This window comes from Symphalangus syndactylus, chromosome X, assembly GCF_028878055.3.
Source record: "Symphalangus syndactylus isolate Jambi chromosome X, NHGRI_mSymSyn1-v2.1_pri, whole genome shotgun sequence".
Lineage (NCBI taxonomy): Eukaryota > Metazoa > Chordata > Mammalia > Primates > Hylobatidae > Symphalangus > Symphalangus syndactylus.
In genome coordinates, this window is record NC_072447.2 from 70,488,225 (window position 1) to 70,560,313 (window position 72,089).

The window sequence follows — 72,089 nt, forward strand, 5'->3', positions numbered from 1 at the left end:
CATGGACACAGGAAGGGGAACATCACACTCCGGGGACTGTTGTGGGGTGGGGGAAGGAGGGAGGGATAGCATTAGGAGATATACCTAATGCTAAATGATGAGTTAATGGGTGCAGCTCACCAACATGGCACATGTATACATATGCAACAAACCTGCACATTGTGCACATGTACCCTAGAACTTAAAGTATAAAAATAATAAAATTAAAAAAGGAAAAAAAAAGACCATGAAAATAAATAGTAAAAAAGCATTAAAAAATGTAAAAGTACAAAATGATAAGACAGAAAATAAAAAGTAACAAGAAAGAAAAAAAACAACAAAGAAACAAAAAAAAATAAATGGGGAGATTTCGGGGTTCAATCAGCCTAGTGGGAAAAATATTAAACATAGTTATAGTAATAGCCACAATATGTTTTGGAAAGCCTGAGAGTTTGCATAGCTTCAGATTGTCTGGCTGAAGGCACCCAGAGTCTCTTTGTGGTAGCCAGAGAGCTTAAGGTGCAAATATAAAAGAATGTAGAGTAGTTTATCTAACTAACTTGTTCTCCTAAGACCACCCTTTGATGTACCATGGGTGCTTCATTGCTTTCTACTCAGGAAGTCCACAATATCAATTACCCTCTAATGGTGTTTAGTCACGAGCTTTGTCACTTAATCTTTACTAAATAAATGCAAGTCTCACTCACTGATCGAGGCCACAGTGGCAACTGTTTACAGTACTCTCCATGGAGTATGTAAGTGGCTCGAACAGTCAGCTAGACTGGCAAAGCAGAATATCTGTGTATCGGTGTACTTCATTCATCTGTTGCTGGGTCAGGGTCTGCGGGTCAGACCCTCGCAGTACACTAGTAAATCAACTATGGAAAATAGTATGCAGGTTCCTTAAAACACTAAAAATAGATCTACCATATGATCCAGCAATCCCACTGCTGAGTATACAAACAAAACAGAAAATAGGCTATACAGCTAACCAAAAAGTTGAAAGATGTCCAGAAAAAGAACTACAAAACACTGCTGAAGGATATCAGAGATGACACAAAGAAGTGGAAAAACATTCCATGCTCATGAACTGGAAGAAGCAATATTATATAAACAGCCAAAAAGCCCAAAGCAATGTACAGATTTGATGCTGTTCCTATCAAACTACAAACATAATTCTTCAGAGAATTAGAAAAAACTGAAATACATATGGAGCCAAAAAAAAGGCCCAAATAGCCAAAGCAACCCTAAGCAAAAAAGAACAAAGGTGGAAGAATCACACTACTTGACTTCAAAAAATACTATAAAGCCGCATTAAGCAAAATAGCTTGGTACTGTACAAAAGCAGACAAACAGACCAATAGAACAGAACATAAAACTCAGAAATAAAGCCAAACACCAACAACCATCTGAACTTCAACAACACTGACAAAAACAAGCAATGGGGAAGAAGTCCCTATTCAATAAATGGTGCTGGGATAGCTGGCTAGTGACATGCAGATCGATGCTGGACCCCTACCTTTCACCATATACAAAAAAATAATATAAACTTAAGATCTCAAACTATAAAAATCCTAGAAGTCAACCTAGGAAATACTATTCTCAACATTGGCTTTGGCAAAATTTTTTGGCTAAATCCTCAAAAACAATTACAACAAAAACAAAAATAGACAAGTGGGATGTAATTAAACTAAAGAGCTTCTGCACAGCCAAAGAAACTATCAATAGAGCAAACAGACAATGTACATAATAGGAGGAGATATCTGCAAACTATGCATCCAACAAAGGCCTAATATCCCAAATCTATATGAAACTTAAATCAGCAAGCAAAACCCAAATAACCCCATGAAAAAGTGGGCAAATTATATAATGGACAGCTTTCAAAAGAAGACATAAAAGTGGCCAACAAACATTAAAAAATGCTCAGCATCACTAATCATCTGAGAAATGCAAATCAATACTACAATGAGGTACCATACAACACCAGTCAGAATGACTATTATTAAAAATTCAAAAAACCAACAGATGCTGGAGAGGCTGCAGAGAAAAGGGATAGTGGAAATGTAAATTAGTTCAGCCACTGTGAAAAGTAGTTTGGAGATTTCTCAAAAAGCCTAAAACAGAGCTGCCATTCAACCCAGCAATCCTATTAACATGTATATACTCAGAAGAAAATAAATCATTCTACCAAAAAAACACAGGGGCTCATATGTTCATAGCTGCACTAGGCACAATAGCAAAAACATGGAATCAACCCAGGTGCCCATAAATGGTAGATTAGATAAAGAAAATATGCGACATATACACTATGGAGCACTATGCAGCCATAAAAAAGAATGAAATCATGTACTTTCTAGTAACATGGATGGAGCTGGAGGCCATAATCTTAAGCAAATTAACAGAAGAACAGAAAACCAAATGCTGCATGTTCTCACTTATAAATGGGAGGTAAGCATTGAGCACACATGGACATAAATATGGGAACAATAGTCACTGTGGACAACTGGACAGTGGAGGGAGGAGGTCTGTTAAAAAACTACTTATTGGGTACTATTCTCACTACCAGGGTGATGGGATGTATACTCCAAACCTCAGCATCCACCATCACACAGTATTTCCATGGGACAAATCTGCACATGTACCCCTTGTATCTAAAATAAAAGTTAAAAAATAAAATAAAAAATAAATTTGCATGGCCATGTGTATTGCAGCACTATTTAAAATAGCCAAAATATGGAATCAATGTAAGTGTCCATCTATCAATGAATTGGTAAAGAACATGTGCTACACATACACAGAGGAATACTATTCAACCATAAAAAGTAAAATCCTGTCATTTGCAGCAGCATGGTTGGAACAGGACGCCATTATGCTAATTGAATAAGCTTGTCACAGAAAGACAAATATTGCATGTTCTTACTCATATTTGGGAGCCAAATATGTAAATCTCATGAAGGTAGAAAGATAGATACTATAGGTTGGGAATGGAAGGGGGTTAATATTGAGAGGCTGATTAATGGGTATGAAAATACATCTAGGTAGAAGGAATAACTGCTAGTGTTAGATAGCACAGTAAGATGATTATAGTTAACAATAATTTATTGTATATTTCCAAATAGCTACAAAAGATTTGAAATATCCCCAACCAAGAAGAGATACATTTGACATAATAAATATTCTAATTACCCTGATTTAATAATTACACATCATATGTATGCATCAGTAAATCACATGTACCACATAAATATGTACAATTGTTATGTATCAGTTAAAGTAAAAGACAAACAGCCAACAGGTATATAAAACCTGTTTGATATTACTAATTATGAGGAAAATGGAAATAAAAAACAAAATCAATATCATCTACCCCAGTTAAAATGATACTATTAAAAAAATAGCAAATAAGAGATGCTGACAAGGATGCAGAGAAAGGGGAACGCACCTACACTGTTGGTAGGGATGTAAATTAGCACAGTCACTATGAAAAACAGTATGGAGCTTCCTTAAAAAAATTAAAACTGCCATACAATCCATAAATTCTACTGCTGGGTATATATCCAAAAGCAAGAAATTTAGTCTAGCAAAGAGACATTTGCACACAAATGTTTATTTGCAGCCCTAGTCACAACAGCCTAGATATAGAATCAACCTCAGTGTCCATCAACAGTAAAATAGATTTAAAAATATGGCATAGGTATACAATGGATTATTATTCATCTATAAAAAATAAAATCCAATCATTTGCAGGAACACAGATGGAACTGGAGTATACTATGTTAACCAAAACCAGCCAAGCACAGCAATACAAATATCACATGTTTTCACTCGTATGTGGGAGCGAAAAAAATGATCTAATGGAAGTAAAGAGTAGAATGGTCAATGTCAGAGATGGGGAAGGGCAGTGGGTGAGGAGGAATAAAGAATGGTTGGTTAATGGGTAAAAAATTCAGGTAAGTAGAAGGAATAAGTTATATTGTTCAATAGCACAGTAGGGCAACTATACCTAACAATAATGTATTGCATATTTCAAAATGGCTAGAAGAGAAGCTTTGAAATGTTCTCCACATAAAAGAATGATAATTGTTTGAGGTGATAGGTACCCCAATTGCCCTTATTTGATCATTACATAATGTATGGATGTATCAAAGTATCACATGTACTCTGAAAATATGTGCAATTACTATGTATCAATTTTAAAAAGCAGGCTTCAAGATGGCTGGCTGGAGGTGTCAGGGCTCACTTTTTCCACAAAGATGGACCCAAACAGCAAGTAGATAACCACATGTTGATTAGAGCTTTGGAACACCAGAATTCCATATAGAAGTGACAGGTAACCTATGAGGTATAAAAGCAGAAGAAAGCAAAGTAGCTGACTTGGCTGGGATTGACTCATAGCCAGGAAGAACTTCCTTTTGCAAGGAAAAGAGAGGGATACTCAGTGGTCCACATTCTCAATGTGGACTTCTACAATCATAGCCACAGAAGAAAAACTTGGCCTACATGGGCCCTGCGGACCATATAGGAAGGTGCCTGGTGTACATATGATGGCACTTGTCCAGAAAGAGTTCATGTTGGGTTCCACAAACACACTGAGATTCAAGTAGCTGAAACACAGTACAATTATGAGAGCCCAGCCCCATGCTAGACTACATCCTGCGCTGGAACCCAACATCCCCTGCATCTCCACATCCCTGGAGCCCTGTTGATATTCCCCTATGTTCAAAGGGAGGTCTACAGCAACACATCAGCTGGACCCAGTGGTGAGGATGGTTTCTCAGCAGTCTAGCCCACACAGTGTCCAACATTCCAGATAACAGGCAGTGTAATGCACTAGAAAATCTGCCCACAGGACAAAGGGATCCAAAACTTGCACTTCCCATAGCCTTACAGCTGCCCGTGGGCGGTTACTGCTAATGACAGCAATCCTATCCCTTCCAGCAGCTGGGCCACTATACACCTGCATGCAAATTCAGGGAACCTGAGGACTGGCCCACTGATGCACTTACTGAGGCCTGAAGAAAGGCCTACATCACTGACCACCATTGGCACTCACGCATGCCATCATGGGGCTAAGAACAAGCCTGCCCCATTCATTGCTACTGCCTCTGGCACATGAGCATGTTGTCTGAAGGACTACAGAAGTACATGCTCTGCCTGTCACATTCAGCACACACACAGACGGGCTCTTCCCTCCTGCCACTGCCACTAATAATGCCCACATATATTATCCAGGGGCTGGGGGCTAACCCATCTGTCTATTGGTACCCTCCGTTGAGGGGCCTGAGGGCAGGCCCTCTCCACCTACCACAGCTGGTACAGAAACTCGTGCCCCCACACAGTGTCTAGTGACCTGGGAAATGACTCACCACACCCTACATCCCATCCTGGATACTAAGGACAGACTCATCTACACACATCACCACCATTGATGGTACCCCACATACACAGCCCTAGGGATTGAGGATTGGCATGCCTGGCTTGTCACCACTACTAGTGACCCAGAACCATCCTGCTTGGCATAGTCTCCACTAACAACCACATCTCAGCCCAAAGAAATCATATGAAAACTACGATTCTGTGCTCATCCAAAATCAGAGCCAAAGAACCCTACCCAACTAAGACTATAGATAAATCTTTTAAAAAAAGATAATTCATAAGATTGAAACGAACAACTAATACCAGTAGTGCAGACATTGACATAAAGACAAAAAAACCATAAAAAAGCAAGAAAACATGACACCTGCAAAGCAACACAATAATTTTCCAGTAATAGGTTTCAAATAAAAGACAATCTATGAAATTCCTCAAAAATAATTCAAAATAATAGTCTTCAAACAGTTCAGTTAAATAAAAGAGAATACACATGAACAATACAAAGACATAATAAAAAAATTCGTGATCTGAATAAAAAATGCCAAAGATAGATAAATTCCATAAAAAACAGAATCCCTGTTACTAAAGAATTCCATGAATGAAAGTACAATCAAGAGCTTCAACAAAAGATGAGAACTGAAGAAATAATTTTTGAAAATTAGAAGACAGATCTTTTGAAATAACCCTGTCAGACAATTTTTAAAAAGAAGAAAAAAAGCCAATGTGACATATGAGATACAATAAGGTGGTGAAATATTCATTTTCTGAGTTCTAGAAAGAGAATAGATGAGCAAAGGCATAGAAAAACTATTTAACAAAATAATATCTGAAAACTTCCCAACTCTTGCAAGAGATGCAGACATCCAGATATAGGAAGCTCAAGAATACCCAAATATATTCAACCTAAAAAGTTTTCTCCAAGGTGCATTATAGATAAACTATCAAAAGTAAAAAACACTCCTAAAAGCAGCAAGAAAAAAGTGTCAAGTAACATGTAAGGAAATCTCCATCAGACAAAGAGTGAATTTATCACCAGAAACCCAATAGGCCTGCATTAGGCCATTATTGCACCACTATAAAGAAATACAAGAGACTGTGTAATTTATAAAGAAAAGAAGTTTAATTGGCTTACAGTTCTGCAGGCTGTACAGAAAGCATGGACTGGTATCTGCTCAGCTTCTTGAGAGGCCTCAGGGAGTTTTTACTCATGGCAAAAGGTGAAGCAGGATAGGGCACATCACATGGCAAGAGCAGTAGCAAGATGCGGGGAGGTGTTACACTGTTAAATAACATTTCTGATGATAACTCACTCACTATTATAAGAACTAAGACATTCATAAGGGATCTGCTCCCATAATCCAATCACCTCCCACCAAACCCTAAGTCCAACACTGGGGATAACATTTCAACATGAGATTTGGGTAAGAACAAATATTCAACTATATTATTCTGCCCCTGGCCCTTCAAATATCATGTTTCTCTCCCATTGAAAAATACAATCATGCCTTCCAAATAGTTCCCCAAAGTCTTAGCTAATTCTAACATTAACTTAAATGTTCCAGGTCCAAGTCCAAAGTCTCATCTGAGACTCATCTCCTTTCACTTATGAGCTTGTAAAAAAAAAAAAAAAGTTATTTACTTCCAAGTTGCAATGGAGATGGAGGCATTAGGTAAACATTCCCATTCCAAAGAGAGAAACAGCCAAAAGAAAGGGGCAATGGGCCCCATGTATGTCTGAAACCAAGAAGGAGAGTCATTAAATCTTAAATCTCCAGAATAGTCTCCTTTGACTCCATATCTTGCATCCAGGGCACACTGGTACAAGGGATTGGGCTCCCAAGGTCTTGGGCAGCTCTGCCCAGGTGGCTTTTCCACATTAAGTTTGCAAGCTGCCAGTGGATCTACCATTCCAGGGGCTGGTGTGTGGCAGGCCCCTTCCCACAGCTCCACTAGGTGTGGGGTACCCAACCACATATTTTCTCTTGGCACTATCCTCACAGAGATTTGCTGTGAGGGCTGTGCCCTGGAAGCAGGCTTCTGCCTGGGCACCCAGGCTTTCTCATACATCCTCTGAAATCAAGGTAGAGGCTGTCAAGCCTTCACTGTTGCACTCTGCATGCCCACTGGTGTAATACCACATGGAAGATACCAAGACTTAAGACTTGCATTCTCCAAAGTGGCAGTTCAAACTGTACCTGGGCCCCTTTGATCCCTGGCTTGAGCTGAAGTAGATAAAATATGGAAAGCAGTGTCCTGAAGCTGTGCAGGGCAGTAGAGCCCTGGGTCTGGCCTATGAAACCATTATTCCTCCTAGGCCTCTGGGATGGTGATGGGAGGAGCTGCCATAAAGGTCTCTGAAATTCCTTCAAAATCTTTTCGGATATTAGCACTTGGCTCCCTTTTAGTTATGCAAATATCTATAGCAAGTGGTTGTTTCACAGCCTGCTTAAATTCCTCTTCCAAAAAACCCTTTTTCTTTCTTTGCTATATGACTTGCCTGCAAATTGTCTAAAGTTGTATGCTCTGCTTCCTGTTTAAATATAAATTCCAACTTTAAGTAATTTATTTGCTCCCACAAGTGAGAATATGCTGTTAGAAGCAGCCAGGCCACATCTTCAATGCTTTGCTGCTTTGAAATTTCTTCTGCCAGATACTCTGTCATCATACTCAAGTTCAATCTTCCAAATATTCCTAGAGCATGAACACAATGCAGCCAAGCCCTTGACTAAGGCATAACATGGGTGACCTTTGCTCCAGTTCCCAATAAGTTCATTTCCATCTAAGACCTTGGCAGCCTAGACTTCACTGTCCATTTCACTATCAGCATTTGGTCATTTCTAAGAAGTTCCAAACTTTCCCTCATCTTTCTGTCTTCTTCTAAGGCTCCCAAACTCATCCAATATCTGTCTGTCACCTAATTCTAAAGCTGCTTCCATATTTTCAAGTCTCTCTATAGTAATGCTTCACCCCTTAGTACCAATTTTCTGTGTTAGGCCATTCTTTTTTTTTTTAATTATTATTATTATACTTTAAGTTTTAGGGTACATGTGCACAATGTGCAGGTTTGTTACATATGTATCCATGTGCCATGTTGGTGTGCTGCACCCATTAACTCGTCATTTAGCATTAGATATATTTCCTAATGCTGTCCCTCCCCCCTCCCCCCACCCCACAACAGTCCCCAGAGTGTGATGTTCCCCTTCCTGTGTCCATGTGTTCTCATTGTTCAATTCCCACCTATGAGTGGAACATGCAGTGTTTGGTTTTTTGTCCTTGCCATAGTTTACTGAGAATGATGGTTTCCAGTTTCATCCATGTCCCTACAAAGGACATGAGCTCATCATTTTTTATGGCTGCATAGTATTCCATGGTGTACATGTGCCACATTTTCTTAATCCAGTCTATCGTTGTTGGACATTTGGGTTGGTTCCAAGTCTTTGCTATTGTGAATAGTGCCGCAATAAACATACGTGTGCATGTGTCTTTATAGCAGCATGATTTATAGTCCTTTGGGTATATACCCAGTAATGGGATGGCTGGGTCCAATGTTATTTCTAGTTCTAGATCCCTGAGGAATCGCCACACTGACTTCCACAATGGTTGAACTAGTTTATAGTCCCACCAACAGTGTAAAAGTGTTCCTATTTCTCCACATCCTCTCCAGCACCTGTTGTTTCCTGACTTTTTAATGATCTCCATTCTAACTGTGTTAGGCCATTCTTGCAATGCTATAAAAAATGCTTGACACTGGGTAATATATAAATAATAGAAGTTTAATTTGCTCATGGTTCTGCAGGCTATACAGAAAGCATGGCACCAGCATCTGTTTGGCTTCTAGGGAGGCCTCAGGAAGCTTTTATTCATGGCAGAAGGTGAATCAGGAGAAGGCACATTACATGGCAAAAGCAGGAGCAAGAGGAAGTGGGTAGGTGCCAGATACTTCTAAATACAAGATTTCATGCAAACTCACTCACTATTAAGAGGACAGCACTAAGTCATTCATGAGGGATCTGCCACCAAGACCCAATCACCTCCCACCAGGCCCTACCTCCAATATTGGGGAATATATTTCAACATCAGACTTGAGTGGGGTCAAATATCCAAGTATATCAAGGCTAAAAGAGAATGGAATGATATATTCAAAGGACCAAAAGAAGAAAACTTACCAACCAATAACACTATACCCAGCCTTGCTATCCTTCCAGAAATGATGAAGGAATAAATTATTTCCCAGACAGGCAAAAGCTTTGAAAAATGATCACCCCCAGACCAGTCCAAGAGGAAATAGTTAAGGAAGTTCTACATCTCTACACAAAAGTATGGTATCTATCATCATGAAGACACATAAACGTGTAAAACTTACTTGTAGAGCAGACACACAAATGAGAAATAAAATGGAGACAAATGTTATCATTACAAAATCTACTACATTGTAACATAAACAATAAAAGAGGGAGAAAACCACAGATATACAAAACAATTTGAAAACCATTAGTAAAATTGCAGTAGTAAGACATCGCCTATCAATAATAGCCTTGAATGTAAACAGTTTAAATGCCCCAATTAAAACTCATAAACTGACTGAATGGATTGAAAAAAAAAAGACTCAAATACATGTTGCCTACAAGAAACTCACTTCACCTGTAAAGACACATATGGACTGAAAGTGAAAGGATGAAAAAAAGAATATTCCATGCAAATGGTAACCACAATTGTGCAGAGGTAGTTATACTTCTATCAAACAAAATAAATGTTAAGTCAAAAAATATAAAAAGACACAAAGAAAATTATCATATAATGATAAAAGGATCAACTCAGCAAGATAATATAACAATTGTAAATATGTATACACCCAACACTGAAATACCCAGATATATAAAGCAAATATAATTAGAGCTAAAGAAAGACATACATCCCAATACAATAATAGTTGGGGACTTTAACATCTGACATATCATTGGAAAGATTATCTAGACAGAAAATAAATAGCAGAGACTCACTAGGATTAATCAGCACTATAGACAAAATGAACATAACAAACATTTACAGAACATTTCATACAACAAATACAAAATACACATTCTTCTCATTAGCTCATTGAACACTCTCCAGGACAGAATATATGTGAGGCCACAAAGCAAGTTTCAACAAAGTGTTAAAAATAAAAATCATATCAAGTATCTTCTCAGAACACATTGAAATAAAAAGTCAAAAAGAAAAAAATTTGGAAACTACAGAAATTTTAAAAAAAAAGTGCTCCCCAACAATCATTGGGTAAATAAAGAAATTAAGAAAAAAAATCTTGAAACAAATTAATGTAAAAACACAACAAAAAATATGTGACACAGAAAAGAAGTATGAAGAGGAAAGTTTATAGGAGTATATACCTACATCCAAAATGTGGAAAGACTTCAAGTATTCAACCTAATAATGAAGCTCAAGGAATGAAAATAATAATCCAAACCTAAAATTAGTAGAAGGCAGAAATATCAGAACAGAAGTAAACAAAATAAAGACTAAATAAACAATGTAAAGGATAGAAGAATTAAAAAGTGGGTTCTTCAAAAAAATAAAAAAAATTATGAACTCCTAACTCTAATAACCAATAATAAAAGAAAACTCAAATAAAATTAGAAATGAAAAATAAAACAAAGACATGACAACTAATAGTATGGAAATATAATAGGTCATTAGAGACAATTCAAACTATTGTACTAGTCCATCTTCATGCCGCTATAAAGAATTGCCTGAGAATGAGTAATTTACAATGAAAAGATGTTTAATTGACTCACTGTTCAGCAGAGGCCTCAGGAAATTAACAATCATGGCAGAAGGAGAAGCAAATATGTCCTTCTTCTCATGGCAGTAGAATGGGGAAGAATGAGTGCCCACCAAAGGGGGAAGCCTCTTATAAAACCATCAGATCTCATGAGAACTAACTCACTATCACAAGAACAGGATGGGGAGAACCACCCCCATGATTCAATTATCTCCACGTGGTCATCTCTTGACACATGGGGATTATTGCAATTCAAGATGAAATTCTGGGTGGGGACACAGCCAAACCATAATATTGTACCACTGGGCCCTCCCAAATCTCATGTCCTCACAATTCAAAACACAATCACACCCTTCCAACAGTCCCCCAAAATATTAACTCATTCCAGTATTAACTCAAAAGTCCAAGTCCAAAGTCTCATCTGAGACAAGGCAAGTCCATTCCACCTATGAGCCTGTAAAATCAAAAGCAAGTTGGTGACTTCCTAGATAAAATGGGTACAGGCATTGGGTAAATACATCTGTTCCAGATGGGAGAAACTGGCCAAAACAAAGGGGTTAGAGCCCCCATGCAATCATTAAACCTTAAAGTTTCAAAATAATCTCCTTTGATTCCATGTCTCACATCCAGGTCATGCTGATGCAAGAAGTGGGCTCCCATGGTCTTGAGCAGCTCCATCCCTGTTGCTTTGCAGGGCACAGCCCCACTCCTGACTGGTTTTGAGTGTCTGTGGCTTTTCCAGGTGCACTGTGCAAGCTGTCAGTGGCTCTACCATTCTGGAGTCTGGAGGATGGTGGCCCTCTTCTCATAGCTCCATTAGGCAGTGCTCCAGTGGAGATTCTGTGTGGGGGCTCCAACCCCACATTTCCCTTCCACACTACATTAGCAGAGGTTTTTCATGAGGGCTCTGCCCCTGCATCACACTTCTGCCTGGACATCGAGGCATTCCTATACATCCTCTGACATCTAGGGGGAGGTTCTGAAACCTCAATTATTGACTTCTGTCTACCCACAGGCTCAACATGATGTGAAAGCTGTCAAGGCTTGGGGCTTGTACCCTCTGAAGCCATGGCCTGAGCTGTACCTTGGCCCCTTTTAGCCATGGCTGGGACACAGGGCACCAAATCTTGAGACTGCACAAAGCAGCAAGACTAGGAGGCTAGGCCTCTGGGCCTGTGATGGGAGGGGCTGCCATGAAGACCTCTGACATGCCCTGGAGACCATTTCCCCATTGTCTTGGAGATTTACCCTTGGCTCTTCATTAGTTATGCAAATTTCTGCAGCCAGCTTGAATTACTCCCCAGAAAATGGGTTTCTCTTTTCTATCACATCATCAGGCTGCAAATATTCTGAACTTTTATGATCTGCTTCCCTTTTAACATAAGTTCCAATTCCAAACCATATCTTTGTGAATATATAAAACTGAATGATTTTAACAGCAGCCAAGTCACATCTTGAATGCTTTGCTGTTTAGAAATTTCTTCTGCCAGATACCCTAAATCATCTCTCTCAAGTTCAAGATCTCTAGGGCAGGGGCAAAATGCTTCTAGTCTCTTTGCTAAAACATAGCAAGAGTCACCTTTATTCCAGTTCCCAAAAAGTTTCTCATCTCCATCTGAGACCACCTCAGCCTGAACTTCATTGTCTATATCACTATCAGCATTTTGGTCAAAGCCATTCAACAAATCCCTAGGAAATTCCAAACTTTCCCACATCTTTCTGTCTTCTGAGCCCGCCAAGTCTCTAGGAAGTTCCACACTTTCTCACATTTTCCTGTCTTCTTCTGAGTCCTAAAAACTGTTCCAACTTCTGCCTGTTACACAGGTCCAAAGTAGCTTGCACATTTTTGGGTAGCCTTGTAGTGACACCCCAATCTACTGGTGCCAATTTACTGTATTAGTCCATCCTCACACTGCTATAAAAAAACTGCCTGAGACTGGGTAATTTATAAAGGAAAGAGTTTAATTGACTCACAGTTTCACAGAGCTGGGGAGGCCTCAGAAAACTTACAATCATGGCCAAAGGGGAAGCAAACACATCCTTCTTCTCATGTGGTAGGAAGGCGAAGAATGAGTGCCCAGCAAAGGGGGAAGCCCCTTATAAAACCATCAGATCTTGTGAGAACTAACTCACTATCATGAGAGAAGGATAGGGGAAACCACCCCCATGATTCAATTATCTCCACCTGGTCCCGCCCTTGACATATGGGGATTATTACAATTCAAGATGAAATTTTGGGTGAGGACACAGCCAAACCATATCAACTATACACTAAAAAATTAGAAAACCTACAGAAAATCAATAGATTCCTAGACACATACAACCTACCAATACTGGATCACAAAGAAATAGTAAACCTGAGGAGACCAATTGAATCAACAATAAAACGTCCCTTGACAGAGAAAAGCCTAGGGTCAGATATCTTTACTGCTGAGTTCTCTTCTTGCCCATGCTGTCTGCCTGATATAAAGAATTAACACCAATTCTTCTCAAACTATTCCAAAAAAAAATTAAGAGAAGGTAACTCTTTCTAACTCATTCTATGAAGCCAGTATTATCCTGATACTCAAATCACCACAAAGACATAACTAAAAAAAAAGTATAGGACAATATTCCTGATAAATATAGATGCAAAAATCCTCAACAAAATACTATCAAACTGAATCTAACAGCACATAAAAAGAAACATCCTAATCTGTTGGTAGTTATTCCAGTAATACAAGGATGGTTTCACATATGCAAATCAGTAAATGTGATATATAACATGAATACAATGAAATACTAAAACCATATAATCATCTCAATAGATGCAGCAAAAACATTTGATAAAATTCAACATCTCTTCATGATGAAGACTCTCAGAAATTAAACAGAGAAAGAAGGTAACTCAACATAATTAAAGTTTTCTACAACCTGCACAGAGCTAACATGATACTGCATGGGGAAAAGATGAACCCTTTCCTCTAAGAACTGGAACAAGACCTAGAAGCCCACGTTCACCACTCTAACTCACTATGGTACTGGAAGTCTTATCTAGAACAATAAGGCAAGACAAGGAAATAGAAGGCATCTAAATTGAAAAAGAGGAATTCAAATAGTCCGTTTTTACACAGAACACTATCTTATATATAGAAAAATCTTTAAAATGTTAGGGATCAAAATATCTGATGAGATGGTAGTCTGTGCTTCCTCCACAGAGAGGAATTAGAATAGTTAAGTGGATACTCACATTTTGAACAGATCGTTTAGCAGAGAATGCTAGGATTCACTGAAGAAGTGAAAGAAAGCACCAGAAGGAGAGGGTTTGAAGCAGCTCGCCTGGCTGGGAACTAGCTGAGAGATGGGAGAGGCTCCTGGACGTGGAAAACAGTAAGAGAGAAACACTCAGGGTTCCACACTTTGTAAGGGGCTTTTACAATGTTGGTTATAGGATAAACCTGTGACCTACTAGGGCCTCAGGCCCGACATACAGAGCTGCCTGAAAACTGGACACAGACATTACTCCAGAAAGGGAACCAATATGGAATCCCACAGGTATCTAAACCTAAATAGAATCAGCTGGGTGTCATTTTGGGAGCCCTAATACTGGGGATCTACAGACACGGTTACTGCTGCTGTGTTGCTCCAAGGGGGAAAAGGGAAGAGCAAGTGCTCTCAAGCACCCCTGGGAGGGTCTCTACTGCTCTGCTGAGGGCTGCTGTTGAGACTGAGACATGAGAAGACTGCACTTCCCACAGCTTCTTGGCCATGCTGCTAGCCTGAGAGGTGCCCTGTCCTCATGCTGAGTTCAAGCTGATGTGGCTGCAACTGCCATCGGGCCAAAGAAGGTTAAGAAAAATCAGCTCTTCTACTCATATATCTAAGACAATAGCCACTACCCTGCAATGGGATTCTGTGAGACTGAGACATGAGTGAACCACACTCCCCAAAGTTTCTTGCCCATGCTGGTTGCCTGAAGGCGGGGTGGCAGGGGGCGGTGGGGGGCACTCCTCCTTCTCTTGTCCCAGGCCCAAGGCAACATTTTGAAAGTTTAATGCTGGGCTGCACCCTGCCCTCATGGTGAATTCTAGCTGGCACCGCTAGAGCCACTTACCAGCCAAGGAGGAAAAGTGAAACCAGGCTTTCCTATGCATGTCTAGGACAATACCTATTGCCCTGCAACAGGCTGCTGTGAGGCTGAAATGCAAGGGAACCACAGTCCCCACAGCTTCTTGCCCACGCTGTCTACATAACAGGGGCGCCACTCTCCCTTGCTGTAGGCCCAAGGTGCCATTTTGAGAGTTTAATGCTAGGTTGCACCCCATCCTCAGGTCACATTTGAGGTAATGCAGCTACAGCTGCCACCCAGCCAAGGGAGAAAGAGGAGAAAACAAGCTCTCCTAAGCACACATAGAACAATATGCACTGCCTTGCTACAGGCAGTTGTGGTACTAGGGACTCGTATGCCCACCCTATTGCACTACCAGCAATACCAACATGGACTGCTTGGGTTGCAGTGGGTTGCTCCACCACCAATACTGCCATCAGCCACATCACACCTGATGCCTAGGGGCCTGAAAACCTGCCCACACACTTGGCTCACTGTCCTCACTACTAGCTTCTGAGCAAGCCACCTGGAGGCCCAAAAATCAGCCCTCCAGGACCTACTAACACCGGAGCAAATGTAAACTGCTCTGGGGACTAAAAACAGGCACACTCACACCACTGCAGCCACTACCGAAGCCCAGAAACTGGCTCAGTTGTCAACCAAGTCGCCAGCAAAACTTCACCACAACCTCAACTAATAATTGTACCCCAAGCCACTGAGAAAATCACAGATACCACTTATACTGTGTACTTCTGAAGTCATACAAAGATCACACTACTTCAGGCACCCCAAATCAAAGCCAAAGTATCCTACCCAACCAACAACATACATAAATATTCAGGAAATAATTTTTCTCTACAAAAGCAATTTCAAAAAATTGGAATAAGCAACTGCTACAACACATACATAGATATCAATGGAAGGCCACATAAAAAACCATGAAAAAGCAAGGAAAAGGCCGGGCGTGGTGGCTCACGTCTGTAATCCCAGCACTTTGGGAGGCCGAGGCGGGCGGATCACCTGAGGTCGGGAGTTCGAGACCAGCCTGACCAACATGGAGAAACACCATCTCTACTGAAAATACAAAATTAGCCGGGTGTGGTGGCACATGCCTATAATCCCAGCTACTAGGGAGGCTGAGGCAGGAGAATTGCTTGAACCTGGGAGGCAGAGGTTGCGGTGAGCTATCGTGCCATTGCACTCCAGCCTGGGCAACAAGAGTGAAACTCCGTCTCAAAAAAAAAAAAAAAAAAAAAAAGAAAAAGAAAAAGCAAGGAAAGAAACACACCACCAAAGAAACACAATAATTGCCTAGCAATAGATACCAAAATCTGAAAACAAATATAAAGAAATCAGACATAAAATTCAGGATATAAATGAGAAATTTACCAAGGAGATAGATCTCAAAAAAAAACAAGCAGAAATTCTGGAAACAAAAATTAATTGAAGAAAATACAAAATACATTTTTTTAATGTATTAAAAACTTCAATGTATTTAGCTTCAAAAACAGACTGAACCAAGCAGAGGAATCTCAGAGCTTGAAGACAGGCCTTTTGAAATAATGCAGTCAGACAACATTAAAAAAAAAAATAGAATAAAAAATAATAAACAAAGCTTTTAAGATATTTGAAACTACATAAAATGGCCAAGCTTGCAAATTATCTGTATTCCCAAGGGAGAAGAAAAATTAAAACTTTAGAAAATATAGTTAGGTTAATAATGGATAAAAATGTCCCAAGTCTAGCAAGGGAGTTAGACATGAAGCTATAGGAGACCAAGTGATCCCCTAAGGCAAATATATTGCAAAAAGTATTTCACCATGGCATATTATATTCAGAATGTCTAAAGCCAATGTGAAAGAAAGAATTTTAAAACTAGCAAGATAAAAGCATGTAATCACCTATAAAGGAAACCCCATCAAACTAACAGTGGACTTTAAAGCAGAAACCTTATGAGCCAGAAGAGAGTAAGATGGTATTTACAAAGTGCTGGAAGAAAAAAAAGTCAGCAAAAATATTTACGTCTTTGCAGAATAGACTTCATAAATGAGAGAGTAATAAAGACATTCCCAGACAAGCAACAGCTGAGGGAATCTGTCACCACTGGATCAGCCCTACAGCAAATGCTGAAAGGAATATTAAACACAGAAATGAAAGTTCAGTAGTCACTATCATGGAAACAAATGGAAACATAAAACTCACATGTCTTATAAAACAACCAAAGGAAGAAGAGAAAGGAATCAAATGGCAACGTGACAGAATTTCATCAAATCACCAAGACAAAAAGACAGAGAAAAATTTAAAAAACACGTATTTGAAAACAACAATATGGTGGGAACAAAGCCTTACACATCAATTTTAACCTTGAATGTAAATGGATTATGTCCTTTGCATAAAAGATACAGATCAGCAGAATGAATTTAAAAAATGCTGCCTAAAAGAAACTTGCCTTACCCATAAAGACACATATAGACTGAAAATAAAGAAGTGGATAAAATATTCAACACAAACAGAAACCAAAAGTGACCAGAAATAGTTATACTTTCTTAGATTAAAACAGACTTCGAATGAAAAACGGTAAAAAAGAAAGACAAAGAATGTCATCATAAATGATAAATGGATCAGTTAAGCAAGAGGATATAACAATTCTAAACATATCCAACACTGGACCACCCAGATTGATAAAACAAATATTACTAGACATAAGGAGAGATATACACAGCAATACAATAATACTGGGGACTTCAACACTTTATTTTCAGCATTAGACAGGTCACCCAGACAGAAAATTAAGAAACATTGGACTTAAATCAGACTTTTGACCAAATGGACCTAACAGACACATACAGGACATTCTACCCAACGCCTGCAGAATATACATTTTTTTCATTAACACACAGAACATTCTCCAAGAGAGATCACATGTTAGGCCACAAAACACATCTCAACAAATTTTAAAGTACTAAAATAATATCAACTATCTTTTCAGACCACAGTAAAATAAAAATAAAATAAAAATACCAAGAGGAACTATACAAGTCATAGAAATTAAACAAAGTGTTCCTGAATGGTCATTTGACCAAGAAGAAATGAAGAAAAAAATTAAAACTTTTTTGAAACAAACAAATATGGAAACCCAAGATAACAAAACCTGTGGGATATAGAAAAGGCAGTGCTGTAATATTGTAAGATGAAAGTTTATAGCATTAAATGTCTACATAAAAATATAGAAATATGTCAAATCAACAACCTAACATCACATCACAAAGAATGAGAAAAGCAAGAACAAATCAAAACCAAAATAAGCAGAAGAAATAACGAAGATCAAAGCAGAACCAAATGAGAGACAAAAACAAACAAACAAACACAAAAAAGAGAAGATCAATGATATGAATAGTTGGGTCTTCAAAAAGATAAAATTGATAAACCACTATCTAGAATGGCCATGAAAAGAAGAGAAGATCCAAATAAATAAAGTCTGATATGAAAAAGAAGACATTACAACTGATAACACAGAAATAAAATAGGTCATTAGAGACTATTATGAAATACTATCTATATACTCACAAACTAGAAAATCTAGATGAAATGGATACATTTCTGGATACACACAACCTTCCAAGAATGAAGGATAAAAAACCTGAACATACCAATAACAACTAGGAAGAATGAATCTCCAATAAAACATATCCCACCAAAGAAAAGCCAAAGACTGTATGGATCAACAGCTGAATACTACCTGTATCACCCTGACAGCAAAACCAGACAAGAACACAAGAAAAAATATTAAACTGCAGACCAATATCACTGATTAACACAGACACACAAATTATCAACAAAATAATAGCAAACTGAATCCAACAGCACATCATTAAGATGAAACACCATTTTAAAAATGGGCTTTATACCAGGGATGCAAGGATGGTTCAACCTATGCAAATCAATAAATGTGATATATCACATAAATATAATTAAGGACAAAATCCCTATAATCATCTCAATAGAGTCAAAAAAAGTATTCAATAAAATTTGGCATCCCTTCCTGATAAAAAAACTGTTAATGAAATAGGCATAGAAGGAACATACTTCAAAATAATAATAATAATGGCCATATATGACAAACCCATAGCCAACATCATACTGAATGGGGAAAAGTTGAAATATTTCATCTGGAACTGGAACAAGAGAAGGATGCCTACTCTCAACACTCCTATTCAGCATAGTACTGGAAGCCCTAGACAGAGCAATCAGGCAAGGGAAAGAAATAGAAGGCAGCCAAATTGGAAAAGAGGAAGTTAAATGATCCCCGTTTTCTGATGACATGATCGCATATCTAGGCAAAACTAAAGATTCTACCCCAAAAACTCTTACATTTTATAAATGAATTTAGTAGAATTGCAGGATGCAAAATCAACATACAAAAATCAGTGACTTTTCTATACATCAATAATGATCTAGCTGAGAAAAAAACAATAAGGAAATCCCATTTCCAACAGCTACAAATAAAGTACCTAGGAATACATTTTAAAAAGAGGCAAATGATCTCTACAAAAAAAAAACCCTACAAAACACTGATGAAAGAAATTGAAGATGACACCAATACAAAAATATTCCATGCTCACAGATCTGAAGAACTAATAGCATTAAAATTACCATACTGCCTATAAGTCTGCAGATCAATGCAATCCCTATCAAAATGACAATGACATTTTTAACAGAATTAGCAAAAAGAATCCCAAATTTCATATGAAACCCCCCAAAAAATCTGAATAGCAAAAGCAGTTCTAGCAAAAAGAATAAAGCTGGAGACATCAGTTTACCTTACTTAAAATTATGCTAGAAGGCTATAGTAACCTAAACAGCATGGTACTCTTATTAAAATAGTAACATGGATCAATGGGACAGGATAGATAACCCAAAACAAAAAGCCATATATTTACAGCCAATTTATCTTTGAAAATGTCAAAAAGAACATACATTGGAGAAAGAACACTTTCGGCAAATGGTGCTGGGAAAATTTGATTTTCGTAAGCACGGGAATGTAACTGGATACCTGTGTCTTACCATACACAAAAATCAACACAAGATGGATTAAAGATTTAAATGTAAGACTGAAACAAATATTCTAGAACAAAACCTAGGGAAAACTCTTTTGGGCCTCGGTTTAGGCCAATAATTTATGACTAAGATCTCAAAGGCACAGGCAACAAAAACTGAAATAGACAAATGAGACTTCAACTAAAAAGCTTCTGCACAGCACAGGAAATAATAAACAAAGTGAACAGACAACCTGTAGAATGGGAGAAAATATGTGTAAAGTATACATCCAACAGGGCACTAGTATTCAGAGTATACAAGGAACTCAACCAACTCAACAAAGAAAGAAAATCCCATTAAAAAATGGAAAAATGACACGTATGGAGATTTTTCAAAAGACCTACAAATGCCCCACAGTTATGTGAAAAAAGGATTCAACATCACTAGTCATCAGAAAAGAATGCAAATTAAAACCACGATGAGATATTATCTTACCCCAGTCAGAATGGTATAATTAAAAAGTCAAAGAATAACAAATGTTGACAAGGATGTGGAGAGAAGGGAACTTTTATACATTGTTGGTGAGAATTTAAATTAGTACAACCTTTATGAAAAACTAAGTATGGAGATTTCCCGAAGAACTAAAAATAGAACTACCACTTGATCCAGCAATCCCACTACTGGATATCTACCCAAAGGAAAAAAAAACATTATATTAAAAAGATAGCTGCACTTGTATGTTTATTTCAGCTCTAGTCACAATAGCAAAAATATGGAATAAACCTAAGTGTTCATCAATAGATGATTGGATAAAGAAAATTGTGGTATGTAAACACAATGAAATACTATTCAGCCATAAAAAGAATGAAATCACATTTTTTGTAGCAACATGGATGGAACTGGATGTCATTATCTTAAGTGAAACAAGTCAGACACAGAAAGACAAATATTTCACGTTCTCACTCATAAGAACTCTCATATCTGATGATGAATGTGTAAATTAGTACAAACACCTTGGAAAACTGTTTGGCAGTACTTGCTAAAATTTAACATACCCAGCTACACTCCCATTTATTTATTTGATTGTTCATAGCAGCGTAATTAGCACTTGCCAATAACTGGAAAATATATAAATGCCTATAAGCAGAATCTAAAAAAATTATGGGTGAGGGATACACTATAATTCTACAACAAAAATAAATGAACAAGCCATGTGTGGTGTCCTATGCCTGTAGTCCCAGACACTAGGGAGGCTGAGGTGAGACGATACCTTGAGCCCAGAAGATCAAGGCTGCAATGAGCTATGATAGTGCCATTGCACTCCAGCCTGGATGACAAAGAGAGACCTTCTCTCTTAAAATAAAAATGAATAAATGAATTGTTTATACATGCTAAACCATGGCTGAATTTCACAAACAAAATGTTGAGTAGAAGAAGTCAAAAAGAATATAAACTTTCCATAAAGTTTAAAAATAAAACTAATCTGTAGTTTTAATATATTCACACAAAAACTTGTACACAAATATTGATAGCAAAAACTAATAATATCTAAAGGTGGAAACAACTCCAATGTCCATTAATTAATTAACAAATAAACTGCAGTATAGCTATTCAATGTGATACATTTCAGCCACGAAAAGAGTGAAGTACTGATATGTGCTAAAACATGGATGAACTTTAATAACATCATACTAAGAAAAGCCAGACACAAAAGCATATATTGTACAATTCCATTCATATGAAATATGCATAATAGACAAATCCATAGAGACAGAAAGTAAATTAGTGGTTTCCTGGAGATGAGGGAATGGAGAATGATTATGGGATTTCTTTTCAGAGTGGCAGAGGTGTTCTGGAATTACCCAGTTGTGATGACTCAGCAACATTATGAATGTTTTAAAAATGACTGAATTGTATATTTTAAAATGATGAATTTTATATTATATGAATTTTATCTCAATAATAATAATAAATGAAGAGAAACAAGCAAATAAAAAACATCTAACTTTTGGTTTTGAAAATCAAGTTATTTATTTTGGTACAGGATGGCAGTGACTAGCAGAGAATATGAGGGAGCTTTGAGGTTCTACTACTCAGATGAAAGGTTCTGGTAATCCTTTCATCTGAGTAGTGGTTTTATAGGTGTATTCATTTTTTGAAAATTAATAAATCAATTTTGTAATGTATGTTATATTTTTAAAGTATGTTATATTTCAATAAAAGTTATACAAATAAAATTTACAAATTAAAAAATGTTTTAGGGCCAGTTATAATTCAATACATGGTAACTTAAAATTATATCAAGAAATAATTAAAATACACAATATAGCCTCACAACTAACAATCTATAGGTTGTTATCTGCAAGCTTATTGAATTGAATAATCCAACAATCTTGAAAATAAAAATAAAATAAAAATCAATTAGCAATTTTAAAAGCATGAATCAAAGATTCATATTTAGTTTAAAAATACTTTAAAAAATACTTGGAGTGGAAATACTTAAAAACACCAACTACTAAAATTATCATGTAAAATAATCAATAGCCTCCAATTTCATAACATTTTGGCATTTCATAGTCAGGGCCCAAATTTGTAACTTTTCTCTTTACTTATTACTGTCTTCAAGAAACTTTCAAAAGATAGATTGTATTAGACAGACAGGTTACCAATGTTGCAATAATGGCTCTTTGATGTTTTTTATGTCTAACTGTAACTGGAAAATTCTGGATATGCTTCAAAATTGTCACTGTGCTTTTATCCAGATGTTTTCAACCAAAGACACTTAGACCAAAACACTTGGCTATAGAGCAAACTTAATCATTTGATTGTCTAAATTTTATTTTCTCATTTCTATTTTTGGGAAGAATCCTCAATAATTTTTATAAATATAGGCAACATTTTATCTTTAAGATTTTTTTTGTCCCAACAGAATCTATGGTGAATGACAACAAGAATCACTTTGCAAATAATATTCTATCCAGTGTGTTTTTCCAATACTCAATAGATTTGGTACATAGATTTAGCAGTGAAAATGACTATCCACTGCCTACTGTAAAAATGAAATATAATACAAGTTAGTCAAATTTTTAGATTTCACATAGACTTACTGCTCTGGATAAACTATTCTAAAAATGAACTGAATAAAAATATGCTGAATAATATACAAGAGTGGATTTATCAGCAAAATTTATAAATACAGAATTTGATTTAATAAGAAATTAATCTCTTTTTTCCCATTGAATTTGCCTTTCATTCATTTCCATGTCTTCCCTGTTATCTAAAAAAGTAGTATGGCTAGTCTAGGTTTCTCCATTTCCAAAGTAACCACATTTCTAAAGTTATAAAGACTTATTTTCACAATGTTCTTAAATCCTAATGCTTCCTAAGTACATAAATGAAAGTGACATACCCAAATGGCAAAATGAGCCCTCACATAAAAAAGAGAAAAGCAAGTTTTACTTAATCAACACTATTTTAGAAAGTGAGGCAAAAATAATAAATATTGGCTTATTCCCTCTTCTACTAGCATGTCATAACATTTGATGCAATTCCTATTATTATTAATAATTTAAAATAAAATAAGTTCCAGAAAGCACAAGAACATAAAATGACTTTAAAGGGAAAGCTGTTGCATCTCTTTGGAAATATCAAGGGCCAAGTTTAGCATTAATGAACTAATGCCAACACAAATCGGGAGGAAAAATAGTTCTCACTCTGCCTAGCAGCACATTCTAAAATTGGACCTCGCCTGGAATGAACTTCTACTCTATTCACTGAGTCAGTGCCTGTGGAATTTCCATTTTAGCTCTCTAATTTGGCTAATTTCCCCACAAATAGACATGAGAGAAGCTTCCTTCTTCCACATGCAGTATTATGTTATTTCACACTGCAGTTATATCCCTCTACTGTGTACACAGGAAAGGGAAATAAGTCTTGACAAAGATGAATCATTTCTTGACTTTATTCCAAGGAAAGACTGGCTTAGAATTGAAATGTTTTCATTTTGGCTACCATTTGCAATTTTTATTGTTAAATGTATTTATTTTTTAAACTGACAAAAATTGTGTATATTTATCATATACAATATGTTTGAAAATATGTATAACACTGTGGAATGACTAGATAGAGCTAATTAACACATGCATTACCTCATATACTTACTTTTTGTGGTGAGAACACAAAATATTATTTATCACTATAGTGAGCTTTATTTTTTTATAATGGGCTTTGTTTCCTTTCCAAATGTATTCAGTTAGTTATACTTTATTCAGAATGTGAGAGACTTGCTTGATGATTAACACTATCCCTCATCACATGATTGGTGAAGTTTCAGGATTCTCCATGTTAAACTCCAGTAGTTGTCATTCCCAAGTATCAAATGAAGTCTTTATAGCCTTATTTTCAGCTAGCATACCTATATAAAATAATTACTTTCTAATTAAAGTCTTGTTTTTTTTTGTTTCAGAAAATTAAAATTTGCTTGTGTGTCCAATATAAGGAAAGTAAAAATTATTTCAAAAATTACAGGTGTAAAATTATTTATTTATATGCTATGGTTTTCTCATTTGGAAACAAAATGTTTTATATAATTTCCAAAAGATCACTCTCAAGTTTTACACTTAATATATCCGGGATTCCAATCTAGAACAAATCAAAATATAGCATAATTTACAAATTATTTCCCATAGTATTTTGCTATAATTAAAGCTACCAGTCACAATTCTGTTTAAATTTTAATTTAGGACAGTTTATCCTAATTGCTGTACTGCAGCTTAAATTTTAGATTCTTAGAACTTTTTGAAAAAACTTTCGACAATCTGCACATTGAAATATTCCTCATTATAATTTTCTGTCCATACTGTGAAAATAACTGCCATTCTATTTGAATCTGTATAATTCTAATACATAACCATCTAGAAATTGATTATATTTTTCATTGCTTGCTGAATTTTTGTTTCTGTCTAGCTTGTAATGTGTGTGGGTAAAGGGCAGAATTTGTCAAACATGTGCTAAAAATGTTTGTTTGAATAAAGTAATGCAACATACTTTTGTGTTATACTTCATAGTGCCTCACACGGAGTAGGCACTCAATAACCACCAGCTGCTTAATAAGCTGGTAATGATAAGAGGTAGTCTAAGGATTCACAGTTAGTGCTCATAAGAATAATTATCTCCTTTGTTTAAAATACTGAGTTAAGATATTTTCCATAGGCAGAATGATGGTTAATGTGTTTTGCATGTGCATAAATGTCAGCAGAAAACGAGAATGAAATGTATTGTTCTGTTGACAATGCAGGACAGCAAAGTCACCATCGAACAAAATGTAATCGCTAGGTAATTATACTATTTATTTACTCTCTCTTTTTTTGTACTCCATGCTCACTGAGTTATCACCATTAGTAGTCAGGGTAACTATAAAATGTGTTACATTAGGGTTTAAAGAGAAAAGAGGATGTGACTTCTGTAACTGAGTTTCCATACACCATCACTTACCATGTTAGCTAATGAAAGAGAGGATTATGAGTAAGAAGCCCCAAGTATCACACCGAAGTTGGTTTTTGGGCAATCCTAGTCCTGTCTCTTCCAATTTAAGAGAAATGCAGTTAAAACTCAATCTAACACAGTTTAGCATGAGAAACTATTGAAATTAATGACTAAGCAGTATCCTCCAAATTATGGAGATCTGATTTGTTATATTAATAAGCACCAAATAAAAAATACCTGTTGAATATCTGTAGTAGCAGAAAGCAGTAGTAAGAAAGAAATGGAAGCCAAGGATGACATAGCTCATTTTGATACAGAGTAGTCTGGGCTTATATTGTACGAAGTTGAAGAGTCCTGCAGATTCTCAAAGGGAAATAACATTATAAACATCAAATGTGAATCTAAGAACATATGAGGGAGCCAAACAAGATAAAGTCGTCTGTCTAACAGTGTGGATAATCTAGAATATGCATGATTTATTCAGAGATAGCCATAGTTTATCACTTCCTGATAAATTAAGCATGTCCTAATCATCTTTCCATAAATATTCCTGAAAATATTTTATTATACAACTTTGTTCATATTAACCAAGTGTAATTTTTATAGAATCCAAGAAATCCTTAGGGACATTTTTAATCTTCCTCTTTCTGATGGGTGTCCTATATATTAAATAAGTCACCAAATTATATTCATTTCCTCAATTAGGACAGATGTGTATATCTGTCTCTTCTCGTCACCTATATCTCTGTCTCTTCTCGTCACTTCAGTCCAAGCCTTCATCACAACACTCCAGAATTATTATAACAGACTCCTAAGTGACTGCACTATTTTCCCCATCGAATCTGCATTATATATGTCCACTATATTAATATTTTTATATAATCAAATTTGACTTCCCTTCTCAAATATCTTCACTGGCTTTCAATCATATCCAGAATAAAGTCCTATCTACTCTGACTGGTTTGTATTGCCTTCCAGAATTTGGCTCCATACTGGCAGTCTAACCCTAACACCCAGCACTTACCAAATATGAGCCCTGAATTTGAGTTAGGCTGTTTTTCACAGTGTTGTGTGGCTAATTCCATTTTGAGTTCTTTGTGCTTTTCTCCCAGGCTGGAATTCACCAACACTCTTCTTTATATAACTAAATGTAACCACCCATTAAACTCCAGCTCCTGCCCCTCCTTTCACTCCAAGCCATTCATTTGGTGCCTGAAAACATGTTGGTTGATTTTGTTTAGTTGTAAAATGGCTAATAGGTGAATTTCTATGTCCTCTCCAAAATTAAGATATGGCTTATATTTTACTCTTCTTATCTATATCCCTAGTATTTTACCTTGCATTCTGTAAGGAGTCAGTAAATTAACTTGAAATATGCAGAGGGGACCATAGCTTAAAAATTGTTACCAAAGTCCACATCTATTTAGATTTCATAAACATATAAAATTCATTTTTAATGATTGCTTTGCTTTTTATAGTTTTTTTTTTTGTGCTTAAACAATCTGTTCTCTAAACCCTTGGTCCCTAGCCATTTTGGCACCAGAGACCAGTTTAGTGGAAGACAATTTTTCCACGGATGGGGGGATAGTTCTGGAATGATTCAAGCACATGACATTTATTGTGTGCTTTATATTATTATTACATATTCACCATAATGTAGAATCAGTGGGAGCCCTGAGCTTGTTTTCCTGCAACTAGATGGTCCTATTTTGGGGCGATGGGATACAGCGACACATCATTAGGAATTAGATTCTCATAAGGAGTGTGCAATCTAGCTCCCTCCCATGCGCAGTTCACAATAGAGTTTGTGCTCCTATATGAGAATCTAATGCCACTGCTGATCTGACAAGAGGTGGAGCTCAGTTTTGCTCCCTGGCCGCCACTCACCTCCTGCTATGCAGAACAGTTTCTAATAGGCCATGGACTAGTACCTGTCCATGGCCTGAGGGTTGGAGACTCCTGCTTTAAACCCTAGCATACAATTTGCTTTTTAAAAAATTGTTAAGCAAATCTATTTTTCAAAAAATCTACATATATATATAAAGTAAATATATAAATTTGTATATATAATTATATAGATAATATATAATATAAAAATATTATATATTATATATAAATTTATATATAATATATATGAATTTCAGTTATATATAATATATACAAGTTTCAGTTATATATATATACACATTTCAGTTCGGCCTTACATTTCAATTGTCACATATTTTGAGTGAATTGCATTTAATTTAGTTTTTATCATCATGAAGTTATCAAGTGAATCTGTTTGATACCAATAATTACTAAGGGATTATGAATATTCCCATCAATGAGTTAATCATTGCTTTATGTGGAATCAAGGAACAGTAAAAAATACCCTGTTATACTAATGCCTTATCTTATTTTTCTTGGATGAGAATATGAAGCATTTAATCCACAGAGAAAGATGATCCTTGTATTCCAACAAGTTTCACTTTTACTATTCAAGGCTTTCAATTATGTAACACTATAATGAGATAACTGGTAAAAATGTCAAGATTAACATATTTAAACTCATGATAAATATGCTCATCAGGATCCCCCAGAATCAAACCTTCCTGCAAGGCATTTTTTATTGTGTTTTCAATTGGCAAAATGTTAATAAATCAAGGACAATTAAATCATGTCCCATTGTTTAAACAAAAAGGCAAGCTTATGCCAACACTAACAGAAACACTAATATGTTTACAGTCACACTTCTGTCTGTAATTACATGCCATGTCAACTATCATGGTGGGACAACAGTATTGAAAAAGAAATCTTTTGAAAAAATTGAATGAAAGAAACCATGTGAGCCCACGGACAATCACAAGATCTTTATCTTAAAAAAAAAATTTTGTCCTTTGAAAATTCTATAGACCATAAAAAAAGCATAGCTTATGATAGTTTTCATGGGAGGAAATAGGTCTAAGGGATTAAGGAAACAATGTGACAGAGTTTTAAAATATCTATATAGTTATATATCTTAATGGATGCCTATGACCCTTGCGTTCACCTCAGGCCTCTGCATTTTCTATAGGAAAATAATAATAATCTATTTAAGAGGACTTAACTAGTGACAACACATTTCTAAAATGGCTTAAAATCTTTCTAAAATACTAAGGGAGAACTGTTAAATGGTTAGACACAAAATTCTATTTCTTTCAATTACAAATTTATGTGTATTTTTTGCTTTTTCATTGAATAAATACAACCAACTTAAAAATTATAAAGACAGTAAAGATGTATATCAAGGTGGTAAATATTAAAGTGCACTGTTAAAGTGCCATAATAATTGTTATCTCCAAGTATCCACATGTAAACAGTACGGGGTTACAATAGTTGAAAGCAACTAATAGTGTTTGCTACCAGGACCACATTGTAAAAAAGGAAAAGTAGAACTACTTCTCACTAACGCCTTATATAAAATATCTCCATTATTATCTGATTCATGTATAAACACATTGCCATCTAAATCCAGAAAATAACTTCTCAATATACACACATACTTGCAGTAATACTGTGACTGAAAAATGGGCCATAAGAATGGCTGAGAGATGGTGACCATGAAAGAGACGTGTCTAATTTAAATGTAAATAAAAGAGATTCATGGCAAGGACTGGTGTACACTTACAAGGAAATAGGGTGGAGTACAAAGAATGTAAGAGAAATCAATTAAGCTGGGAGGCAGCAAACAGTTATAAACAAAATAGTCATGAAACTCAAGAGTCGAATGGGAGAGTGGGAAATATTTCCTCTTTGTTTTGAGCTACACACACACACACACACACACACACACACGTTACTAAGTGAAACACATTTGTAATCTGAGCTAGGTAAATTTTAACATGAATTGTAGATCTGACTTTGCCATAATTACCTCACAGGATTGTGAGGATCAAATATAATAGTTGTGAAAGTGCTAAACTGTAAAATGCTATACTCATATAAGATAGACGGTATCTACTCAAAATGCAGACAAAACTTTCTCATTTCAACTCTAAGAGTAAGCCAGCAATGAGCTCTCTAGGGCACAGAGGGGAGAAAAATCTCCCTCTGGTCTATGTCCAGATTGTCTTGGAATAATAGGCTGAATACTCGTTGTATGAGCTGGCTTTGAATGCAGACCAAAGATACTATCAAATTGGTCTAATGGACATGTGGCCAATGCCACAAAAGAACTGTGTGGAGAAAAATCCTTCTTAATCTGTTAAGAAATAACTTCCTTTTCCTCTTTCTTAACCTTCACAAATGTTTATTTCCTGCACAATCCTGATACTAATTTGTGCTAATTTCTCCCCTTTGAGGAGGGAAAACAAGGGGCAGGAAAGGGAATGAAGATTCACCAAAACATGCTGAAACATATATAACATTGTCCTTTCAATACAACCTACTGGGGTAGAAAAATAAGTCTAGGATGTAACACATATGTTCACGTTGCTATGACCATTTTACAGATAGAAAACTGAGGCTAAGAGAGACTAAATAACTTATTAAAGGCCAACTTATTCAAAACCACAAAGCAAACATTTCACTCTGGGTCTGAGTGATAACAAAAGCCCTTGAATTTTCCACAACAAAAACATACCTTCGTCATTTAAAAAAAGGTTAGAATGATAAACAGCTAAGAAGAACCAACCCCTATTTTTAGCTCCTTTTTTTGAGCTCTATCATTAGATTTTCGTACTGTGTAAAATTGCCATTAAATTTTTAATGTAAAACACCAGTTCCTCAATCTTTCATTATTTAGTGCTACAGGGCTCAAACCGCTTCTCATTACAAGTACAAACAATAATAATTGCAAAACGCCCGAAAATTTTCAAGAAAAAGCACAAAATCACAAAAGAAAACAAAACTGAAAAGACCTTATGAGCAATGTGTTCAAACCACCACAATTTATAAGGAAATTAAGGCTTAGGTAGGTTAAGTGACTTGCTCAGGGTCACACAACTTGTCAGTTCCAGACTCAGGATCAGAATTTAGATCTCCAAACTTGTAGTCCAGGGCTGTGCTCTTTTTGCAAACCAAAAAGAAATGACTGCACTTAAATATTTAGTCCAGAATATCCTCAAAAATTGACTGTAATAAAAGTTAGCCACATGGCAAGGAATGAATAGAGCTGGTTCATACCAAAAATGAGCTGCCAGTCACAGTGATAAGATTTCTTTCTTTCTGAGAACCATGGTTTCCTGCTACACTGGGGAATCCAAACTGGGTTTCTCCCTCCTGTCCAAAGAAGTCAGAGTTAGGATGTACGCTCCACTCCGCTTTGGTTGGTGTCAGTAGTTCTGAGACACTGTTTTCACAAAGGGTGCTTGAAGGAGTCAGAGCATCTGTGTCCACTGTCAGCTTACTGCTGGGTGTCAAAGCCTGAGGCTCTGGACTGGAGTTTTTAATGGCCAAAGAGCCCAGAGATCCCAATGGCCCCACACTTACACTTGAGACCTCATCCATATTTAAGGAGCTCTGCTGAAAACCAGTGGCTGCCGTTCCAAAAAAGACAGAGGTATCCAGGCTTTGAGGAGGGCCGCTGGTGGCCATCAAGGCTGGAGGGTCCACAGCCTGCCCTATGGAATTATTATTATTAGCAGGGAGGTGCCCTGCCAGAGTCGAGCTCACAGAAGCCACATCAATAGTCAAGATTCCAGAGTTCACCAATGCTGTGTCCAGCAATGCAGCAGAAGTACTGTCAGGTACATCAGAGAAGAGAGACACTATCTCTGCATCACTGAGATCATTCTGTCTCTGGCTGGTAAGTTCACTGCTGGGTGTAAGAGAATTTGCTGCTTCTAGCTGAGCTAAGAGATCCTGGCCCACCTTGTGCCTTTTGGCCATGTGCGACTTCATGCTGTGCTTGGATGTGAAGAGTTTATTACAAGTGGAGATCGGGCAACGGCTTTTCCAAGTGTCCACATCCTGCAGGTGTTTCTTGGAGTGAATGTAGAGGCTACTGCGAGCAGAGAACCTGGCACAGCAGCCTTCAACAGGACACACAAAAGGCTTTGTGCCCAGGTGGGTTATGCTGTGGCCTTTCAGATGTTCGGCCCTCGTGAAAGATTTCCCACAGCCTTCCACAGGGCACATGAACCTCCGGTCATCGTCGTGCTTCCTTTTGTGCCTTAAGAGTTTGGACATGCTGGTGAAGTTCCAGCCACAGCCATCAAAGTCACAAAGGAAAGGTCTCTCGCCGGTGTGACTCCGCAGGTGAATTTTCAGCCTACAAGCCTTGTCATATTGCTTGCTGCAGCCAGGGAAAGAGCAGGAAAACAGTTCCTGTTCCCTGAAATGGGCGCGGTTATGGGAAAACAGAGCACTCACTGTGATAAATGTCTTCTTGCAGCCAGAAAACGCGCACTGGTAAGGCCTCTCGGGTTCGAAGTGGCTGCGCTGGTGGGCGCTGAGTTTGGCCTGCGTGGGGAAGCTCTCCTCGCACACCTCACATTTGAAGGAGTTCTCCTGCTCATGGCCCTTCATGTGCGCCTTGAGGTTGTACACGGTGGTGAAGCTCTTGCCACAGCCCTCCGCAGGGCAGCCAAAGGGCCGCAGTTTGTCGTGCGACTGCAGGTGCCTCTTGAGCTTGTAAGAGGTGGTGAAGGTCCAGCCGCAGCCACCCAGGGGGCATTTGAAGGGCCTCTGGCCCTGGCTGCTGCTGTGCGTCAGCAGGTGCACCTTCAGCTGGTGCTTCTTGGCGAAGGTTTGCCCGCATAGCGCCTCGGGACACAGGTACAGCACCACGCCTGGGCCAGAGCCCAGCAGTCCGCGGGGGCCCAGGGCGGCGGCTGGGCCCTCCGCCTCCTCCTCGGGCGCCGGAGCAGGCGCGGGTTCGGCCGGCTCAGCTAGCAGGAGGTCTCGCGGCAGCTCTGGGCAGTTACCTGGCTGCGGGGCATGCGGGAACCCGGCTTGGGGGGCGATCAGACACCCGGGCTGCTGGGCAGCAGCGGCCCCTGGCTCCCAGGCGTGTGGTGGGGGCGTGGCCAGGGTGAGGACGCCGTTCTCAAAGCGCAACAGCAGGTCCTGGTTGTGGATAGTGACTGTGCCCGCGAAGGCCGCGGCGGGGCTGGGGGCAGAGATCGGGGCCGGGGTGGGAACCGCGGACAGGCAGCGGGGGCCCTGCGCAGAGAAGCCCGCGGGGTTCGCGCCGCTCTCGTCACCCTGGAGCCCCGGGCCCGCCTTGGCCTCCTCCCTCAACACAGGCCCTGCGGCCTGACCGGAGCCCGCGGTCTCCACGTCGCCACCCACCGTGTCAAGCAGCACCAGGAAGAAGTCGTCGCCGCCGCCGCTAGGTTGATGGGGCCTTGGCGCCAACAGGCTTGGGCCAGGGCTCGGTGAGGCCTTGCGGGCCTCCTTGCGCCGCCGCCCGGGCCCGCCATCTTGGGGGCCCCGGGGCAGGAGGAGGCGGCGCGTGGGGACCTGGCCAGCCGGCGGGTCAGGGCCTCGGTGGACCCGGCCGTCGCCCGCGGGGATACCGCCGGCGCCGCCCCGTAGGGTCCCGCGAGCCGGGAGCAGCTTTGGGATTTCCATCTCTGCGTCCGTGAGGCTTGGCTGGAACCAGAGCCGAGGAGGAGGCGCGACCCCGCCCCCTGCCGCGGGCCTGAACACGTTCCTGAAAGGGGGAAAAAAAAGTGCAATGCGCAGAAACTGGCCCTATCAGATATTAAAACGTATTTAACGCCACAGTGATTTAAATATTCTGGTACTGGGTCTCTGGAACGGAATAGAAAGCCCAGAGGTAGAGCCTAGTATGCATAAATATATTCTACAATTAATATAAGTAATTAAGGAGGTCTTCTGAAGTAATGGGGAAATGACGACATCTTGTTCAGTAATGCTGTGGAACACCTAGGTATCTATCCGCTAAAAGCAATTTTAATCCGTGACTCATTGTATATACCCAAATAAACACACCCCAGCCCCTCCCAGTGTTAGACATGTTGCTTCGTACTTTTCGTGTGTTAAAATTTGTTTATTGGCTGGCTGCCTGGCTGGATTGATGGATGAAAGACAATTCCTGAGAGAATAAACTGTCTCTCTGTCAGCATTAAACCACCATAATGCTGGCATTTCTGCCGAAATTGTCCTTCCCTTCCCACCTCCGCGCGGGACAACTTCCATACTCACAATTGTCTTCAGCAAAGTCCTCGGTACAATTTGCCACATAGTTCAATTTTTGTCTGCTGATACAGAGATTAGAATGAGTGAGAGATGCGGCCAAAACAGATTAGCGCCCTTCAGCCTAGAAATGCAAAGTCTGGAGGATGAAACAATTTATACTGAAATCTGGAAAAAACCCAACCCGCTCCTGGCTTCTCCCTATACAGTGCACAACCTAAACCAACTCTTTGCCCTTCCACGATCGGTTGTATCATGATAAATTTCATGTCCACTCTCATAGCACAATGAGGGCATTCCTCAGTTTATTCTGCATTCTCCAGCACATTCTCTGGGCAGGAGTTCCAGTTAAATGGGTTAAGGTTAAACCCTCAGTCACTCAATGGACTCTGCCAAGTAATGTGCACAGACGATCTTGTCCAATTGCCCTGGTGTACCTGCTCACATTTAAGTGTGGTGGCCCAGTCTTGTTGGGCCTTTGGTGCCTAATGACCTTATTAATGATGACGACAATCCTCTAGTTTGTCTGTCACGAATGAGTTTGGAATTGACACAAATATAGGGTGAAATAGATGAGAAGGTTTAGAGTGATGAATAGATTGGTGGTGGTGGTGGGGGTGGGGGTGTAACCTGTTGTTTAAATACTCCCAGCTCTCGCCCTCTTTTAATGACAGTGGACACTTGGTCTCTTGAAAATCAAGTTTTTCATCCATAACTATTTGAACCTCATCAAAATTTCTACTCCACATACTTTTCTTTCTATTACTTTTTCTGGAGGAAGTATTTTTCAAATCTGAAATTAGAAGAGTGCATATAACGTATCTGTATAGTTTAGATTATTTTACAAAAGCAGACACTTATGTAACCAGGACCAAGGTCAAGAAATAGACCACTGCCAACCTTCCAGAATACAGCTGCTGTACTCCTTCCAGTCAAAACCCACACTCTCCTATATAGATATAGTAATTGCTCCGACTTTGTAATAATCATTTCACTGCTTTCCTTTATAGCTTTATCACTTTTGTACGCATCCCTAAACAATAAAGTTGTATAAGTGGAATCATACGGCATGCTTCCTTTTATAGCTTGCTTTTTTCACTCTGTATTATACTTGAGAGACTCGTCCATGTTGTTCATAATAGCTATAAGTAAGTAGATCCTTTGTCTCCATCGACTGTCGTTCCAGCATATGCTTATAGCAAAGTGATTATTGTATGATTATACCACTCCATTCTACAGCAGATGGAGATTAGGATTGCTTCTACTTTTCAATGATTATTGTGAACATTCTTGCACATTTCTAATGGGACACATGTATAAAAATCTCTCTAGGGTATATATCCAAGAACAGAATCACAGGGCCATAGGGAACGGATATCCTCAGCTTTACTAGATGATGCCAAATTGTTCTCTGTAGTGATTGGGACAGTTGTCAATCCCACCAGCAGCATAAAGAGTCCTTACTGATCCACATGTTCACCTACACCAAGTATTGCCCGAATTTAAATTTTGCCAGTCTGCTGGTGGGCAATACACAAATTACTATTAAGCTTTAGCACATTTTCGTGTTAATGAGCCTTTTGGAGTTTCTATTTTGAGGAAGACCTATTCAAATTTACGTCTTTTAACCCATGTTTCTATTCTATTGTTCATCTGATACTGACTTAATGAGTCTGTTAAATATTTTAAATACTCGTCCATACCTGTGGCCAAAATACTCCCTTGCTCTGTTGGTATTTTCACTTGCTTTGTGCTCTGTTTTGTGAACAGAAGCTATTAATTATAATATAGTCAATTTCATAATTCTTTTCCTGATGGTTAGTGCTTTTTTAAGAGATCTTTTCTGTTTTAAGGAACCCTGGACCATGAAAGCATTCTGTATATTTTCTTCTCAAATATGTCTGCTATTGCCCTTCATAGTCAGGTGTTAATCCACTTGCAATTGATGTTCGTGTATTGTGGTAAGTAGAGTTCCATTTACGTATGTATGTACGTATGTATGTAAGTGAATATCCAGTTTTCTCAGTGAACCACTTATTGAAAAGTCTGCCTTTTGCCAATTGATTTACAGTGCCATAAATCAAGTATCTACACATATGTGGGCTAGTTCCTATACTCTCTATTAAGCACTTGTCTGTTTGAAATACGACACTGTCTTAATTACTACAGATCCATAGTCAATTCTAATATTTGGATTAAGCAAATCAATTCTACCTTGTTCTTCAAAAGTGTCTTGGCTACTTTTGGTCCATTTCAATTCCATTTAAATTATAAACTAATCATAAAAACTTCAACCAACAGCTAGTTTGGGGTTCTAATTTGGATTGTGCTGGTATTTTAGATTTGACTTCCTAATATTGAATGTTCGATTCATGATTATGGTCTATCTCTTCTTTTAATAAGATCACCTTTAATGTGCCCAAATAATATTTTATATTTTTCCCACAAGGCAACTTTTTTATCCTAGGCATTTCATATTTTGCAAATCGTATGTTTGAAATTTTTATTGTCTAAATTTATAGCTCTAAATAGCATGCAATTGGCTTTTGTTCGTTAAGATTTTATCCTATAAGCATGTAAACTCTTCTATCGATTCTAATAATTTGTCTGTAATACTTTGTAGAATTTTATATACACTGTCATATCATCTGAAAATAGTGCCAGTCTTTCTTCTTCCTTTCCAAATATCTTATTCCTTTTTCTTGCCCTATTGCTCTCTCTGGGACCCCACCCCTACCCCCAGTAAACTATTGCATAGAAGTGGTGATAGTGGACATCCTTATTGATGTAGCTCTTAGAGAGAAAGCTTTCAGTGATTCTCCGTTAAGAATGATGCTTGCTGTAGATGTTGTGTTCTGTAGCAATATGGATCCAATCAGGAGATAGAAAGCACACAGTGATCTAGAAGGGAAAAATTTAATATAAAGAATCATTAAGCGATGTTAAAAGATCTTATATAGGATACAAGACAACTCTATGTGGGGTTTTCTGGGGCTGGGGGAGAGTACCCAAGGAAAGACAAGCTTAGAATGAAAGCTTCTCCCCAAGGATAGATTTCATACCTAATTGGAGAAGAACCTACTGGATGGCAGAGAAGTTCCACTGGTTTGCCAGTACCTGAGCTGGTCTACAGAGGCAGAACTGGTCTACGGTCGCAGAGGAAGCAAGAAGGCACCCTTTGGAGCATGGTAGTGTGGACAAGCCATAGCTGGTGGCTAGTATGTGGTGTGAATTAGGGGTTGGGAGTCCTGTCTCAGTTGGAGGCCTGGAGTAAACAATGCCCGTTGCACAGGATCAGGGTGGGGGCTCGGTGTTGAGACGGCTGCAGTATTGAAAGGACTACATGAACCTGGTCGTGTGTGTGTGTGTGTGTGTGTGTGTGTGTGTGGCTGCGGAGCAAGTGAGCAGAGGGAAGCAGTGGGCAGATGACTTGGAGAACAGCATGTCCCTATCAAGAGGGCCACAAGAAGCTGATCATCAAGGCACACCAGGACTGCAGGTTTGCTGGGGGACAGTTGTTCTGGGCCCAGGCCTGGGACAAAGCATCCTGAATGTCCTTAGACATGAATAGACCTGAATGTCCTTACCTCCACACCTCTGAGAACCAGAAACCTTAGAAATACCACTTCCTTTTTCAATGTCTGTCCCTCCAGAGCCCTCTATTAAGTAGGTGTGACATCGTGCTCTTTGATGCTACTTTAAAGGAGACATGCTTGAAGAATCCCTCTATTATTGAAGAATATATATTGACTGGTGAATTTGGAGCTAAGAGGTAATAAATAGATAACTGGCTTCATATCCTTTATCAGGTTAGAGGAGTCCATGCTCTCTGTAGTCGGTATGAATAGTAGGCACCCTACCTGCCAGGGTTATAGTTGTTGATTGCACAAGGGAGATTATCTACCACCCTGTTTTTGCTCTGGTAAGCCTACACTTCACCACTGGGTAATATATCCATGTAACAAAACTGCACTTGTACCTCCTAAAGGTATGCAAACAATACTAATGATTAAAGAAACAGGCCTGGCTCTTTCAGGGGTTTTAGTTGACTATTTAGGATTCTTGGTGGGCCCAGTGTTTCCAGGCCTGAACTGAGTTTGCTGCAAAACCCAGCCTCTGGCACAAAGGGGCATCAGTAGCTTAGGGCATAGAGCCTGTGAGCCCTATAGTCTAGCCCTACCCAGTATTGGCCTGCTCCACTCACAAGGAGAGCTTTGTTGTGTTGTGAGATTGCATCTTCCACCATAAATGTGAGTAGCAAATGTTCTCTTCAGGAATAGACTAATTTAGTTTATACCTTAAATACTGCTCTCTTCTCCTGCACCAGAGTTAAACAGATAAAAGTTGCTTGGATTTCATTTCAAGTCATGCCTTACAGAGCCCTATCCTTGCAGAAGCAGGGCAGTAGATTCCCAAGTTAGTCTCACAAAGTGTATATCTCTAACTATATTGGCAATTTGAGTGTTTTAGTCACTTTTTTCTCAATTTGATTTAGGGCCCAAAATAGGCAAAAATTCATGGGAGAAAATAGCCCATGGTTTTGCCCTTCTTGTGTGAAATCTGAAATTCGTTCACTACCAGAAAGAGTCGCTTTTTAAGCCTGCCCCCTGTGTAGCTGTCACCACTAGGGTTCCAATCAGTCACTCTCACTTGCTAGAAATGGCTTAGAACTAGGTTTTGTGGAAAAACAGACCTCCAATCTGCAGTCTCTGAAGGAGAGTGACACAGCTGTGGTGTCTTTCCTTGCAGGAGAAAGGGGAATTGGGAGCCTCCCATGTTGAGCTGTCTGGGAGGAACCCACCAGGGCTCACATCCTCCCATTGACAACCTTAGGGACCCCTGCCTGGTAACCTCTGACCCAACACACAAGAGCAAAAGGGGGAAAGAGGAAGTGCGAGCAGCTCGAGGAAGCAGTTTTTGTTCACCGTGTCTCTCACCCCAACCTTCCCTGCTTTGGCCAAGGATGCGGAGCTAGAGCCAAGATTTGGTAGTCTCTGAAAACTCTAGTAGTTGTTTCTCTGTCTGGTCTCGGTGGAGGATGAGGGTAGGGGTTAGGAGTAATTCTGTTTCTGCCAAGGGTAATTCTGTGATTCTGTCACACTTTTGGCGAGCTTGACAATTACTGCACCACGGAAAGCAGCCCAAACACAAAGCCCTGCGACCCCTCCAGAAAAGGTAATAAAATTTCCTAGCATGACCAGTGTCTGTTACATTAAGCTCCGGTATTCCCTCAAAGTTTGCATGGGTGTAGGGTTTTTCTTTCTCCCACTGTTTTGTCTTAGTGAAAACACTCTGAACCGCATGCAGGGATCACTCGGCCACTACAAGACATCGCCCACGTTCTGATTCCCTTCCATCTGCAAGCTTTTCATCTTCTGACTGGCTTAGAAGAATTTCTAAAAAGGGAATCACTTGTGCACACCCTGTGGAGGGTGTTCTCATCAGCATCTCCGTGGGGCCAGAAGATGGACCAGGGACTGATGGCTAGAGCCTTCTCCAGGAAAATTTCACACTGTTTGCCAGCAGAATGCATCACTAGGAAGTACTGTCTCAGTTATTTGCTCAGTGGGGGATTTTACAGGTCCTGAGCCCCTGCCTTCCACGTCTGTAGAACAATCAACCATCTTTGTGTCCTGACTATCAGCTTTAACTTCTCGAAAATGTATGTGCTACTTTTCTCTTGCCTTTCATGCATGTGACCTAATGAAGATAGAATATTCACATGTATCTTTACCTTCTGGCCATTTCACTGTCATCCTCACCTCTGCCCTCCTGACTCCAGGGGTGTGGTCCCTAGGCCCTCAAGCAGCAGTCAGACAGCCTCACTTGGGCCTGGGCTTTGACTCTGAGTTCTCCATCAGGTGAACTGTGGACTCAGGCTCAGCTCATCGATCAGCACCTGGTGCAAAATGAGGTCCACCAGCTAGATGGTCACCTTAATCAGAGGAAAAGCTTTTCCTTGCAGCTGGATCAGCAGCAGAGTTAATGGTTTCACATCATTTATCCCACATGTACAGATGCAAGACCACTGCTTGAAAGCGCAGTGGATTCAGATGGTTGGCTTTTCTTCCTGAGCCTCTCCCAAACTCTCAAGGCCCAGGTGGAGGAGAAGTCTTTAGGTCCTGATCATGGGCTGCATTTTGCCTCACTCTGCCCTGCACATGACTTAACTTTTAATTAAAAAAAAAAAAAGCACTTCCCCCAAAGGTCTGACAAGCTATGAGACCTTTCAGTGGGAACTTGAAGAATGAGGAGGCACTGGGAATGACAGTTTACAAACTGTCCACAGGAATTGATTGGAATATTTTGGTAATAGAATAGTCTAAACCCAGTTAGCATGGTTGAGTACTTGATTCATCACGTGGTATTTGGAAAAAGTGCTCGTCGCTTTTTTATTTTCTCACCAGTAGGAAACTAATCCAGAGTGTTCCTTAAATATCAGGTTTGTCACCCATAACTGTCCACAAGTGGTTCATATCTGAGTCAAACATGCTCCTATACCATCAAAGTAGAAAGCAGGACCTTGCTTGAGATGCTCTTTACTAATAGTGAAAAAAAAAAAAACATACATTCACACAATGTGAAACAATGCTTTGAAAATATGACCCAGAATGTGAAAAAGCAATAGCACACTAAAACAAACAAATAGAAACAAATAAGTCTTGGCCATTTTTATTTATTATTGATGTTTAAAGATAAGTTAACTGGCAAATACATCGTCAAAGATTTTGCAGTACTTAGGTGTTGCTTTGAGGGTTCTTTGGCGCAAGATATGTTGCCATTCCTTAAATTTAAAACTAAAAGAAATTATATGTAATTTATATAATTTATAAAATGCAAATTATTTATATTTATAAGCATAACTCCTTACCAATAATCATAAGACCTTACCACATTCAAAATGATGATCATTTTCATCACCTCCTAAGGCTTTCTCATGCCCCTTTATGTTGCTTCCCTCCCTACCCATCCCCATCCCTGTTCCTAGGCAGACACTGATCTACTTTCTCTCACTATAGATTAGTTTGTGCTTTATAGAATTTTATACAAATAGAATTATACACTGTATACTCCTTTTTGTCTTCTTAAAGTCAGCATAGTTATTTTCAGATTCACCCATGCTGTTATTTCTATCAATAGTTCATTAGTATTTGTCATAGTATAGTATTTCATTGTATGGTAATTTGGATTGTTTCCAGTTTTTCACTAGTACAATTGAAGCCGCTATAAACATTCACATACAAGTCTTTATGTGGACCTATGCTTTCATTTCTCTTAGATGAAAACTCAGGGGCAGTAGTATTGTACGTGTGCACTTAACGTTTTAAGTTCGGGTTAACGTTGCAGATTGATCTCACCTTGCTGCTTAGAGTCCTGTTGACAGTACAGATTGAATGGATTTGATCTCAGACCACGATAGTCAGATTAATCAGAGTGGCTGACTAAGTGGCATGTTATTATATCAGTGGGTTAAAGATGACCTCCATATATTGGCCTCTATATTGCCATTATACTTTCTCACAGCAGGCTGAAAGCCTGCCAACGCCAAACTCGAATTTTTCACATATGCAATTGCTTTAAATATAGCTCGAGTAAGCATATGTGTAGCCATTTAGGGCTTGCCTGCCTTGCATGCCCCACAAAACTGCACTGACATTTGCTAGCCACAGTTAAGGCAAACACAGGGGCTATAAAAGACCCCATGCCACTGTTTGCCTCCAGAGCCCACTGACCCAGAGACTCCCTCTCCTGCTGCTGAGTCATATTGCCCAGATACATAAGGCCCTCTCCTATTCTCCTCTACCCCAGGAGTTACCTTGCCCTCTTCCCCTTCTGGGCAGTGGCCCTCTGCTGCGGCCTCTGGAAGGTCTGATGTGAGAGACTTCCCCTTTCTGGCAACCTGTCAAAGCACTGCCAAAATAAAAAGCTTCTTGGCTGGGCGCGGTGTCTCACGCCTGTAATCCCAGCACTTTGGGAGGCCAAAGCGGGTGGATCACCTGAGGTCAGGTGTTCGAGACCAGCCTGGCCAACGGGGTGAAACCTCGTCCCTACTAAAAAATACAAAAATTAGCCCGCCATTGCGGCGGGTGCCTGTAATCCCAGCTACTTGGGAGGCTGAGGCTGGAGAATCATTTGAACCCAGGAGGCGGAGGTTGCAGTGAGCAGAGGTCGCGCCACTGTATTCCAACTTGGGCAACAGAGAGACTCCTTCTCCCTTCTGGAAAAAAAAAAAAAAAAAATGTTCCGGGGCGCTACTGCCATCTCGTGGTCATGTCTTCTTCATTGATCAGCCCAGAAATCTTGGAACTCGCAGCAAGTGTTGAGGAGGATGGGATTTTCGTGAACAAGAAATTGGCATAGCATCTACCCAGTCAGTACGACAATCAATTGAAAAATCAGTCCTAGGCAGCCTTAAGTGTTCAGACTCTACATTTAGAATGCCTCTGTAGCAGTTTTGCGCAGCATTGCTCATTGCTGTACTGCAACAATATACTTTTTGCAGTCTCCTTCTATACCTCATTGACCTGGCCTAGAGGTAGTACCAGTAGTTGAGTGAACCCACACCACTAGAACTGGCTTTTGGGGTCTGAAATGCCAAGGTACTGAGGAAGGAGGTCAGCCCACTTACCTGGGTCCCCCCCTCAGTTGACATTGGACATTGTGCACCTGTGCACCTGAATAGAAAAAGAGAGGGAGTGCATGCCTCTGGAATAAGGGTGAACCACCCTGGACTGCATAACAGGCTATGGTGGGAAGTGTTCTCTGTGGCTGGGTTGAGGATTTGGTGTAGTCTGAGATGTGAGGATGTCCTCCTCCCCGGACACAGCTAGGCAAGTAAATGAGCCAATAAGGCTGAGACACCAGGCCAAGGCTGGTCTCCTAAGGGCAGCTGGTGGAAAGGCCTTTGAAAATAGGTAGCATGCCTCTACTGTTGTTACACTCAATTATGATGTTGCAGTTGTCATCATGCTATCCCCTCTCCAGAGGGATATTAATATCTCGACCTTTGGGCTGAGCTAGCTAGAGTGGTACTGAAAGTGACTGAAGGCAAAAAAGTTTATATTCCTGCCCCTCCTGGAACTCTACAGGAGGTTGCTATCAGGTCGAACAGGCATTCCTAACCATGAGTCATGTGCTGACCTTGCTGGCAGCAATTTATCACCAGGATGCCACCTGGAGAAGAGGTAAGAGCCCAAACTCTTGGGAGAGACAGTTTGGACAAGAGGTCCCTGGAGAGGAGAATAGGTGCTCTCCAGAAGATAAGGCAGCACAGTGTCACCACGGTAGGGACTGGGATAACTTACCCTCTGCTTTGCCTGTAGCCACCCAGAAAGTAATAAAAATGGAAAAGACAAAAAGGGAGAGCCAAGAAGGAAGGGTCTGTTCCTGCTCGGAGGGGGAGTCCCATCCTCTCTCTTACCTGAGCCCCAGTCTCCCTTAAGTACCCAGGCCAAGAACCAAATAAACAAGGGGCTGCTTGGCTCTATAGAATACATCTGGCAGGGAACAGATTCCACCTAATGGGGAATGAAATTAAACAATTAGGAGCGATAGTACATGATGGAAAAATTGTGTCCCCACTAAAGGAACCTGTATAATTAGAGCAGAATTTGGGAAGAAGCCACACAGAGGCATTGGACCTCTGTTCACATCTGTATTGCTGATGTGTATTTTTGTGGATTAGAAGGCTGCCCACCCTACATTAGACCTCATAATGGCCTGGGAAGACTGTCCAGGGAAAAGGTTAGCCAAGGCCAAACATCTCCTCCACCAGTTGGACATGTTGGAGTGGAGGCAACAAATGAGGTGGGGCAGGATGACTTGACAAGACTGGAGGAGTCTGAATCGAGTCCTGAGTCCATTCAATTGTTTCTCGGGGGGCGGAGCTCCTGGGAAAATCTTCTTTACTGGGCATGGTGGCTACTGCTAAAACAATTCAAGAGGCCATAGCTGCACTGGATTTAATAGAAACTCATGAAAGACAAACTCAGAGTCAGGTGCTGCCTGCTAACACTACAATACCCTACCTGGCCTAAACCAAAGTTACTATCAACACTCAGGCTGCCTCATCCTGGGCCAAACAAACCACCTGTGGCCAGGCTCCCATGTATGCATCAACCATGAGATGAAGAAAAGAGGTTATGTTAGACCCTAAGGCACAAGAAGGTCCCAAATTGGATGATCTCTGGTGAATGTTTGGAGCAACTGCAATACTTACTAGGATTAGATTATGACGCCCTCCCACCCCAGCTGGCTTTCCCTTTGGAGGTAACCTTATCTTCCACACCTGTCTCTGATGCCTGCCAAATGGCTAAGAATCTTCTCTCACACAGGGATCCTGCAGTGTCGGAAGGCCCCTTCTGACAGACAGTTGCGCTTTTACCGTATTAACTGTGGCTTGGGCTCCGACAAACAACACTGGCTAACTCTGTCAGTCAGAGGTGCCCAAATCTCCCTAATGCCAACACACACACATGCTTTAAAAGGAACCCCCTCCCAGCAAGTAGGTTACCTGCTTGGGAGGGGGTTAGTTAAAGAGATTAATTAAAGGGAAAACTCCCCTCTTAACTATTAAAATTGGCTCAGTTTTGCTAAAAATATGCTTCTGTCCTGCTTGCCTCCCCTCCAAGATTATCCATTTCCCCATTATTGGAACAGACCTCCTGAGGCCACATATAAACTCATGACACAAGACTAAGGTTTTTATGCTACTGGTGGGCACTTCCTGGTGGGAACCAGTTAACCTGCCCCTCATGGTTCAGGTGGTTCATACACCACAGCAGAAGCTGAAGCAGGACACTGAAGGATTATGGCCTGTCACAGGTGACATAGATAAACAAGGAGCACTGACTCCTACTACCTCACCTATCAATTCCCCATATGGCCTGCACTAAGAGGCACTATTAATCAGTGGAGACTATAGACCATAGAGAGTTCAACAGGGCTGTTTCCTTTATTAGAGCACCTCTATAGGACATTGTTGCCTTAATGGGAGTTATTTAAAACATCAGTGGTAAGTTTATATTAATCCAGGGCATCTAAGGCCCCCAGAATTTGAATCTGGAGTTGTAGACTTGGCTAACATGTTCTATTTAGTAAAAATTTCACATTTGAGTCAAACACATTTCACTTCCACCTTTGAGATTAAATAGTACACCTTTACCCACTTGCTTTTGGGGTATTTGTTTTCCCTCATCTTCATTGTGATGCTAGCTTTTTGGGGGGTACTTAAATAGCCCTCCAATTGCACAGTCATTGCCAACAGGACATAGACATCTGCCCCTCAATTTCACCAGTAACTATGCTTTGGCATTATATCAGTGACATCCTCCTCGCAGAACCTGACCAAGACTCTGTTTCACAGTTGATCACAACCCTCAGTAAACCACTTCTCACTGAGAGTGGATTGGCAATTACACCATGTAATGTATAAGCCTGTAAAATTTGAAGGCTACACTAGGAACTCAGAAGGGTGTTTTTCTACTCCTGCCTGTTCAGACCTCAGAATACTACACTCTCCTCCTGCCTGTTCCCAAGCCAAGGACCAAGGACTACAGGCCAGTACAGGACTTGTACTTGGTCAATCAAGCTACAGTGACTTTACATCCAACAGTGCCTAACCGTACACGTTGTTAGGGTTGCTGTCAGCTGAGGACAGCTGGTTCACCTGCTTGGACCTGAAAGACTCTTTCTTTAGCATCAGACTAGCCCCTGAGAGCCAGAAGCTGTTTGCCTTTCAGTGGGAAGATCCAGGGTCAGGTGTCACCACTCAGTACACTTGAACCCGGCTTCCCCAAAGGTTCAAGAACTCTGCCACCATCTTCGAGGAAGCATTGGTTTGGGACTTCCAGAAGTTTCCTGCCAGAGACCCAGGTTGTGTGTTGCTCCAGTACGTCGAGGACCTTCTGCTAGGACACCCCACAGTGGTCGGGTTTGCCAAGGGAACGGATGCCCTACTTCGGCACCTGGAGGACTATGGGTATAAGGTGTCCAAGAAGAAAGCCTAGATCTGCCGACAGCAGGTACATTACCTGGGATTTACTATCTGACAGGGGGAGCACAGCCTGAGTTATCCGGCCTTGGTCTTGCCTCCTAAGTTTCAGGCGCTGCAGGTTTTACACAGCTGGGGTGGATCCAGGCCGGGATTCCTTATACCTTCACAGCAGTGAGAGTGGTCAGGACGAGGGGCTGGGGTCCTTCCCACCGTGCATGCAAAGGGGCTATGTTTCAGTCCTTGATCCACACTCGGTCACCTTTCCGGAACTTTGCGGTCGGTAGGCAGCATGCAGTTTCCATGTGATCCTCAATACCTTTGCTGTTTTCTGTACCAAGTCAGCCACAAACGCTGGCCCATTATCTGAGCCGATTCGTAAGGGCAGTATAATCTAGGAATAAGATCTCTACGCTTTGACAGGACAGAAATAGTGTTCAGACTATTTCCAATCTGATAAAAGACAAGCTCCTCATGCTTAAACCGCCCACATCAGTAAAGAACCCCCAACATTCATTAGGAATGATAGCACAATGCATTCCTCACCTCCAAAATTTGCTGACCCTTGCTGAATTGTCTATTGAGACACCTGTAAAGCTTCCCTTTTTCAGTAGGGACCTGAACAACTACAGGCACTGGGTGAGCTAAAGGAGGCTAATACTTTGGCTCTCCCTCTAGTGCTCCCAAGGACAAGACTTGCAATTACAAGTTTCCACTGCTCCCAAATTTGCTTCCTGGAGCCTCTGGACCAAATGGACAGGTAAATGCCTACCCATGGGCTTTTGGTGTAAGTAGCTCTCAGCCTCAGCCTAAAGTATTCACTAGACAGACACCCACTGGCAGCATATGGGGCACTTATCAAAACTGAAGCCGTGGTGGGGCAGAGAAAATTACCCTATGGACCGAGATTCCTATTAGGCCCTGCGTAATGGACAGAGCTGCCCGTAAAATTGAATCAGCAACAGGAGCTTCTTTATTAAAATGAAAATGGTATCTACAAGACTGAACTACACCTGGCCCTCCTGGACTGTCACTACCGTGTGAGGAAATGGCCACATACTCTGTCAGTGAGGTTAACTTGCCAAAACCCCTGGAAATGCCCCGACTCTTGCTCATTGAGAAATGGAGGGAGGATGGCCAGCACTCTCATAACAAGAAAATTAATGTTTTTCTTTACCAATGGAGTGAGCACAGGGTATAAGGGAGTCAGATAAAGGACAGCAACAGCCTATCACCCTTATTCAAATACTCCAACTTCCATATGGGGACGGGCCAAAGTGCCCAATGGGCCAGGCTCTGTGCAACATCCCTAGAAATAGAGAAGGCCTTCGACAAACGTTTTACTAAGCTTCACATTTTTGGCAACCCCTGGTCAGTGGCTAATGGGCTATTGGGTTGGGACTTGGACAGAATCAGGACTGGAACATACAAGGCTGACACATTTGGGGTAAGGAGATGTGGGGGAAAATATCAGCACATTGGCCTCCACTCTGCGCATCTTTGTACACCATACCTCAGCTCACAGCAAACAATACAACCTGGAAGCTGACAAACTAGCTAAATTACCAAAGTAGTTAATCCTTTTGAAAAGAGGGGAGACAGCAGAACTTTGGTAAGAGCTACCCTACACCCTACACAGGAGAGGTCAGGGCATTTGGGCATCATGAGACCATGAAAATCAACTGTTAATTAGAAATAGACCCAGCAGAGAGACATTTACACGAAGCTGTTAGGGACTGTACCACAGACCAGAAATCTAGAGACTTGGACCCACTGCACAGGAGAAGGGCTATATCAGAGCTGGCAAATCCAGTCAATTTCATTGGGCCTCTCTGTGAAGCAGCAGGAACTATTACATATGCCACAACAATATAGTAATTCCTACACAGGCTTACTCTTGGCTTGCCCACGAAAGGCACCAAGCTCTGCTAATGTTATTGAGGAGCTGATAAAATAGTTTGTATGGCCTTTGGGAGTACAAAAGTTACACAAAGTTATCCAGTTAGATCAAGACTCTCACTTCTCTGCAAAGAAGATTCAACCGTAGGCATTAGCAAAGAACACTACTTGGATTTCTCATTTATTCTCTGGTCCTACAGTAGCAGGTGTCACAGAATGACACAATAGGCCTTTTAAAACAAGGGATATTGAAAGAACATGCAGGACAATACATTCCCAGTAGCCAAAAATACTGCCCATAGTCATGCTTATGTTAAATCCATACCTCTCTGGCATAACCGCACCATATTTTAATTCACAGCAAATGAGGAGACCACCAACAGAGATGCTGCAACCTCTGCTGATGTATGTACCCACTGGACACAACATGATTTACCAGTATTCACGAACATGGCGGCCCTGAAGTGACCGTCGACAGCAAAGGAACTTGGCTCTTTCACCTCTTCCCTCTTCCTCATAGAAAATCCAGAGCCTGGTCATTTCTTTTCCCCTCAATCCTGACAAGGATCCAGCATAGACCACTCATTCTGGGTGCATTCTCAGTCTTAGTCTGTTCATTACCCAGCATAAAGCTAGTAAACCACCCACCACTATCTGGAGAGGGAAGCATCCTCATTTTCTGGAACAAACTTTGACCTGCTCCGGACACCCAGGAGATTGAACCAACAACCCTTGTATCCGGTAACACCATTCGGGTGACTACCAGAGGACAATCAGATTCCCTACTGCTGGCTGCAAATGACCTCCAACGTTTATGCCTATGCTGTTGTTCCGCCCTTCCTTACCTGAGAAAGTTCCTACCCTCACCAATGTCAATTATACCTCAATTGGCGGATCACGCTATCCCTGGTAATCCACACCCTATTGCTGGCAGAGTATGTATGGAAACAGCATGCCACATACACACCACAGGGAGACCCAACATAGGTCAGACTGGGAACAGAGGGAACCATGCTCCCATTTCACTGTGTCAGTCCACAGACATCAGCACTGAGGTTAGCACTTCTCCTCCTCTCTCTACTACCACTTAGTAACATCCTTCCAGCTAAGTCAGATTGTACAATTTCACTTGTGACTCATAGATGCCTTCTAAGCTCTGTGGGCCACCTTTTCCTTCACATCAGATGAAACCCACTATTATTAACTCATGTGCCATTAAACAAATGGAGTAATGGGCCACTATCTATGGAGCCTCATTTAAGGAATGCCCAGAGATAGTATGCACCAAATATTACAACCAGGATGCTTGTGATTGGTGTTGTTATTAATGCTATAATCCAGATACAATACCCACAAGCCCTACGGGATTGCATAGATAAAATGATAGCTTTTTCTTATCCCTGGAATTATAATAAGTGCAATTGACACCCACAGTGTATACCTTTACAATTATTGGCTTCTAAGGCAATGCATACTACACGACATTACCTGGGCCAAGACATTTCTTAAAAAAAAAAATCACACACACACACACACACACACACACACACTACAACCAGCTTGGGAATTCTTCCCTAACCTGATCTCAATACACTAACTGCAAGTTTTACATAATACTCAATGGAAGTGGACTCTACAGCAATTGCAATGCTGGCTACCCACAGTGAACAAATCATAGCTCGTGGGTGTCACAGCACAGACAATTCTTACCAAAAACATATTTGATCTCAGGGAGAAATCTAACTACTGTTTGCATGGGAGTTTCTTCACCCACATTGATAACTATTTGCTTATAGATATTGTGAAATTTGTCCAAAACCACAGTTATTAAAAACTTAGAAAATATTTGAGGGCAGTTGTTGCCCAATGTTACTTTTCTGAGGGCTCCTTAAAAATCCATACACACTCCAAACCTACAGAAGATATAAATGATAATGAGAAGATAGGTAGTGAAACTAACTTGGGAGGAATGTTTTCATCTTCATTAAAACATTTTTATGCCTTGTCATTTCTTTTTCGACTTTTATTTTAGATTCAGTGGGCACATGTGCAGGTTTGTTACCTGGGTATATTGCATGATGCTGAGGTTTGGGGTACAAATGATCCCATCACCCAGGTATTGATCATTGTACCCAACAGTTTGTTTTTCAACCCTTGCTCTCCTCCCCAGTCCCCCTTTATGTCCATGAGTACTTGGGAGGAAATTTATTGGTGTAGTCACACTGCCACCTCCCAAGGGGCCACTCCTGAGGTTATTAAAGGTATACAAACCTCTTCCCTATGAAAGTTTCCCCTAAAATGGAGTCCATAAAGCATTTGGTCCCCCACTGAAACACAATAACGTTGCAATACAAGGGAACATAAATGGGACCTATGTCTTGATAAAATTGATATCTTTTTTTTTTGAGACACAGTCTGGATCTGTCACCCAGGCTGGAGTGCAGTAACGCGATCTCAGCTCACTGAAACCTCTGCCTCCTGGGTTCAAGTGATTCGCCTGCCTCAGCCTCCCAAGTAGCTGGGACTACAGGAGCATGCCACCACACCTGGGTAATCTTTTTTTTTCGTATTTTTAGTAGAGACGGGTTTCACCATATTGGCCAGGCTGGTCTGGAACTCCTGACCTCGTGTTCTGCCCACTTCGGCCTCCCAAAGTGCTGGGATTACAGGCATGAGCCACCGTGCCCGTCCGATATCTATTTTTTAAAAAAATACTTGGTTCACCTGTTTTGTTCACTCATATGCGAGTGCCTCATAATCCAGAATCTAATTTGGTGTGTGGCTAGACTAACAACGTTCTTCTTGGACTGCCAATAACACGTGCAAAACCTATCCCACACTCATGGGAACACATCAATGCTATTTACTATTTGCAATCAGCAGGAAACTCAAGCACAATGCACAACAGTCACAGCAAGGAGGAACATACAATTGCCAACTACACCAAATATGCCTATAGCCTTAGCCACAGCAACATATAAAATGGTAGATCAAACCTAATGCAGGGCTTGCTTCTGCCAACCTGATTTTAGAAAATATAGTGTAATACTTCTTCCCTGACAACGCTGCATCATATACCTCACTTATTTAGATGAGCCGATTCTCCTAACCATTGACATTCAACAACCTTATCCAGAGGCTTATCTCACGTAAATGTATAGACAATGGTAGGCTGAACCCACAGCAAATTTAGTTAACCCAGGTGCTGAATGCAAGGTGGATAACACAAGCTTGTTTGACTATACCATTTTCTGCTCCTATTAACACAACCTGGAACTTCTGGAACTTCACGAAGCCACATGAACTTCCCTTCAGTGGAACACAGAGAATTCAGACAGCAGAGGGAGCCCAGTGGTCCTGTAAAGGAATCAAATGGCTTCCCTATCATAATCTTCTCCTCATCCAACCCTGAAGAATATTTCCTGCACTTGGGATTGGTGCAAAATTCCAGTAGAATTTTATTCAACAGTGGAACCCCCTCCCCCAAGTACTTGCGGCCACCAAACCACATTAGCTTCGACTCCCCAATGTCACAAATGAGCTTTCCAAATAGTTCCTCATGGTACTAACTTCCCTAGGATCACTAATTTTGGAGGCAGTAGGAACAGCATATGTGTGGAACAGCACACCACAATTAAGAGAAACACACAGCCATGTTGCAGGAATTACCCACGGAAATTAGATAAACAGCGCAAGGACCGAAACTCTTTGCTGAATCTCACTCTACTTTAGTGGCCATGGTGTGAGATAACTGCATAGCCCTAGGTCAGGCTGCTGGAGGGGTCGCAGGGCACAGGGGCTGTGTGCTTGCTAAAATTATCTTGCTGCATGTGCGTAGATAACACCAAGTTTTACAGATAGCTGGGGTCATGTACCAGAGGGGATATAAATGCCACTCTATTGACTAAACGGATTGGTCAAAACAAAATTGTCTCCTTTCAAATTTCTTCTACTGGCTGCCCAAGTGGGCAGACTGGCTGAGAACTGGCTTTAAAATCCTAATTTGTAGACTTAATAGCATTCTGGGTCTTGAGGATGCTTCATCACTGGCTCCCAACTGAGACTCCATGAAATATCATACAACTTAGATTGTAAAACAACATAGGGTCAAGGCATGGACTGTTAAATAAGTGGGTTAATATCTTTAGATGGTGCCTTGTATCTTCTTCCCTATATCCAGAGACGGCTACGACCATTAGCTCAAAGCTCATTGGAACTAAAATCAAATGTTTACACACCCAATTGCTTTAAATATGGCCCCCAATAAGCACATTTTTGGCCCTTTAGAACCCACTCACATTGCACCCTCCGTAAAACTAGACACAACATCTGCTAGCCATAGATAGGACATACTCTGGGGCTGGACAAAAGCCCCAAGCCTCTGATGCCCATGGGAACTCTCTGACACAGAGACTCCACACCTGGCTGCTGAGTAACATCCCATAGACACGTAAGCCTCCTGTCCAATTCTTCTCTCCCTTGGAAGTTGCCTTGAACTCTTCCTTTTCTGGGTGGTGGCCTCTTGCTGCTGCCTCTGGAAGGTCTCCTGCTGTGAGGGAAGTGCCGCTCTCCTGAAACCTTTCAAAGGGCCACCCAAATAAAGCATGTTGTGTGCTACTACTATCTCATGGTCATGACTTTTTCATTGCTCAGCCCTGATATCCAGAAAATCACCACATATACTTAATGGCAAACTTTGTCAGAAGCCAGGACAGTGGAGAAACAATGGTCAGATATTGTTGAGATAATTGTCCATGGCCTTTCTACATTTATTGTAACAGCTTTTGTCTCTAACTATAGTTTGAAGAATACTTGTATGTCAACATTTGACTGGCTTCTCCTCATTTCTCCTGTGGGATTTGGGGCAGGGGGCAAAGGGGAACTAATGCAAACATGAACCAAAACAAACTCTGACCCAAGAATCTCATATATTCTGCCAACATCTATGAAACTGAGGTATGCTAGTTTGTGAGCTTGCAAGTAGGGTGCAGTCTCAAACTCTTCACATTTCTTGCCAATTTTGGTAATGAAGATGAAACATAGCATTCCGGGAAGTGATAAAACAAGGGTACTTCACTGGCCTGGTTAGGGGATATGAGAAGACTCCTCGGGATTGGAGAGCAAATGCTTTTTCTCAAATGAATTGGCACTAAGTGCATTAAGGGCCCTTCCCCACTCACTCTCCTACCTATTAATGAAGCTGAGGGGCAGGATGCAGAATTAAACCAAGCTGTTTGAATCATGGTTTGGTTGTTGTTCACTCTCCTCTGGGTGGGAGGAAGAAGGGATGATGTCATGGTGCTGAGTCAATGACTTGCCAAACCTGAATAAGTGGTGTCAGCAGTGAAGATATAGAGTTTTCCATGGAACAAAACCATCTGAAGTTTGTTTGGTTGAACCACACTGCTGGGTACTGGAAACCAAATGCAAACATGCCTTGCTTACTAGTATAGACAGAGTCTTCTCTCTCTCTCTCTGTCTCTCTCTCTCTGCACTTCCTAACTCCTGGTTCTCTTCCTTTTCTCATTTCAAGTTCTATAAGAAGAAAGATGATTAGTGGTGAGCCAGAAGTCTCTCTGTCCTCAAGAGACACTAAAAGGCATACGCATGGTAGGGTACTTCAGGAAAGGGAGGGACTCACATGTTCACAGAGCTGTTAGATATAAGCTCCCATGACACTATCTTATCTGATTTTCTGGGGAGTGGAGGGAAGGGGTAATAGATATGAGGTAGATGAAAACACCAAGACTGTTGGGGAAATCAAGGGACAGAATGGAAGAATCCCTGAGCCCTTACAGTTCTGCACAAGTGGAGGTACACAGGAGAGGATTTAGCATACAAGCTGGGGCAAAAAGCCAGAGGGATTACAAAAAAGGCTTAGAGTCCCCACCCTCCGCCTCACCCCAAAACTCCCCTGCAATCCCTACATTCTGGCCTGGACATACGGAAATCCCCTAACAGCTCTTGCTGTAACCCCTGAAATTCCTGTAGTGAACTCTAGGTCTGAGTTCATTTAAGGGAAAAAAGTCCAGAAAAGCAATTGTTGGGGTTTGGGCATGGTTCACAGTGGGGTTTGGAAGCCAGTATGACTTTGTATGGGGGCACCTTTGGGAAAGTTGAATAAACTGTTCTTGTTGCTTCTACTTAGAAATGGCAGGATTTGATGGGTCATATGCTTGTAATTTGGGTCATATGCTTGATGGGTCATATGCTTGTAATTCTACAGGTCTCATATAAAGTCGTCCCCATCGCAGAGAGACAGAGGTAGAGGGAAGTGTTAGTGGAACAAATTCCAATGAGATTTGTCACTGGTGGTTGGCTCAGGATTTAGCGTTAGTGTCTCTACCTTCTAATGTTCAACATTTTCACTATATAAATAATAATTGTGTCAGCTGGCCGGCTAGAAGTCTCAGTCTCAAGGGTCCTCAATGCAGTGTTATTACATATCTGTCAGCAAGGGTGGCTGATTTATGCTCCCAAATACAGAGGCCTGCTTGCCAAGTAATCTCTTGGGACTAAGTAGGCAAATTCACAACATTTGATCCCTCTAACAGGAAAAAATTGACACCTCTTCATACAACCTGCAACCGAAAAAGAGGCTCAGAACCTCAATCAACTCCTTGGGTATTACATACAGGACAAATCTGTGTAGCTGATGATTTTGCCGATGGGGGCAGCTGGCAAGGGGAAGCAGTCAACACCCAGAGAGATCCCTGGGGGATCTTGTTGCCTCCCTGATATGGCTACAGGGCACATCCCTTTTGAAAAGCAGTTAATGGCTTGCAATTGGGATTCTGTCAAAATTGAACAATTGATTCATGGAGAATTTGTTACCATCTGGCTCGATATTTCCATCTTTGAGTTGGTCAACTCATACTCAATGACTAGCAGGTAGGAAGGGGTCAATAAGCTTGGCTTATGAAATGGAAACAGTAAAATCAAGAACAGTCATCTGATCCCACAGACATTTCTTTTTTATTTTATTATATTCATTTTCTTCATGTTTGAGAAATATTTTAGTCAAGATGTCCAAGAAGGCAACATTTTAACATTGGGCAATCAATAATACAAAATTTCAGATAAACTTGCCTTTCAAAATAAATCAGACCGTTGAAACAGAAGAAGCACCAAAGGGTTTCTTTTTTTTTCTTTTACAAAACAGTTAACTCTACTTTGCAAAATGCGTACAAAAATACAATATATTAAAAAGACTGCCCCAACATAATACCCAATAGCAGCTTATAAAACCAAGCTATTCATGTAAGACATTAGTAACCTACACCTGGCCTGTTCTCCCTCCATAGACAGTTTCAGAAGTCAGTTGGTTCCTGTAAACCACCAGGCTCTTGAAGGGTAGAGAGGCTATTTCAAAACATCCTCTGGGATTCTCTGAGGCCACGAAGCAACCTCAGAAAGAAACCATTACAGAAAATAGATTTGAATGTAGCAGCTGGTTTTCCAGAGCCACAGATAGTACTTATCACCACCCATCCCTTTCCAAATTCAGAACCATCAAGCACCTGCTATTTTGGGCAGAGTTCTGGAGGGGCTTGTCCTTTTTCCAGCACAGGGTTAGGGGTTCCTGAGGTTACCCACATGACAACTGCTGGGCTGGATGTCTTTCCCAGAATGGAGGCTGCACCTGGATTCTCCTTGGACATGCAGAGTCCAGCTGGGGCAAAAATCCATCATGGTTGGCTAAGCAGAGCTCCTGCAGGCTCCTTTAAAACATACCAGGAAGGAAGTCCACCTTCTGGAAAAGAAACATGACTCATGGCAGGCTGGTAGGGAGCCAAGTATGGCTGCAGACCTCACAAGTTCCTTGGAGACACACAAGGTGGACGTGTTTGCATGGTTCTGGTAGAATTTCACACTCATCAGTCAAAGATTGAGATGAGAGCTTCATGGAAAAGAGAAAACAGTACAGTTCTCCCTTCTGAGGTGCCCTACATCTGCCTTGAGAAGAGATTATAAGATGGGTGGCCTCAAGTGCCCCTCGGAAAACACTTGGACAGGGAACAAGTTCAGGAGCCAGGACTCCAAGATTTCCTCAGGCCCCAGGCTAGGATCCCCACTTCCCTGTAACTTGGGGAAATATTTCTAACCTGTGGGAAAGGATGCTGTAAAGCCCATTGCACAACAGAGGCAAACTTAAACAAAAGTCTCTCATGAGGATAGAAAGGTCCCTTCATCAGAGGAGAAGGCCCAGAGAGCTCTGAGACAACGAACCTGGAGTGCAAGCTCTTTAAATGTTCTCAGGGTCTCAGCATTGAAACTGGAAGGAGAGGTGTCAGCTAATATCACAATATATATGTTAAAGATTTCCAACTTCTCAGATACTATAAAGTGTCTGACAGTGAAGCAATGGTCATGTTGATCAAATCTTCAAGCTTGTCATCACCCAAGACAGCTTGTGTGTCTCCTGGAAAAAAAAGTCACAGGGAGAGCGCTGCCAAGGCCCAGCTGTCCTTGCATGACCCTAGAGATACCAGGGAGCATTCTTTCCTAGCCTAAGGCTCATGCGGAGTGTGAGATTTCATGCAGGCTGGAGCCCCCGACAATATACACCACCTGTTGCACAGTATCTGTCAGCCTTTTCTTCGGAACTAGTGGGGTAAACAGACCCCAAATCTCCTCAGTCAGCTACCTGCTGAGAAGCCAAAGGTGCCAGAGAAGACATAGCGTGAGTCAGGGGAGAGAAAGAGCTGGGTTTCAAGGTTTCCAAGAATGCAAGCCCTTATTCTGTGTGTACCGGCTGCAATGCATTCTGGGACGTACTGCAGAGACTGTCCCGTCATAACCAAAATGTGAAAATTACTAAAGGGGAAAGGGAGGTCAAAAAATAAACTTGTGTCTTTGTAAGATAGAACAGTCAGGCTTTTTGGTCAGTTAGTAGCCACTGAGGTACGCAATTCATTTCTGCAATTGCTGTTGCCTGCGTCGGAGCTGCCTTTTCTCCATAGACATCTTTTTCTCGGTTCACGCCAGGTCTTGCAAGTATCCCAAGGCCTTGCTTAGTATCAATACCGTGGGGACCTTAGACCAGCTGGCCAAGGTGGGTACCTGGTCCCTCAGGGTCAAGAACTGAGAACGCGCAGGTCATTCCACCTCTTGTGCTGCAGGAAGTTGTGGTCCTTCCTCTTGGTCACATCCTCAGTGTCAGAACTGGCAACACTGGGCAGCCGTGCTTTCTATAGGTGAGGGGCTCACGATCCCCTCATCCTCCTCATCTTCTGTTTCCCCTGGAGCATCTCCCTCCAGAACCTCTTCTTGGAGACCCCTTTCTGGAGCCTCTTCTTACAGCTGGAGCAGCTTTCTGGAGAAATACGGGCAGCGCAGTTGTGTTGTTGCTGGTGGATGGAAGTGTGGAAGTGTTTCATGCAGGGGTTCAGACGGTCGACTCGAGCCATGATGGTGATTGACTTCTGTATACCCAGTCTGCCTCTTCTCTACCGTCACAAGGTCAACTTCCTCATCTTCTGAATTGTTTGGGCTCTCAAACCTGGAGCAGGCCTGAGTCTTGGACTTGCCCAGAGTCCAAGGAGCAGTGGGCGCTGGGTTGTCGTCTTCGAGGCTGGGAGGGCAATCTGGGGAGGAGGGCACCTTGGGCGGGTTCCCCCAGGGCGCGCCAGTGGCGAGCCAGTCTCTCCCCGCTCTCTACAGCTGTTTCCAGGCCAAATCGCCGCTCCACATGCAGTCACGATGGACAATGGATGCATGGTTCCTGCCCCAAGCTCTTGAGCGGCCCCAAGATTCCATCTCATCCCCGGCGCACTCTCCGGATCACGGCTTTGTGTGATCAATCCCAGGGTCTGGGTCCCTGGCGCTGGGATCCTAGTCTCAGGGCGGAAATGTGGGGGTGGGTTGGTGGGTGGGCGATGGCATCAACTCGAATTTCTTCTGCATCTCTGCTTTATATATAAGAGTGGCAACTATCTCTCTGGGGGAAACTTAACCTTTTACTCTCCTGCTTGAAACAACACTACTAGTTCAATTGGACCCTGTTTACAGAGGTTTCCCTAAATATCTAGGCTTGCCTCAGTGAAGGATTGGCTAAGCTGAAAACTGATGGTGTTCACTGGCTCCTGTGTCTGTTCAGCCTCTGAACCAGCTATGCAGAAATAAAAAGAGGACTTGGTTTCTCTGCTCAATGGTCAGAACCCAATTCTTGGGACACTACCAATGGTCCAGCCTTTTGGTATGCCATTTGCAAATAGTGTTGCAATAAACATGGGGATCTGAACTCTTTGATATGTTGATTTCATTTTTTGGGGGGAGGGGGATCCAGCAGTGGGATTGCTGGATAATATAGTAGTACACCAAGTGTATAGCAGTGTATAACGGTTCGCTTTTCTCCACATCCTTATCAGCATATATTATTTCTTGTCTTTTTTTTTTTTTTTTTTTTTTGGGCAGAGCCTTGCTCTGGCACCCAGGCTGGAGTGCAGTGGTGCAAACTCGGTTCACTGCAAACTCTGCCTCCCCAGTTCAAGTAATTCTCGTGCCTCAACCTCCTGAGTAGCTGGGACCACAGGCATGCGCCACCATGCCCAGCTAATTTTTTGTATTTTTAGTAGAGATGGGGTTTCATCATGTTGGCCAGGCTGTTCTTGAATTCCTGGCATTAAGTGATCTGCCCTCCGTGGCCTCCAAAATGCTGGGATTACAGGCGTGAGCCACCATGACTGGCCAATTTCTTGTCTTTTTATCTTATTTTTTTAAATAATAACTATTCTAACTGGGATGAGGGGACAGCTCACTGTGGTGTTGATTTGCATTTCCCTGGTGCTTAGTGATGTTGAGCCTTTTGTCACATATTTGCTGCCCATTTGTGTGACTCCTTTTAAGAAATATCTATTCGAAACCTTTGCCCATGTTTTTATTGGATTATTTGTGTGTTTCCTATTGAGTTGCTTGAATTGATCACATAGTTTCATATTAATCTCTTGTCAGATGCACAGTTTGTGAATATTTCTTCATTTTGTAGGTTATTTCTTCATTCCATTGTTTCCTTTAAGATGTAAAACTTTTTGGCTTGATGTTATCCCATTCATCTATTTTAGCTTTGGTTGTTTGTGCTTTTGAGGTCTTATTTGAAAAATTCTTTCCCAGACCAATATCATGAATTGTTTTCCCTGTGTTTTCTTCAAGGATCTTCTTAGTTTCATGTTTTATATTCAAGTCTTTAGTCCATTTTGAGTTGATTTTTATATGTTGGGAGAGATAAGCACCTAGTTTCTTTCTTCTGCTTGTGGATATTCAGTTTTACCAGCACCATTTATTGCAGAGACTTTCCGTTCCCCAATGTGTGTTCTTGGTACATATGTCAAAAACTAGTTGACTATAATTGTATGGATTCATTTTTGGGGTCTCTATTCTCCTCCATCAGTCTATGGATCTGTCTTCATGTCAGTACTATGCTATTTTGTTTACCATTGCTTTGTAGAAAATTTAAAAGCCAGGTAGTGTAATGCATCTAGCTTTGTTCTTTGTGCTCCAGATTGCTTTGGCTATTTGGAATCACGTGGTTCTGTACAAATTTAGGATATATATATTTATATACAATATATAATAATATATAACATTAATAATATTAATAGTATATAATCATATATATAATTATAATCATATATAATATACATATTATATATTATATTTATATATACATTTTATATATTAAAAAACATGTATATTTTACTTCTGTGAGGAAAGTCCTTAGTATTTTGATAGAGATTGCATTGTATCTGTACATTACTTTGGGTAGTACGGACATTTTAACAACATTAACTCTACAAATCTATGAGCATGGGTTGACTTTACATTTATTAGTATCCTCTTCAATTTCTTTCATCCATGTTTTATTATTTTTTACTGTAGAGATCTTTCACCTCCTTGGTTAAATTTATTTCTAGGTATTTTTTGAAATTTTTTAAATTTTTGTAGCTATTGTAAAAGGGATAGATTTCTTGATTTCTTTTTCAGATAGTTTGCTGTTGCTGTACAGAAACATTACTAATTATTTTACATTAAATTTGTAACTTGAGGTTTTACTGAATTCATTTATCAATACTACTAATTATTTTTCTTTGGTTGAGTCTATAGGGTTTTATACATATCAGATCATGTTATTGCAGAAAAGGACCTCCTCCTGTCCAATTTGAATGACCTTTATTTCTTTCTCTTGTGTAATTGTTCTACCTACAACTCCCAGTACCACGTTGAGTAGAAGTGGAGAGAATGGACATCCTTGTCTTCTCTTGGATTTTAGAAAAGAAAAAGCATTCAACTTTTCCTTATTCAATATGGTGTTAGCTGTGGGTTTGTCATTTTATTTATTTACTTATTTATATTTGAATGTTTTAACTTTTATTTTAGGTTCAGGTTTTTTATATGGGTAAACTCAGGACTTGGAGTTTTAGTGTACAGATTTTTTTTTATTATACTTTAAATTTTATGGTACATGTGTACAACGTGCAGGTTTGTTACATATGTATACATGTGCCATGTTGGTGTGCTGTACCCATTAACTCGTCATTTAATATTAGGTATATCTCCTAATGCTATCCCTCCCCCCTCCCTCCACCCCACAACAGGCCCTGGTGTGTGATGTTCCCCTTCCTATGTCCATGTGTTCTCATTGTTCAATTCCCACCTATGAGTGAGGACATGCGGTGTTTGGTTTTTTGTCCTTGCGATAGTTTGCTGAGAATGATGGTTTCCAGCTTCATCCATGTCCCTACAAAGGACATGAACTCATCCTTTTTTATGGCTGCATAGTATTCCATGGTGTATATGTGTCACATTTTCTTAATCCAGTCTATCATTGCTGGACATTTGGCTTGGTTCCAAGTCTTTGCTATTGTGAATAGTGCTGCAATAAACATATGTGTGCACATGTCTTTATAGCAGCATGACTTATAATCCTTTGGGTATATACCCAGTAATGGGATGGCTGGGTCAAATGGTATTTCTAGTTCTAGATCCCTGAGAAATCGCCACACTGACTTCCACAATGGTTGAACTAGTTTACAGTCCCACCAACAGTGTAAAAGTGTTCCTGTTTCTCTGTTTCTCCACATTCTCTCCAGCACCTGTTGTTTCCTGACATTTTAATGATCACCATTCTAACTGGTGTGAGATGGTATCTCATTGCGGTTTTGATTTGCATTTGTCTGATGGCCAGTGATGATGAGAATTTTTTCATGTGTGTTTTGGCTGCATAAATGTCTTCTTTTGAGAAGTGTCTGTTCATATCCTTCGCCCACTTTTTGATAGGGTTGTTTGTTTTTTTCTTGTAAATATTTTGGAGTTCATTGTAGAATCTGGATATTAGCTCTTTGTCAGATGAGTAGATTGCAAAAATTTTCTCCCATTCTGTAGGCTGCCTGTTCGCTCTGATGGTAGTTTCTTTTGCTGTGCAGAAGCTCTTTAGTTTAATTAGATCCCATTTGTCAATTTTGGCTTTTGTTACCATTGCTTTTGGTGTTTTAGACATGAAGTCATTGCCCATGCCTAGGTCCTGAGTGGTATTGCCTAGGTTTTCTTCTAGGGTTTTTATGGTTTCAGGTCTAACATTTAAGTCTTTAATCCATCTTGAGTTAATTTTTGTATAAGGTGTAAGGAAGGGACCCAGTTTCAGCTTTCTACATATGGCTAGCCAGTTTCCCCAGCACCATTTATTAAATAGGGAATCCTTTCCCCATTTCTTGGTTTTGTCAGGTTTGTCAAAGATAAGATGGTTGTAGATATGCGGCATTATTTCTGAGGGCTCTGTTCTGTTCCATTGGTCTATATCTCTGTTTTAGTACAAGTACAATGCTGTTTTGGTTACTGTAGCCTTGTAGTATAGTTTGAAGTCAGGTAGTGTGATGCCTCCAGCTTTGTTCTTTTGGCTTAGGATTAACTTGGCAATGCGGGCTCTTTTTTAGCTCCATATGAACTTTGAAGTAGTTTTTTCCAATTCTCTGAAGAAAGTCATTGGTAGCTTGATGGGGATGGCATTGAATCTATAAATTACCTTGGGCAGTATGGCCATTTTCACGATATTGATTCTTCCTATCTGTGAACATGGAATGTTCTTCCATTTGTTTGTGTCCTCTTTTATTTCATTGAGCAGTGGTTTGTAGTTCTGCTTGAGGAGGTCCTTCACATCCCTTGTAAGTTGGATTCCTAGGTATTTTATTCCCTTTGAAGCAATTGTGAATGGGAGTTCACTCATGATTTGGCTCACTGTTTGTCTGTTATTGATGTATAAGAATGCTTGTGATTTTTGTACACTGATTTTGTATCCTGAGACTTTGCTGAAGTTGCTTATCAGCTTAAGGAGATTTTGGGCTGAGATGACAGGGTTTTCTAAATATACAATCATGTCATCTGCAAACAGGGACAATTTGACTTCCTCTTTTCCTAATTGAATATCCTCTATTTCTTTCTCCTGCCTGATTGCCCTGGCCAGAACTTCCAACACTATGTTGAATAGGAGTGGTGAGAGAGGGCATCCCTGTCTTGTGCCAGTTTTCAAAGGGAATACTTCCAGTTTGTGCCCATTCAGTATGATATTGGCTGTGTGTTTGTCATAGATGGCTCTTATTATTTTGAGATACATCCCATCAATATGTACAGATTGTTTTGTTGTCTGGGTACTAAGCACAGTACGCAAAGTATTTTTTCCCCTGGACCTTTTTCTCCTCCCACCCTCCTCCTTCAGGCAGGCCTCACAGTGTGTTGCTCCCCTCTTTCTGCCCATGGGTTATCATTATTTAGTTCCCAATTATAAGTGAAAACTTAGGTTTGGTTTTCTGTTCCTGTGTTAGTTTGCTAAGGATAATGGCCTCTGATTCCATTCATGTTCCTGAAAAGGACATGATTTCATTTTTTTTTTAATGGATGCTTAGTATTCCGTCGTGTATATGTACCACATTTTCTTTATACAGTCTGCAGTAGATGAGCATTTAGGCTGATTTCATGCCTTTGCTATTGTGAATAGAGCTACAATGAACACATGCTTGCATGTGTTTTCGTGGTGGAAAGATTCATGTTTATTTGGGTTTATATCCAGTAGTGGGATTGCTGGGTGAAATGGTAGTTCTGTTTTTCATTCCTTGAGGAATCACCACACTGCTTTCCACAATGGTTGACCTAATTTACACTCCCATCAGCAGTGTATAAGCGTTCCCTTTTGTCCACAATCTCACCAGCATCTGTGATTTTTTAACTTTTTAATAATAGCTATTCTGACTAGTGTGAGATATTATCTCATTTCTGCTTTGGTTTGCATTTCTCTAATGATTAGTCATGATGAGCATTTTTTTCATATGCTTGTTGGCTTGTATGTATATGCTTGTATGTCTTCTTTTGAAACGTGTAGGTTTATGTCCTTTGCCCACTTTTTAGTGAGGTGGGTTGTTTAATTTTTGCTTGTACATTTAAGTTCGTTGTAGATTTTGTATATTAGCCTTTGTCGCATATACAGTTTGCAAATATTTTCTTCCATTCTGCAGGTTGCCTATTTACTCTGTTGATAGTTTCTTTTGCTGTGCAGAAGTTCTTTAGTTTAATTAGGTCTTATTTGTCAACTTTTGCTTTTGGTGTTTTTTTCAAAAAATCTTTGTCAGTTCCTATGTCCAAAATGGTATATCCTAGGGTATCTTCCAGGGTTTTTATAGTTTTAGAGTTTCACATTTTGGTCTTTAATCCACCTTGAGTTGATATTTATTTATTTATTTATTTTTGCAACAGAGTCTCACTCTGTTGCTAGGCTGGAGTGCAGTAGTGTGATCTCGGCTCACTGCAACCTCCACCTCCTGGGTTCAAGTGATTCTCCTGCCTCAGCTTTCTGGCATATGCATTTTATATATGGCATAAGTCTAGTTTCAGTCTTCTTCATATGGCTAATCAGTTATTGCAGCACCATTAATTTAATAGGGATTCTTTTCCCTCTTGCTTGTTTCTGTCAGATTTGTCAAAGATCCAATGATTGTAGGTATGTGGCTTTATTTCTGTGCTCACTATTCTGTTCAATTGGTCTATGTGTCTGTTTTGGTATCAGTTCCATGCTGTTTTGATTACTGTATCCTTGTAGTACAATTTGAAGTCGGTCAATGTGATTCCTTCAGCTTTGCTCTTTTTGCCTAGGATTGCCTTGTGTATTCAGGCTCTTTTATTAGCTCCATATGAATTTTTGAGTAGTTATTTCCATTTCTGTGTAGAATGTCATTGGTAGTTTGATAAGAATAAAATTGAATCTGTAAATTGTTTTGAGGTGTATGGCCAGTTTAGCAATATTGATTCTTCTCTTCCATGAACACGGAATGTTCTTCCAATTGTTTGGGTCATCTCTGATTTTTTTGAGGAGTGTTTTTTAATTCTCATAGTAGAGATATTTCACCTCGCTAGTTAGCTGTATTCGTAAGTTTTTTATTATTTTGTAGCAATTGTGAATGGGATTGTGTTCCTGATTTGCCTCTTGGCTTGGGTGCTGTTAGTGTATAGGAATGCTACTAATTTTTGTACATTGATCTTGTATCCTGAAACTTTACTGAAGTTGATTATCAACTCAAGGAGTTTCGGGGCAGAGGCTATGGAGTTTTCTAGATACAGAATCATATTGTCTGCAAACAGGGATAGTTTGACTTTCTCTCTTCTTGTTTGGATGCCTGTTGTTTCTCTCTCATGCCTCATTGCTCTGGCCAGGAAATCCAATACTATGTTGAATAGGTGTGGTGGGAGTAGGCATCCTTGTCTTGTTCCAGTTTTCAAGGAAAATACTTCCAACTATTCCCCATTCAGTATGATGTTGGCTGTGGGTTTGTTGTAGATGGCTCTTATTATTTTAGAGTATGTTCCTTCAAAGCTTAGTTTATTGAAGGCTTTTAAATATGAAGGAATGTTGAATTTTTATCAAAAGCCTTTTCTGTATCTATTGAGATAATCATCTGGTTTTGTTTTTAGTCCTGTTTATGTGATGAATCATATTTAATGATGTGCATATGGTGAACCAATCTTGCATGCTCAGTGGTAAAGTCTACCTGATTATGGTGGATTAGCTTTCTGATGCACTGCTAGATTTGATTGCTAGTATTATGTTGAAGATTTTTGCATTGATATTCATCAAGATTGTCAGCCTGAAGTTGTCTTTTTTGTTGTGTCCCTGCCAGGTTTTGGTATCAGGATGATGCTGGCCTCATAGAATGAGTTGGGGAGGAGTCACTCTCCTCAAAATTATTTTGAATAACTTCAGTAGGAATGTTATGAGCTTTTCTTTGTACATGTGGTAGAATTTGGCTGTGTATCTATTTGGTCCTGGGCTTTTTTTTTTGGTTGGTAGGCCATTTATTACTGATTCAATTTCAGAGGTCATTCTTGGTCTTTTCAGGGATTCAGTTTCTTCCTGGTTCAGTCTTGTGAGGATATATGTGTCCAGAAATGTATACATTTCTTCTGGATTTTCAAGTTTGTGTGCATAGAGGTGTTTATTATAGCCTCTGGTGTTTATTTGTACATCTGTGGGGTCAGTGGTAATGTCACCTTTGTAATTTTTAACTGTGTTTATTTGAATCTTCTCTCTTTTCTTCTTTATTAGTCCAGCTAGTGGCCATTTATTTCCTTATTTTTTTTCAAAAACACCAACCCCTGGATTCATTATTCTTTTGTATAGTTTTTCATATCTCTATCTCCTTTAGTTCAGCTCTGATTTTGGTTATTTCTTACCTTTTGCTGGCTTTGGGGTTGGTTTCCTCTTGTTCTCTAGTTCTGCTGGTTGTGATGCTAAGTTGTGAATTTGAGATCTTTCTGAATTTTTGATGTGGGCATTTAGTGCTATAAATTTACATCTTAACACTGCTTTAGCTGTGTCCCAGAGATTCTGGTGTGTTGTGCCTTTGTTCTCATTACTTTCAAAGAACATCTTGATTTGCACCTTACTTTCATTATTTACCCAAGAGTCGTTCAGGAGCAGGTTGCTTAATTTCCATGTAATTGTATGATTTGTATCTTACTTTCAGCCTTCATTTTTATTTTCATTGCACTGTGATCCGACAGTGTGGTTTGTATGATTTGATTTTTTGTTTGTTTTTTAATTTGCTGAGGATTGTCTTATGTCCAGTTGCATGGCCAATTTTAGAGTATATATCATGTTGCCATGAAGAGAATGTATATTCTATTGTCTTTGCAGATATTTCTGTATGTGTCTATCAGTTCCATTTGGTCAAGTGTTAAGTTCAGGTCCTGAATCTCTTTGTTAATTCCCTGCCCCAATGATCTATCAATTACTGTCTGTGGGGTGTTGAAGTCTCCCACTATTATTGTGTGTGAATCTAAGTCTCTTCATAGATCCCAAAGAGTTTGTTTTATGAATCTGGGTACACCTGTGTTGGGTGCATATATACATATATATATATATAATGCCCTTATTTGCCTTTTATAATCTTTGTTGGTTTCAAATCTGTTTGGTCTGAAATTAAGATTGCAACTCCTGTTTTTTTTTTCTGTTATCCATTTGTTTGGTAAATTTTTCTCTCTTTATTTTGAGCTTATGAGTGTCATTGCATGTGAGATGGGTCTTCTGAAGACAGCATATCATTGGGTATTGCTTCTTTATTTGGCTTGATGCCTTGTGCCTTTTAATTAGGACATTTGGCCCATTTTTATTCAAGGTTAGTATTGATATGTGTGGATTTGATCCTGTCATCATGTTGTTAGCTTCTTATTATGCAGACTTGTTTAGATGATTACTTTATAGTGTCTCTGGTCTGTGTACTTAAGTGTGTTTATGAAGTGGCTGGTAATGGTCTTTCCTTTCCACATTTAGACCTTCTTTCAGGAGCTCTTACAGTGCAGGTCTGACGGTAATGAATTCCCTCAACATTTGCTTGCCTAAAAAGGATCTAATTGGTTGGGTGTGGTGGCTCACACCTGTAATCCCAGCACTTTGGGAGGCTGAGGTGGGCGGATCACGAAGTCAGGAGATGGAGACCATCCTAACTAATATGGTGAAACCTTGTCTCTACTAAAAATACAAAAAAATTAACCGGGCATAGTGGCGGGCACCCGTAGTCCCAGCTACTAGGGAGGCTGAGGCATGAGAATGGCATGAACCCAGGAGGTAGAGCTTGTAGTGAGTTGAGATCAAGCCAGTGCACTCCAGCCTGGGTGACAGAGCCAGACTCCATCTCCAAAAAAAAAAAAATAAAGAAGGATCTTATTTCACCTTCAGTTATGAAGCTTAGTTTGGCTAAATAAGAAATTCTTGCTTGATGCCATTGCTTTTGGTGTTTTAGACATGAAGTCCTTGCTCATGCCTAGGACCTGAATGGTATTGCCTAGATTTTCTTCTAGGATTTTTATGGTTTTAGGTCTAACATTTAAGTCTTTAATCAATCTTGAATCAATTTTTGTATAAGGTGTAAGGAAGGGATCCAGTTTTAGCTTTCTACATATGGCTAACCAGTTTTCCCAGCACCATTTATAGGGAATCCTTTCCTCATTTCTTGGTTTTGTAAGGTTTGTCAAAGATCAGATGGTTGCAGATATGTGGCATTATTTCTGAGGGCTATGTTCTGTTCCATTGGTCTATATCTCTGTTTTGGTACCAGTACCATGCTCTTTTGGTTACTGTAACCTTGTAGAATAGTTTGAAGTCAGGTAGCGTGATTCCTCCAGCTTTTTTCTTTTGGCTTAGGATTGACTTGGCAATGTGGGCTCTTTTTTTGGTTCCATATGAACTTTAAAGTGGTTTTTTCCAATTCTGTGAAGAAAGTCATTGGTAGCTTGATGGGGATGGCATTGAATCTATAAATTACCTTGGCAGTATGGCCATTTTCACAATAGTCCATGCATGAGCATGGACTGTTCCTCCATTTGTTTGTGTCCTCTTTTATTTTGTTGAGCAGTGGTTTGTAGTTCTCCTTGAAGAGGTCCTTCACATCCCTTGTAAGTTGGATTCCTAGGTATTTTATTCTCTTTGAAGCAATTGTGAATGGGAGTTCACTCATGATTTGGCTCTCTATTTGTCTGTTATTGGTGTATAAGAATGCTTGTGATTTTTGCACATTGATTTTGTATCCTGAGACTTTGCTGAAGTTGCTTATCAGCTTAAGGAGATTTTGGGCTGAGACGATGGGGTTTTCTAAATATACAATCATGTCATCTGCAAACAGGGACAATTTGACTTCCTCTTTTCCTAATTGAATACCCTCTATTTCTTTCTCCTGCCTGATTGCCCTGGCCAGAACTTCCAACAGTATGTTGAATAGGAGTGGTGAGAGAGGGCATCCCTGTCTTGTGCCAGTTTTCAAAGGGAATGCTTCCAGTTTGTGCCCATTCAGTATGATATTGACTGTGGGTTTGTCTTAAATAGCTCTTTTTATTTTGAGATACGTCCCATCAGTATCTAATTCATTGAGAGTTTTTAGCATGAAGGGCTGTTGAATTTTTTCAAAGGTCTTTTCTGCATGTATTGAGATAATCATGTGGTTTTTGTCATTGGTTCTGTTTATATGCTGGATTGTTTTTATTGATTTGCGTATGCTGAACCAGCCTTGCATCCCAGGGATGAAGCCCACTTGATCATGGTGGATAAGCTTTTTGATGTGCTGCTGGATTTGATTTGCCAGTATTTTACTGAGGATTTTTGCATTGATGTTCATCAGGGATATTGGTCTAAAATTCTCCTTTTTTTGTTGTTTCTCTACCCGGCTTTGGTATCAGGATGATGCTGGCCTCATAAAATGAACTAGGGAGGATTCCCTCTTTTTCTATTGATTGGAATAGTTTCAGAAGGAATGGTACCAGCTCCTCCTTGTACTCTGGTAGATTTGGGCTGCGAATCTGTCTGGTCCTGGACTTTTTTTGGTTGGTATGCTATTAATTGTTGCCTCAATTTTAGAGGCTGTTATTGGTCTATTAAGATATTCAACTTCTTCCTGGTTTAGTCTTGGGAGGTTGTATGTGTCAAGGAATTTATCCATTTCTTCTAGAATTTCTAGTTTATTTGCATAGAGGTGTTTATGGTATTCTCTGATGGTAGTTTGTATTTCTGTGGGATCAGTGATGATATCCCCTTTATCATTTTTATTGCATCTATTTGATTCTTCTTTCCTTTCCTCTTTATTTATCTTGCCAGCAGTTTATCAATTTTATTGATCTTTTCAAAAAATTGACAAATGGGATCTAATTAAACTAAAGAGCTTCTGCACAGCAAAAGAAACGACCATCAGAGTGAACAGGCAACCTAGAGATTGGGAGAAAATTTTTGCAATCTACTCATCTGACAAAGGGCTAATATCCAGAATCTACAATGAACTCCAACAAATTTACAAGAAAAAAACAAACAACCCTATCAAAATGTGGGCAAAGTATATGAACAGACACTTCTCAAAAGAAGACATTTATACAGCCAAAAGACACATGAAAAAATGCTCATCCTCACTGGCCATCAGAGAAATGCAAATCAAAACCACAATGAGATACCATCTCACACCAGTTAGAATGGTGATCATTAAAATGTCAGGAAACAACAGGTACTGGAGAGGATGTGGAGAAACAGGAACACTTATACACTGTTGGTGGGACTGTAAACTAGTTCAACCATTGTGGAAGTCAGTGTGGCGATTCCTCAGGGATCTAGAACAAGAAATACCATTTGACTCAGCCATCCCATTACTGGGTATATACCCAAAGGATTATAAGTCATGCTGCTATAAAGACATGTGCACACGTATGTTTATTGTGGCACTATTCACAGTAGCAAAGACTTGGAACCAACCCAAATGTCCAACAATGATAGAGTGGATTAAGAAAATGTGGCACATATACACCATGAATACTATGCAGCCATAAAAAAGGATGAGTTCATGTCTTTTGTAGGGACATGGATGAAGCTGGAAACCAACATTCTCAGCAAACTATTGCAAGGACAAAAAACCAAACACCGCATGTCCTCACTCATAGGTGGGAATTGAACAATGAGAACACATGGACACAGGAAGGGGAACATCACACACTGGGGCCTGTCGTGGGGTGGGTGGGGAGGGGAGAGATAGCATTAGGAGATATACCTAATATTAAATGATGAGTTAAAGGGTGCAGCACTCCACCATGGCACATGTATACATATGTAACAAACCTGAACGTTGTGCACATGTACTCAAGAAATTAAAATATATTAATTAAAAAAAAGAAAAAAAATTCTTACTTGAAATTTCTTTCAGTTGGGAATGTTCAATATAGGCCCTCAATCTCTTATGGCCTGTAATGTTTTTGCTGAGAGGTCCACTGTTAGTCTGATGTGCTTTGTAGGTAACCTTTCTTTTCTCTCTAGCTGCCTTTAACATTTTTTTTAATTTCTAATTTGAAGAATATGATGATTATATGTCTTGCGAATGATCTTTTTGTGAAGTATCTTGTGGGGGTTCTCTGCATTTCCTGAATTTGAATGTTAGCCTCTTTATTTAGGTTGGGAAAGTTCTCATGGATGATGTCCTGTAATATGTATTCAAAGTTGCTACCCTTATCCCCATCTCTTTTGGCAATGCCAGTGATTCGTGTATTTGGTCTCTACACATACTTCTATATTTCTCAAAAGTTTTGTTCATTCCTTTTCTTTCTTTTTTTCTTTATTCTTGTCTGACTGTCTTATTTCAGAAAACCACTCTTCAAGCTCTAAGAGCCTTTACTCAGCCTGGTCTATTCTGCTGATAATACTTTTGGTTGCATTATGAAATTCTTCTTGTGTTTTTTCAGCTCTATCAGGTCAGTTATTTTCTTTTCTCTACTGGTTGTTTTGCCTGTGAGCTCTTGTATCCTTTTGTTGTGATTCTTAGCTTCCTTGGACTGGGCTTTAATGTTCTGAATCTTGATAATCTTTGTTCCTATCCATATTCTGAATTCTATTTCTGTCATTTTAGTTGTATCATCCCAGTTACAAAACCTCATTGGAGAATTAGTAGGATCATTCAGAGAAGAGAAGGTACTCTGCCTTTTTGAGTTGCCAGACTTTTTGTGCTGTTTTTTTTTTTTCCATTTCTGTGGCCTGATGTTTCTTCAGTCTTTGAAATTGCTGTCCTTTAGATGGATTGTTTTGCTTCTTTCTTATTTGATGCCCTTGGTGTTTGATTATGGTATAAGGCGGGTTTTGTTGACTGGCTACGATTCTAGTCTTCTCCTGGGTCTTTGAGAAGCCCCCTCCAACTACTATCTTTGTATCCATGTTTATTTTGCTGAGTATTCTGGTCCACAAGGCTCCCTTAGGCTGAGGTTGCAGTTGGCCAAGAAGATGTGTCCTCACCAGGTCGGCCCTAATTTGCTCTCTGTGTGCTTTCTGGGGAAGTATAGGGTTGCATCCATCCATGGAGTTCAGGTGGTAGCTGGAAGGCTGGGTTGGGAATTCTAGAGAGTGTGATCCATCTGGCTACAGGGGATGGGGTGGTGGGGTTGCCAACCCTGCTGTCTGTATGTTTCCAGGGCAACAGGAGACAGTGCCCCTTGGCAAATTAAGGCAGACTGCTAGGCTAGAAGCTCTAACAGTTTTTCCCTGCTTGGCTATCAGTGGCAGGAGTGGGAAGGGTCATCCGCCCTGCCATCTAGATGTTTCCCAGAATAACAGGAGGCCATGTCCCCCACCTGAGTTCACACAGAATTGGGGCCATTTAGTGGGAAGCTGCAGCAAGTGTTTCCCACCTAGCTACCAGAGGCGGGGGAAGGTGGAAACTTGTGCTCCACTGTCTGGGTGTTTCCTGGGAACACAGAAAGCTGCACCTTGCAGCTGAGCTCCCACCAAACAAGGCTTCTGGACTAGATATTCTAGCAGGTGTGATCTGCCTGGCTATCAGTGGTGGGGGTGGGTGGCATCTTGTGCTGATTTCGGGGTGTTTACTGTGACAACAGGGAGCTGCACTTCCCCCCCACCAAACAGCTGAGTTCACACAGAAACAAGACTGCCTGGCTAGAAGCTTCAGCAGGCATTGCCTATCTGGCTATCAGTAGTGGGGGCAGGTGGGGTCACTTGCTCTGCTCTGCTCCCTGCTAAGCCGAAACACCCTGCTGTCAGGGTGTTTCCTGTGACAATAGGAAGCTGCACCCTCCAGCTGAGTTCACAAAGAAGCAAGGCCACTGGGCTGGAAGCTCTAGCAGGAATTGCCTGCCTGGCTACTAGTGGTGGGAGTGGGTGAGGTCTCTCCCTCTGCCATCTGGTGTTTCCTGTGACACAGGAAACTGCACCTTCCTGCTGAATTCACACAGAAACAGGGAAGCTGGGCCAAAGACTCTAGCAGGCCCACCAGCCTGGCTACAAGGGGCAGGCACAGATGAGATCATGTGCCCTGATCTCCAGGTTTTTCCCA

The 72,089-nt window shown here is 40.4% G+C and overlaps 1 protein-coding gene and 1 pseudogene across 1 annotated transcript; both read right to left on the reverse strand.

Annotated features, from left to right (window-relative positions):
* Positions 1-30,631: 30,631 nt before the first annotated feature.
* On the reverse strand, positions 30,632-33,396 carry ZXDA (zinc finger X-linked duplicated A). The gene has a single exon (XM_055268505.2). It carries the CDS (start codon positions 33,270-33,272, stop codon positions 30,876-30,878), a length of 2,397 nt encoding a protein of 798 aa, XP_055124480.1. The 5' UTR covers positions 33,273-33,396; the 3' UTR covers positions 30,632-30,875.
* Positions 33,397-56,640: 23,244 nt separating this feature from the next.
* Positions 56,641-57,513, reverse strand: LOC129476440 (protein L-Myc-like; annotated as a pseudogene).
* Positions 57,514-72,089: the final 14,576 nt, after the last annotated feature.

Bases quoted from the DNA above. Each gene is read 5' to 3' on its own strand.
- ZXDA (XM_055268505.2), bottom strand. From the start codon at position 33,272: ATGGAAATCCCAAAGCTGCTCCCGGCTCGCGGGACCCTACGGGGCGGC.